Source organism: Gastrolobium bilobum, unplaced genomic scaffold (genome assembly GCF_033153095.1).
Source record: "Gastrolobium bilobum isolate Gb01-03AN ecotype WA unplaced genomic scaffold, APGP_CSIRO_Gbil_v1 utg28738, whole genome shotgun sequence".
In the NCBI taxonomy this organism is placed as follows: Eukaryota; Viridiplantae; Streptophyta; class Magnoliopsida; order Fabales; family Fabaceae; genus Gastrolobium; species Gastrolobium bilobum.
This window is the reverse complement of record NW_026898759.1, coordinates 126,560-198,648: the sequence shown is the minus strand read 5'-3', so window position 1 is coordinate 198,648 and position 72,089 is coordinate 126,560. Positions and strand designations below refer to the sequence as shown.

At 35.8% G+C, this 72,089-nt stretch overlaps 6 protein-coding genes and 1 pseudogene across 6 annotated transcripts in view; 3 read left to right on the top strand and 4 right to left on the bottom strand.

Annotated features, from left to right (window-relative positions):
* The window catches only part of LOC133283887 (uncharacterized GPI-anchored protein At4g28100-like), a 1,237-nt gene extending 73 nt beyond the window's left edge, over nucleotides 1–1,164 (bottom strand). Inside the window, exons 1-2 of the mRNA XM_061480811.1 lie at nucleotides 505–1,164; nucleotides 1–415 (exon numbers count right to left, since the gene is read on the bottom strand). The exon at nucleotides 1–415 is cut by the window's left edge and continues 73 nt beyond it. Of these exons, the coding sequence (XP_061336795.1) occupies nucleotides 86–415; nucleotides 505–1,164 (990 nt within the window). The 3' untranslated portion in view covers nucleotides 1–85. The remainder of the gene's footprint in view (nucleotides 416–504) is intronic.
* An 8,822-nt stretch (nucleotides 1,165–9,986) lies between these two features.
* On the bottom strand, nucleotides 9,987–11,134 carry LOC133283886 (uncharacterized). Its single transcript, XM_061480809.1, has 2 exons — nucleotides 10,751–11,134; nucleotides 9,987–10,652 (listed from the first exon to the last, which is right to left on the bottom strand). The coding sequence occupies exons 1-2, from the start codon at nucleotides 11,132–11,134 to the stop codon at nucleotides 9,987–9,989; spliced, it is 1,050 nt and encodes a 349-aa protein (XP_061336793.1).
* A 20,777-nt stretch (nucleotides 11,135–31,911) lies between these two features.
* On the bottom strand, nucleotides 31,912–34,390 carry LOC133283884 (equilibrative nucleotide transporter 3-like; annotated as a pseudogene).
* A 10,248-nt stretch (nucleotides 34,391–44,638) lies between these two features.
* LOC133283883 (uncharacterized) lies at nucleotides 44,639–46,264 on the top strand. The gene is made up of 4 exons (XM_061480808.1): nucleotides 44,639–44,663; nucleotides 45,349–45,404; nucleotides 45,486–45,615; nucleotides 46,008–46,264. Exons 1-4 carry the CDS (start codon nucleotides 44,639–44,641, stop codon nucleotides 46,262–46,264), a joined length of 468 nt encoding a protein of 155 aa, XP_061336792.1.
* A 10,407-nt stretch (nucleotides 46,265–56,671) lies between these two features.
* Nucleotides 56,672–57,602, top strand: LOC133283882 (wax ester synthase/diacylglycerol acyltransferase 11-like). Its single transcript, XM_061480807.1, has 2 exons — nucleotides 56,672–56,857; nucleotides 56,979–57,602. The coding sequence occupies exons 1-2, from the start codon at nucleotides 56,672–56,674 to the stop codon at nucleotides 57,600–57,602; spliced, it is 810 nt and encodes a 269-aa protein (XP_061336791.1).
* Nucleotides 57,521–59,379, top strand: LOC133283876 (wax ester synthase/diacylglycerol acyltransferase 2-like). The gene is made up of 4 exons (XM_061480801.1): nucleotides 57,521–57,551; nucleotides 58,407–58,760; nucleotides 58,888–59,025; nucleotides 59,215–59,379. The coding sequence occupies exons 2-4, from the start codon at nucleotides 58,458–58,460 to the stop codon at nucleotides 59,377–59,379; spliced, it is 606 nt and encodes a 201-aa protein (XP_061336785.1). The 5' UTR covers nucleotides 57,521–57,551; nucleotides 58,407–58,457.
* Nucleotides 59,380–69,849: 10,470 nt separating this feature from the next.
* On the bottom strand, nucleotides 69,850–71,557 carry LOC133283881 (transcription factor MYB41-like). Its single transcript, XM_061480806.1, has 3 exons — nucleotides 71,422–71,557; nucleotides 71,173–71,302; nucleotides 69,850–70,576 (listed from the first exon to the last, which is right to left on the bottom strand). The coding sequence occupies exons 1-3, from the start codon at nucleotides 71,552–71,554 to the stop codon at nucleotides 69,850–69,852; spliced, it is 990 nt and encodes a 329-aa protein (XP_061336790.1). The 5' UTR covers nucleotides 71,555–71,557.
* Between the last annotated feature and the right edge of the window lie 532 nt (nucleotides 71,558–72,089).

Here is a 72,089-nt window from a genome sequence, read left to right as displayed (position 1 = left end):
AAAAATGAAACCCCAAAAGTAAAAAAAAACAACCCTAAATTGCTGATTTTGTCGAGTAGCTTCACGTGACCGAGAGACAACAACCCTAGCAAGCCAACAATTGAACAGAAACGAGAATGATTAGGGGCATAAACGTAACCCAAAACTTGGACGGCCACGATGAAGCATGGCCACTGTCGAACTGAAGTGAATCAACGGCCAGCGGCATGTTCTCCTGGTCAGGGCTACACTTTGATTCATGTGGATGCGCACTGTACATCATTGCACGCAACACCGCCGAAACGGTGGGTATGTATGCCGTTTTGTTCTTCGCTAACAGCCACGTCAAACCCATCAGTTGACAATCCCTGTTGAACATTTTCTTTACCCTCTCACTCCCTCCATTCCCCTTCGTCTCGTTCTTGTACCCCTTCACCTGTAATAATAATAATAAAAAAATAATATTAATTATAATAATAATAATAGTAGTAGTAAAAATAATGTGAGGGTGATTTTAGGTTGAACCTTTTGTAGGGCACCAAGGCACTTGGTGCAACCTGCGTAAGAGGAGTTACGACAATTGTTTTCCAAGTTGCGAACGGCAACAGTTGGGGTTGCGTTTTTGAGAGAATCAGAAACGTTAAACGCTGCGGAGCAAGACAATGAGCTTATCTGGTGAAGTCTGATTCCGCAGAAACACAGAATGGCGTCGCACGTGGCGTTTGGTTGAGGGATTCTAATGTTGCGACTCAGGAGCGAGTCTTGGAGCGAGTTCACGCACTTTTGCGAGTCGTCCGGCATCATCGGGAGGTCTCCTCCGGCGCCGCCGCTTGACGGCGCCGGAGATGGTGCGCCGGACAGTTCAAGTGCTGTGTGGGCGTGTGCGGCGAAGAGCCACGCTGCTAGGACCGGGCAGCACCGGCTGCGGTCGAGATTCTTCCCGCATGCGGCCTTCACCCCACCGAATAGCTCGTCGGAGAGGTCGAGCCGGCAGGTTTGGGCTTCGGTCTGAACCGGGAATGCGGGGACCGTGTTGGAAGATGGGTACTCGCCCGGTTCAAGAGGCTGGTTGTTGTTGGGGTTGTTCACCGGTTGGGATAATAAACCGGCATGAGAAAAGGGTAATGGTAGAAGTACAGAAGTGAACAAAGGAAGGCACGCCAAAATGGACGTGAATGATTGCATCTTCTTTTGAAAAAGATGAGAGGGTTTTTTTTTTTTTTTTTGAAAAAATGAGGTAATTTGGGTGGTGGAGAAAGAGATGGGGATGGGTTGAAAAAAGAAAGTGTTTTTTTTTTTGGTTTATGCAAGAAAGTGATTTAAGTTTTCTTGGAAATTATAGCTAGAAAGAGAGGTGGAGATTCTGAGAGATATTCAAAAGCAGCAGAAGAAGAAGGAAGTTGTTTTAGAAGTGATTGGAAGCATTGCCAAATCATTTCAACAACGCATGCTAAAGCAATGGAAAAGATGGCAAAGTGCTCATGGCTTGGCTTGGGAAAAAGGTTTGTTTTTCTTGGGCTAGCTTTACTCTCTGCCTGTGGTGTCTCTCTCACTGATTTGTACTCTTTGGAGAGAGAACAATGATATGGGTTTAAGCACAATTTATAATAATTACACTTAAAAGTTAAATTAATATTTTATAATGGGTGTTTAATATATTTTAATGTTTGTTTTAGATATAAATATTCATGTTCACAATCCACATGAAAAAGGAGGTTACGGTCAGAGATCACTCTGGATTTATGCGTTATGCTGACGCTCCAAGTTCACGAAACAAGGTGATCTCTCGTTGATTTAAGATTCTCTTTTTAAAAGATTTTAATAAAATAATATCTTAAACAGTTTTTCTAATAAAAATATATATATTAAACAGTATTTTTCATGTTTCTGAATTTTATACGTTGCTAAAAACTAAAGAGCAACAGGATCTTGATTAGAAATGGAGTGATACGAAAAGAAAAGGCTGTCCGAGAATTTGGCAGCTTGTGCTGTAATTTTCATTTTATCATTTTTCTTTTCTCCTTCTCCTATTATCTTCCGTTATCTTTTGTTTTTCCTATATAGAAAGGGGAAATTGCTTTTGGCGGGCCTTCAGTGTTGGACCCTCGTTTTTCCCATTCTCCATCATTTTCAAAGACCAACAATTTAACCAAAAAAGATATTAGCTCAATCGGTAATATGGAAGTTAAATAAGTAAAAAAAAAATCTTAATTTAATTTTCATATGTTTTTTTTGAAAAAAATTTAAATATCTTCGTATATGAACTCTTCTGTACTTCATATTAATTTCAGTTTAAAATATTGAAGTTTATAAAAATATTGGGTGGAGTCAATTCGCCTCAAAAAAATAATTACATTGGATTAACTCTAAAAAAAAAAAAACCAACTATTTGTCAATAAATAATAACTTAAGTATGCAAAACAATAATAATAGTAATTATTATAAGGGAAAAACTATTCTCATACTACGTGAGATATATTTTTTCTGCTATACACCTTTCGATAACTGTGTCATTTTTTTTAAGAGGTAGATCCTCTCATGTGCTAATTAACATGACCATGTCATGTGGGACAATCATAACTATACATGGGTGAGTTAATGGTGATAAGGGAGGAGAGAAAAAAATATAAGGATAGAAAGTTACACAATCATCACCGTTGATTTAATTATTAATGATTAAGATCTTTTCACATGACATGATCATGTTAAATTACACATGAGAGAATCTATTTCCCTTTTTTATGTGGTAGAGCCCATAAATTTGTCTCTATCATATAAAATAATTTATCCCCTTAAGATGAGATTAATAAAATGCTTATTATAATCACTTGCCATGTATGTCGACAATCCAAATACAAAGGGATAATCTTAACGTGTATCGGAGAGTGTCAGAAGTGGAATTGCCCTAATCAGCTCAGCAAGCAAACCGTATATGCCTGACTTCTTGTGCACTTCAATTAGCTTTGCTTTTTACATGTTTCTAGTGGTAATCGAGTCATGCGTGACAGCCACCTAACCCCATTTTCTTTTTGTGCATTGTTTTCCTGAAGATAACATTTATTTAAATTACGCAGTTGCTACGGGCAGCTAATATGGACAAACATAAATCTTCCACTTCACATGGGAATGCCTAGCCCCATTAGTATTTTCATTTTCTTTATAACGTTACTGTTATACTAATCAGCATTGTATTGGGGTCGATTTTTAACCGTTGAATCAAATTTTAATTACATTACACATGTACAGACAGGACCAGCTAAGGATATTATCTGTTTATTCTATGCATATTCTTGTTACACTAGAAGACAAAGTTACCCACAGTGTTAAGTAGAAGTAGGTTCCACCACAGAGGAATGGAGAGTAGAAACTATATTAGAAATGAGTAGTCTAGTCCAGTTGAGTCCCAACTCATATCAGATTCAAACAAAAGAGAGAGAGAGAGAGAGGTACATTATTAGTTTAGAGGACAAACACAAAGTGTCAACCAAAAGAAAATTGTTCCTGTAAAAAGTAGCACCTTTGGAAAAAAAGCTTGCAACTCTTTTTCCTGCCCCCAATAATCTGGTCCCTTTGCGTCTCGGGCAGGGTCCCCTAATTCAAATCATGAAGTGGAAAAAGGGGAGGACGATGCTTTTGTTAGGTATTACATATCCTATGCATATTGGTCAATAAAAAGAATACATTATATATCGGATTAGGTTCTAAAAGGAAGATGGTTTAGCTATAGCATCGGTAATTGAGCCCCAAAAGTAGAAGGAAAAAGGTACAATCATGGTGTTGCAAATTACAAATTGAGGTTTCCGGGCCCAGATAAACCTTCCAGTTCATAAAAATGTTGGGTTTTGTATGAGCCCAATTGTGCAGCAAAGCCTATGATGCGTGATGTATCATGCATGAATATGATTTTCTTTTGGCTTACACTCGTGCACGTGCAAAAACCCTCCTCCAATTGTGTCTTGTTCATACCTCAATGAAGTTCGATGGTATAGTAACTAGCATGAGAAAAAGCATGTCAGTTCAATTGTAAGGCTTTATAGCCCACGACCACAACACCAAAAAAAAAAATCTCTGAACTCGATCCAATTAAACTTTGGGAAAAAGAAATATGTTTTTAAAGTATACAAGCTCATGTCTTTTAGTAACTTATACAAAGTTTTACCGATAAGGTTTTGTATAAATTTAAAAAGTTGTTTCTTTATCTCTTTTCTCAGTCTCATCACTAATAAGTAAAGTGAAAAAAAAAATAACTTTTCATATTTACACAAAATCTTATCGATAAGAATTTGGATAAGTTAAGCTTGTATCCTTTTAAAGAACATCCACTCAACAGAAATTTCTACAATACTAATACTACAGATGCACTCAATTTTTTATACATCCCTCTAATCAAAATCAAACAACAAATATCAATGCTGACATGTAATAGGAAAAAGTGAGATTTCAAATACATATATTAAATTTTAAATGGAAGTAATATATACTACTATGTACCAAAGATGAGATCCCACTAAACCCTTAAACTTTATATGCATGTGGCTGTGGAGAAAACTTGCCTCTTTTGATCGTATAACTGATTTAATGAAGAGCTTTCCTGGTTTATTGAAATCATTAGCTACAAAGAGGATCGGAGTCGTACGTTGTGGGGGAACACTTTTTAGTTTGTGCGAATCCACCTGTACACCACTTCGAAGTTGTTTTTTTATTTTGTGAAAGAAGTCTTTTAACTTTAAACAAAGTAATAATGACGTTATGATTTCATGTAATTCAAAGGCTCAAATTAAAGAAATTTAATTTCTCTCGTTGTCTTTCTCTTTTTGCTTTTTCTGATTCCAGATAAGAAATTAAACTTTTGTTCCTTTAAAATCAAGGTGGTCAAAAAGCAGAAAGGAATAACACAAAAGAAAACCACATAGTAATACATGAAGAACACAAACTTAATTCTAACAAAAACTAGAGAAGATTGAAGATTAAAATATATACATGCACCAGATTATACTCCATTTTAGTCACTAATCTCCTTTCATACGATGGTTGTAATTTATTAAATTATACTCATTAACTCTTAGTCGTAGGGCTGTGCGTGTGTCAGGTTGGATCAGGTTTTTGTCCGACTCGACCCAACTTGGTTTTTATAGATCAGGTATTTTGACCCGACCCGCTTTAATTTGATCCAAGTCAGGTCTGACTTGGTTTGGATTATGTTGAACTAGTTCAGAACTGGATCAGATCGGATCTGACCTGACTTGGTTTCTGAAGTGGGTTTGACTTGGTTTCTGAAATGGGTCAAATCTGACTTGACCCGTTTTTGACTTGGTTTCTTCACAAAATTTCGTCAAAATTTCTACATTGCAAATGACGATAATTTAATCACAAAATTATTTTTTCGTCGGAATACTTTTTGTCGAAAAGCAACGAAATTTTTTCTCTAATGAAAATTTTTACAAAAAAAAATTTTCTATCGAAATTTAGTTTCCGTCAAAAGTTTTGACGAAAATGATTTCTTCCATCAAATGTTTTAAACGAAAAAAAAATTCTATCAAAAATTTTGATGGAATGTTCTTCGTTCAAAATTTCGATGGGAATGTGTTTTGACGAAAATTTCAACGGAAATTGTTTCGAGAAAAATGTTTCATTTGAAACTTTCGACGAAATTTAGATTCTCTAAAGAATTTTGACAGAATATTTTTTCCGTCAAAATTTTTTATCGAATTTTTTTTTTTTTACAGAAATGTGTTCCGTAGAAATTTTTGATGGAAATATTTTTTATCAAAAAACTTGACGAAAATATTTAGTTGAAAATTTTCGATTGAAATGTGTTTCGCTAAAAATTTCGACGAATTTTTTTTGTCAAAAAGTTTAACGAAAATTTTTCCGTCGAAAACTTTCGCCGAAATTTGAAATCTGTAAAGAATTTTGATGAAATTTTTTTCTGTCAAAACTTTTTGATGGAAATGTGTTTCGTCCAAATTTTCGATGGAAATTGTTTTGAGGGAAATGTTTCATTCGAAACTTTCGACGGAATTTAAATTCTCTAAAGAATTTTGATAGAATATTTTTTAGTCAAAATTTTTATCGAAATATTTTTTGCCAAAATTTTTTACGAAATTATTTTACAGAAATGTGTTCCGTTGAAAATTTTGATGGAAATATTTTTTATCAAAAAACTTGACAAAATATTTAGTCGAAAATTTTCGATAGAAATGTGTTTCGCTAAAAATTTTGACGAATTTTTTTTGTCAAAAAGTTTAATGAAAATGTTTCCGTTGAAAACTTTCGCCGAAATTCGAAATCTGTAAAGAATTTTGATGAAATTTTTCTCCGTCAAATTTTTTTGATGGAAATATGTTTCGTCGAAATTTCTGATGAATATATTTTTTTGTGAAATATTTTGACGAAATTTAGATTCTGTAAAAAAATTTAACAAAAAAAATAATCCGTCAATTTTTTTACAAAAATGTTTTTAGTCACAAATTTTGATGAAAATAATTTTCGAGAAAAACTTTGCGAACATTTTTTATGGAAATATTTTTCGTAAAATTTTTTGACGTAATTGTTTTACGTTAAAACATTTTTATGCACCAGATTTTGGAAGGAAGTGCAATTATTTTACACATCCCGTGATGAATTTGTCATATTCTTCCATTTCAATCATTATTCTATCAATTTCATGATGTATTTGAGTTATGGAAAAAGTATGTGCATCCTCTGTAGTGATATGTCATACCAGCTCCAAAGGATCGATCTGAAAAAAATTATAAACATCATTAATATATCAAAAAAATATTAATTCACAAATATTAATAAATTAATTAAAACACAATTTAATAAAATAAATTATTATCTTAATTCCTTCACTTATATATTAATTATTTACTCTACAAAATTAATTGTTCATATTAATTAATTATTACATGACCAATTAACAATATACATTTCTAATTAATTATTAGATTACTAATTGATTACACTTTTTTTTTTTGTGAAAGAAAGGGCTTAACAGCCCAAAAAACAACTAAACAATGTAAACATTCCTACAGTTAGAAACAACACAAATATCAGCAAAAAATAAACAACTAAGCCCAAGATGAACATGACTAAACTCCTTATACAATGAGTTCTGGTTGAAACAAATCAAATGGTTGGCAAGCCAATCAGCACACTGATTTCCTTCACGGTGGATGTGTTTAAGTTGGAGATCCCAATCTTTAATCAACCAAGTCCGAATGCGAGTAACAATATGAGACTCTCGGACATCATTACCTTTATTGGTAAGCAACGTGATCACCGAAGTGGAGTCACTTTCAATTATAAGTTTTCTAAACCCTTTGTTCCAAGCAAATTCCAAGCCTTCCAGAATACCCCATAACTCTGTTGTAAAAGCTGATGCAATGCCCACATGATAAGCAAACCCCCCCAGCCATTGACCATATGATCCTCTACATAAACCCCCACATGCAGCTACTCCCGGAGATCCTTTGGCTGCACCATATGTATTTAATTTTATCCAGCCATGATCTGGTGGATGCCAAGCAATTTGTAACTGAACTAGCATGCCAGTTTTCTTTTTACTTCCGTTGACACCGAAAGCATGTTCAATATCCATAGCCATGCGATGCACCTTATTAACAATGAAATCTGCATTAATACCTTCTTTTCCATGATAAACGGCATTTCTTACGTTCCGCAACTCCCAACAAGTTAGAAGAAAAATTGTACCCCAATTCAAGCTAATGGGTCCCTTCATACCGTTACATATGTTAGATAACATCTAGTCTACCCATTCTTTATCAAAGAAAGAAGCTAGTCTCCTCGGTGATAGCAGCTTATACCAAACTGCTTTTGTCACTTCACAGTCTCTTAACACATGAAATCCGTCTCATAAGCACTAAGACATCTAGAACAAATTGGATTCGCTTCTGACCACTTAGCAGCCCATGCACTTGTTGGTAATCTACAGTGAAGACATTTCCACATAAAAATCTTCACTCTTTCTGGACCCTTCCAACGCCAAAGAGCATTCCACACTTGATCTGGTATACTGTGATTTGCAAATGGAATTCTTTTCTGCATAAGAACCTGGTAGGCGTCCTTAACTGTTATGGAACCATGACCTCCAATACTCCATCTTTCTACATCTGGTCCATCATTTTCAGCAGGAGGAAGAAATCCGTTAACAATCTCTAAGATGTCATGCGGCAGGCATGCTTGAAGAATACTTAAATCCCAACAGCCATTCATATCAAGAACTTCATTAGCTTTTTTGTTTAAATCATTTCCGCTAAGCTCTTTCATACAGACATTTACTAGAGGACCTACAGTGGGGATCCAAGAATCTGTCCAGAATTTGACCGAAGCTCCATCACAATCTCCCACACTACAAAGTCTTTTAACTCCAACCACACTTTGCAAATGCTCCTCCAAAGAAGAGAATCCCCAGATTTACTGTAAAAAAGGTCCATCTGATTTCTTCTCCCATTATACTTTGCTTTTAAAACCCTCATCCAAAGTGCATCATTATCTATTTTAATTTTCCAGACAAGGTTACCCAGAAACGCTTCATTCATAACATCAAGACATTTTATACCAAGGCCACCACTTTGCTTTGATTGGATTAAAGTGTTCCACCCGATCATATTGTTTCCTCTTTTTTGATCAGAACCATTCCAAATAAATTGACGTTGTATTTTGTCCACCTCCTGACAAATGGATTTAGGCAACTTTGTACTTTGCATTTGGAAAAAAGGTACGGTTGAAACTGAAGCTTTGCTCAACGTAACCCTATCTGCCATAGATAAACATTGTGCTTGCCAACCTTGCATTTTTAACTTCACCTTATCAACAATATCATTGAAAAGGGCTTTGGAGACCCTTCCATGCTGCATCATCGCTCCAAGGTAGCGTCCCAAATTTCTGGTACGCTTAAACCCACTCAGACCCGCAATCTTGTCTGCTATATTCTCATCAACATTCTTAGAGAAGTATATGCTGGTTTTCGCCAAACTCACACGAAGACTAGAAATAGACGCAAACTCATTCAATAGATGGACAATCAAATACATTTGCTCTTCACTGGCCTCCGCAAATAACATCAAATCATCAGCAAAAAATAAGTAGGATATTTCAGGACCTCATTTGCCCACCCTTATTGGTTTCCAATCCCTTTTACCAACAGCATTAGCAATCATATGGGAAAGCTTTTCAATTCCTAAGACAAATAAGAAGGGAGAGATGGGGTCACCTTGCCGCACACCTCTAGAAGGTTGAAACTCAGGTGATATTTCTCCATTCCAAAGCAAATTGATATTAGACGTTGAAACAGCAGCCATCACAATATTTAAAAAATTACCTGACAGTTTGATCTCTGACAGAACCTCTCTAAGGAATCCCCAGCTGATTCGATCATAAGCCTTTTCTAAATCCACTTTAATAGCCATGAAGCCCTTCCTACTTTTCATACGATGCATAGTGTGGACAAGCTCTTGCGCAACAATGATATTATCATGTATGTGTCGTTTCAGAATGAAACTGACCTGGCAAGGTGAAATGATCCTCTCCATTATCGGTTTCATCCTATTAACAACAATTTTGCTGAGCACTTTGTAAAGAACTGAGCAAAGAGAGATATGACGCATATGATTCATTTGAGTTGGTGTTGGGACTTTGGGAATAAGAACTAAGAGAGTTGAATTAATTCTCTTAATATCCACTGGGTTCTGCCACAAATAACAAATCTCTTGACAAACCTGATCCTTGATTCTTTCCCAATTATGCTGGAAAAAAATTGCTTGAAACCCATCAGCTCCTGGTGCTTTGAAAGATCCCATATCAAACACAGCATGACGAATTTCAACCCTGGAAGGTGGCTTCTGAAGCTCCTGCAGATTATCTTGTGATATTACAGGCCACCAATCCTCAATTGCAATCCATTTCCTATTTGAATCCTCCTCTTCAAAGAGTTTCAGAAAAAAATTACGAGCCATATCTTGCAGAGCTCTCGGATCTAAAACTCACATTTGCATCTCATTCTTCAACCTCAGAATTTTATTGGTGCTCCTTCGGATGATTTTCTTTAAGTGATAAAACTTAGTGTTTCTATCACCATCAACAATCCATTTCTCCCTTGACTTCTGGAACCACAATAACTCTTCTTGCTCTAAGACACTGGTTAATTCTTCTTGTAACTTATTTTCTTTCATAGCCAGATAATGGGACTCATTTACCATTCTTTGATGTTGGACCCGATCAATAGAGTTAAGGAGACCCTTCTTTCGTTGCCAAATATTCACATAAACATTGATGTTCCACTGTTTCAATGGAGGAACCAATCTATTGAGCATACTGCTACACGTATCATTATACTTCCAATGCTCATCAAGGAACTGATTGAACATTGGGTGCTGCTGCCAGGCTGCTACAAATCTAAAAGGTCTTGCCCCTAAAGAATTATGATTATCATGAAGCTCTAATAGAAGGGGATTATGATCAGATTGGATCCTAGGCAATACCCGAATATTTGCATCAGTGAATTTCAATCTCCACGCTTCATTGGCACACACCCGATCAAGTCTCTTGAAAATACGGTCCAAGTGTCCCCACTTAGGACCTTGCCAAGTAAAGAAAGCACCAGCTCCACCCAAATCTATAACTTTACAATCATCTAGAACTTCCGCAAACTTCTGACATCTTGTGATATCTACAGTAGCCCCCCCTTATTTTTCGATGAATGGGCTATCTTGTTAAAATCTCCACCCATAATCCAAAGATCCACTACCTGAGAACTCAATCTTCTAAGGTCTTGCCATAAAAGTTTCCTCTTCTCTTCATGGGGACTAGCATAAATAGCTGTAAGAAAGAAGAACAATTCCCCGTTTTTAATAATTTTCACGTGAACAAACTGGTTTGACTGTTCAATAGTCTCAATTTTGAAGAACTGAGAGCACCAAAATAACCAAATACCACCTGAAAACCCCTGGGCCTCTTCAACAACTACTTTATCATAACCTAGGCTTTTTGCTAATTTTACAGCTCGATCACCAGAAGCCCTAGGTTCGAAAATTGCAACGAGTTTAATACTATGTTTATGCACAAGAGCTTTAAGGGTACGAGCCAGTCTCCCGCTAGCTGCACCTCTACAATTCCAGAGAAGGACTGACATTAAGACAACTGTTTTGAGACATTGTTCACTGGAACCTCCAATCGTTCCATCAACTCGTCTGTTTTCAAGTTAGCATGTTCAACTGCTACCATGTCAATATCTCCCATATTTTGTAACTGTTCTTGATCAGAAAGTGGATCTGGAGGTCTTGGAGGATGAGCCAAGTGCAAATTTACTGCAATATCATTACTCTTATCAACTGCAATATGACTATCTTCAGACGTCCCCATCCTACTCGTCTCAGGTTTCCCAGAATTCTTCAATAATAGCAAGGAGGATGCATCCGTCGTTTGCTTGCCTACGCTGATGTGTCACAATTTTCTCCCTGATAACCGCAGCTTTTAATTGTTCATTATTGATTGGGTCCTCAGCCATATACAGCTGTCCGTCATCAATTTTTTTCCATGCAAGTTTATACTGAGTTTCCGTTTCAATTAAAACTGTCTTCCCCTTATTATGATTGCTATTATTCTCCTGATTGCTTGCCTGATTTTCATGCCCTGATTATGCGATTCTCCCCCATGATTATTCGATTCTCCTCCTTGATTTCCGCTAAGCATTGATGTTGTACCACACGAGTTAATCACGTCATTAATCACGTCGTTATTCACCATAATTGCACCTTCCGTAACTCCCTCATTTGATTGCGCTAGGGCAGCAAACCTGGAATTATTCTGGTAACTTCCATTTTTCTTCCCTGCTGAAACGCCGTCAGCCTTTCTGTTCCTATCGTCCACCACCGATTTTCTACCTCTCCTGTTTCTATTGACAATCATCCATGGTCCATAAGATATGGAGCGATCTGGTTACCTCCCATAGCCTTTACCATCTACAGTTTGTTGAGCTTCTTGAACGTTTTTTGTATTTGATTCTAAGCCTCTCTTGGCTCTCAAAATAGGGCAAGCTTCCATGCGTTGACCATAGGTACCACACTCAAAGCACACCACATGTAAACCTTCATACTCCACCTTTTTACTTTGACCTTCTAGTTTGTATTCACCATGAATTAGCGGTTGGCTTAGGTCAAGCTCCACACACAGCCGTGCGAACCGTGCTCTTTCTATGCTTGTTGTAGTGCCATCAATCTTGATAAACTGACCCAACCAGTTGCCAATTGCTTTGAACACATTTGACGCAAAATATTCTACTGGGATATCAGGCAGCCTCACCCTGCAGCAATTCTGTCAATACTGGCCATATGAGGTTGAAAGTTCGGTGACCAAGAACGAACCGCCAAATAATGATTCAAAATGCTCCACGGCCCCTCAGACCAAGCAAATTCCAAATCCTCATTCGTCTCAAACTTGACCAGAAAATAGTCATTCTCCAAATCCGTTACATGGATTCTTCCTTCCCTAGCCCACATCCCTTCCGGCCGCTTTTTCATAAAATTCAAGGAGACCTTTTTCCCTAACAACTTTACAATAAGAGTATTCCACCAAGGTTTCCTTATTTTTTCTTTCAGCTCTTCCGATAATTTGAAATTGGTTCGCCCATCCGGATCAAGTTCATAAATAATTTCTGAATCATCTTCATCACCGTTTTGGTCCTCCTTCATATTCATTTCTGATTCAAACTCCCCATTGTGCCTTAGCAATGCTTCCCTGAAAGAAGGCCTCTTTTCCATCCAATCTTCCTCTCTACGTACCCTTGCCTCATCAGGATTGAAATCACCCTCACCACTCTTGTATTTCTTGGTACTCCTCCTCAACTGATCATCTTCTTCTGATGAGCGCTCAAGTTCACCCCTCTCGTTCTCTCCACGCTTATTCTCCATGATTACACTTAATACATAACCTACAAAGATTAAATGACTCACTAATTAAATATTATAATACTTAATTTATTAATTAGTTATTTATTTTTGCTCCTAACTATTAATTGTTTTACTAATTAGTTATTATTTTAATAATTGGTATTTACTCCATAACATAGTTAATTAAATTAATATGTTACATAACCTACAATTAATATACTACAAAAACAATTAAATATGGAAGAAATAGTTAATATAAATAAAATTGATTATTTTTTCGCACTCTTTATAACTGAAAGAACAAGTAAAAAAACTACTATCAGCACTTAATTTTGACTGATTTTATCCCCTATTTTATTAAAAAAAAAGAAAAAAATTCTGTTAACCCAATTTCATGTTGTAAATTATTATTATTATTTTTAAAAATTAAGACCCTTTTGTTTGTTTGCTCGCTTCGTATCTTTGTCCTATTCTAAAATTGAATAGGTTTTCAAATTGAAGTATATACAAAAAAAAAAAAAAAATTGGATATAAACGAGATTTAAAAACAACACTAGCTGGAAATAACAAGGCTGGCCAATAAGTGCCCCTATAGTCATTGAAGACAAAATCAGCACAACCATTCAGAATATCTCTAAGAAAAAAGTGTTTGTTCTTTTAATTGATACAACTTATGTCATTTCACCCTCACAAAGAGATGGGATCCACGCCTTTATATTTTTTTTCACTCTCTCTCCTCCTTTATCTACCTCTTTCTCTCACTTAAAAAAAATGACATAACTTTACATCCTTTAAAATGACACACACTTTTCCCTTTCTCTAAATAACTGAATTTTCTTGTCTATGAAAGACCTTGGCCAACCAACCAGTCAGCTATCCTATTACCGTCCCTAGAAGTGTGGGAAATTTTATCTCCCAGTCCCTATTCAGCAAGTCCGGGATCGTAAATAAGAGGTTGCTGAGAAGGTTATGATATAAGAGGTTGCACAAGTTAACAGATGAGAAGTTTGCCCAAACTTTAGGGTGGAGTAACTTCTGCCAAATGTTTTTGGCCCAACAACAGTCTCTGATAATGTGTATGTTGTCCTCTGTGTGGAGGTGACATCTAGGACAGAGATCATTGTCAGTCATGTATTTTTTCTTTCTTCGAAGGTTGGTTAGCCAATTTTCCCTCAGGAGCATCCATAAAAAGTTTTAATCCTTTGTGGTCCATCCCATTTCCACACCATGTTCCAATTTAAAGAAGGAGTACTGATATGAGAGCTTGAATTAAGATTATAGGTTGAGCTTAAAGATAGCCAAGACTGGTCTGTCTCTACCATTCCAAGGGGAATGTGGGGGAATTCCTGCTATGGCTTGTGCAACCTCAAGGGTAATAAGGTGCTCTAACTTTTGCCAATGCCATAGCTCTTCATTATTAATCACCTGTCTTAACTTTCAATCTGAAATTTCTAGTGTGATGGCTTCGGAAGCATAGTTTAGGAGCGGGTAGAAGCCAGGAATCCAGTTATCAATCGATCAAAATTCTAGTGTTTTCCTCTCCCTGAGGCCAAACTTTAGATAATCCTTTCCAAAGATTAGAGGAGTTATGGATGGATTATAGTTTGGGGATGGTATTTCCCTCCACTTTATACTTGCTTCTAAGAACTCTAGCCCATAGAGCATCTGGTTTAGTAATCAAGTCCTGGCCAATCTTCATTAAATAGGCTTGATTCAACCGTTTCATATTCTAAAATCCAAACCCACCTTCTGTCTTAGATTTGCGCATCAAGTTCCAAGTAAGAACATGAACTTTCCTAAATGTGGAACTAGATCCCAGAACAAAACCCCTGATCTTCTTTTCCAAATCCTCACAAGTCTCACATGGGAGAGATGAAATTTGCATGGTATAGGTAGGGAGGGGAGCTACAATAGATTTCGCTAAAGTAACCCGTCCAGCCACAGCTAAGGGTGCTTGGTTCCAAGCATTGAGCCTTTTGTTAGCTTTAACAATGATGATCTTGAAGGTTCTCCTACCAACTCTCTTATGATGGATAGGTATTCCCAGATATTTTCCTAGGTCTGAGGTGAAAGAAAACCTCATCTTTGGGTAATTTATCTAACTCTTATGTGATTAACATTTTTTTGAGAAAAAGACTCTTGTTGGCTGATGTTCACTTTCTGGCCTGAAGCAGCACAAAAATAATCTGGAATCTGATTAACAACTGAAGCTTGATCAAGGGAAGCTTCACGACATAAGAGGAGATTATCTGCAAAGAAGAGGTGAGAGATAGGTGGGCCTTTTTATTGAATGAGAAAGGTTTCCAAACTTTCTGGCTTGTTGCTTTAGTTATGAGATGGGCTAGCTTTTCCATGCAAAGCACAAAAAGATAAGGTGAGAGAGGGTCACTTTGCCTTAGGCCTCTTGAAGATTCAATTTTGCCACCATTCCAAAGGATGATCATTGTGCTAGATGAGACATAATGCATTATAAGATTAATGATCTTGCTAGGAAGATTGAGGTCTAGAAGAGTATCTTGGAGAAAATCCTACCCGATTTCGTCATAGGCTTTTTCTAGGTCCACTTTAATCACCATCCAACCTTTCTTTAATTTCTTGCTCCTCATAGAGAGTATCATCTCTTGAGCTATTATGATGTTGTCTGCACTAAGCCTCCTTTTAACAAAGCTGCACTGGTTTGGCAAGACCAAAGAATCCATGTGACCTTTCAGCCTGTTGGATATAATCTTAGTGATCAATTTATCGATCATATTACAAAGGCTGATTGGTCTAAACTATGAGATGTGTTCAGGATTCTCCACCTTGGAGATAAAACAAAGGGGAGTTTGGTTGAATTTTGAGACCATGGATGGATCAGAGAAGATATCAAAGATCAAAGGCATGACTGATTCTTGATGGTTTTCCATTGAGTTTGGAAAAGGATGAAATGGAGGCCATCCGGTCCAAGAGTTTTGTGAGGGTGCATGCTAAAAATTGTTCTTCTAATCTCCTCTTCCGTTGGAAGTTTGTCTAAGAAAGCTAAATCTCTATCATTCAGCAAAGGGAAAGCTCCCATAATGCTGAACACATGTTGGGAGCAGTATCCGTTAACAATTCACGGAAAAAGAGGTGGCAAGGCTCTACAGGAAAAATGTATCATCGGTCCAAATGCCATGGTCATCCTTAAGAGATTTGATTTTGTTTCTTCTTCCTCTTCTAATGACAGTAGCCGTGTGATAGAACTTAATATTCTTATCACCAAAAATTAACCAATTACTTCTAACCAATATTAACTGAAAACGTGGTTATAAAAATAATAATTACACTTTCTATGAACTTGATAATTATGATATTGTATTATTTTAGCCATATTTATTATTTTATTTGACCGCGTTTTGATTACCAAAAAAAATATTAATTTAAGTACAATTATTATTATATTTAATATGATTTAAAGTAGGCTAATTCAATGATATTTAAAAAATAATATTAGTTGACTATCATACCTTTATTTCAATTTTCAGTTATTCAAGGGACATTAGAATGATTGCAGAAGATACCAATTTTGAGCCTCCATTTATGACTCCCACGATCAATGTTGTCAAAATTGAGTTTCTACGCAGAATCGGAAGGGAATGGTAAAAACGTAAATTGTAAAAACGACATGAAACGTAAAGTTTCTATTACTTAAGGTAATAATACAAAACTATATATATATATATATATATATATATATATATATATATATAGGCTTATCTAGTCTTATGTTGTAGACACATAATGGTGGGACCTACTACCTAAAAATAAAAAAGAAAAAAAGAAAATATTGCACTGTTATCGAAGGGTGTGTAGGAAGAAAACTTACCTCATGTGACATGAGAATAGTTTCTTCCTATATATATATATGGTAAAATCATTTCTGTAGCCGTTTTACGTACAACAACAACAGGTGTATGAAGACATAAGTCCAAAAACACAAAAAAAGTTTAACGACTCCTATAGCCAAGTTCCAAAACATCAAAAGAATAAAGTTTAACAACTCCTAAATGAAAATACAGCAGCCTCACGTGAGGGTTTTTTTTTTTCCATATAACTAGAAGAAGATATTGTGCGTTTGATTTGGGGAAATTAAGATAAGGTTTTTATTTTATTTTATTTTTTTTAAAAAAATAAAAATAAAACCAGGCCATGGGTTAAAAGTTGACCCGGTTCAGTGTTTTGGTTTAAGTATAAGCGTAAAAATTTGTGTTTCTACCTTTTTTATGTTTTTACAAGGAGATTTTGCTAATCTTTACCGAAAAAAGTTTTTACTTGCGTTTTAACACGTATCACTTCAATAAAAATGGAAAAACATAAATTTTTACATTAGTTTTTGACAACAATACCCACGACCCTCCATTCGCATTTGGGGCACCATCTTGCGGAAAAAAAGAAAAAAAATGCATGTTGCTAAGCACAGACCTAAAATCTAATCTTATTTTTAAGTCTAATCATGTCTCTTATTTTTTAGTATTCGACTAAACTTTCAATTTTTAAATTTTTTCCAAAACACACGAGAAAAAAAAAGTTTGAAAAGTCTAACACGTGACTTTAAAATTAAAAAAAAAAAAAAATCAATTTTCTTTGTTTGGCTCAAAAAGATATAAATACCAATATTTTAGAATAAACCTTTATTTTGTCTCTTAAAAGTTATTGTTAAAAGTTTTAAGATTCATGACATTATTTTTAAAAAAAAAATTATTAACAAATTAGTCTCTTAAAGATAAAAATGGTATTTCATTATCTTTCTTAAGTTTTTCATTAAAGTTGTATTTCAAAGATACAAAATAGTGGTTAAATTTGTCCTTTTTTAGTGGTGATATATATAAAAAGACGAATTTGATGGTTATTTTAAACTTGTGAAAGATTGATTCAATGAATTTTTCATTTTATTTTATTTGGAAAACTAATATGATGACCTTTTAATCTTTAATGGAATAATTCAGCTATAAAAATTTTAGAAGATCAATTTACATTAATTTGTAAAATGTAAAATATAAATGAAGAAATTAAAAGCTTACTTAGCATTTAAACATATTTGGATAATAAATAAAATTTATTGATTCATTGCTTTTGTTCTAGCCCGAGTCTAAGGGATTGGGAAAGCTCGATCTCTCTCTCAAGCTGCAAAGAAATTGGTTGAATGGAATCTAAAATTTGTCTAATCCGAATCCTTAGAAAAATTAACAATTTCTCAATGACCCTCCTCAAAAAATTCGAAGTCCCCCCAAAAAAATCCAACCAGAAAAGCCCTCTATTGCTCGCAGACCTACCAAAGGGTATCAATTTGAGATACTCTTTTTTTTTTTGGTAAATACAATTTGAGATACTCTAATCCTTTTATATTAGGCATAATGCTATAACGGATCAACTATTGAGTAGGTTAATGACTGTTATAATCTTCAGATAATTAATAACACCAGATTGTCTAGTCCTTGGATTAGGCCACAACAAACAAAGCAAGACGCCTACAAAATGTGCAGAGTTTGGTCATACATGGATGTAATTTTAAATTCTAGAATGAAGAGTTCTCAGTTTTATGATTGCCTACACATCATTGAATACTCTTCTAATTTTAACCATATGTTTTGATGATAACATCTTAAAATAAATTGAGCTAATTTTATAATTATATATTCTAGAATGTCCTTGAATGTATTAACTATGCTTATCATGCCTCTATCTGTCTGAAAGATCCTTTTAATGTTCTTCTATCTGATTTCAAAATGTTTTGCAGATTTGTTATCACTGGATGGTTACTGGTTGCAACCACATTCATTCTTTGTGCCCTCTGGGCAGATTAGACTACGATAAACTACATCTGTGTATCAAATCATTTGTTTCATACATATTTATGTTCTGCTGGAAATTAAAAATTATTCTGGAATTTTCTATTAATATATAATTTTTAATTGGTGGTTGGTTGATCGATCCAAATTGGCCACTTTTAAAAATGGGTTTAAGTAATACATCTATTTAAGATGAAGCCTGGATAGGGCCGGCAAAATGGGGCGGGCTGGGTTGAGTCTTTCAACCCACCAGCCCGCCAAACCCGCCCCGCCAAACCCGCCAGCCCATATGGGTCAGCTCGCCACGGGGCGGGCTAGCCCCCCAAGTCTTTTTTTTTTTTTTTTTTTTAGGTTACCCAATTGTTATGTAGCTCCGTATCTTAGATTTCTCTGCTTGCAAGTGGCTTTTTTGAATTGTTGTGGACTGCTCATACAACACTTTGTTACTTCTTTTGTTATTCTATTTTATCCTGATATGATTTTATTTTTTTATTATTATTTTTGGATTGAAAGATGCATATTTATATGCAGATTATTAAACACTGATCTTCTTGGTTTCATAAGCACATTAGGATTTTATACAGATTTTTGTATGCTTTTATGCAGATTTTTTTATGTGATTTTATGCAGAATTTAATTTTTTGTATTTTATTTTTATATATTTTTTATTTTAGGCGGGCTGGCCCGTAGCCCGCCAGCCCACTCATAAAACGGGTCGGGCTACTCAATTCAACCCATTTTATCAAAACGGGCCGGGCCGGGCCAGCCCATTTTGGGCGGGCTAGTGGCGGGCCGGGACGGGCCGGGGCGGGCTGGCCCATATTGCCAGCCCTAAGCCTGGAGGTAAGGCTCTATGTTTCATCTCTTTTTGATGTTGGATATTGATATATTTATATTTCCATAAGTAGCCCTGTTAGCTATTATTATGTTTTGTATTAATAAAGGACATTTTAGTAATTGCATAGTTTTATAATTTCTTTTGAAACGTTGCGTCCAGTATGTATATGATATGCTAACATTGTTGATTGCTTTTTTAATTAGAAAAATCACTTTCGTTGCTTTTTGTTGCATTCTCTCTTTCTTCGATATTCAATATCAAAGTTCTCTTTGTTTTCTCTGATAGGGTTTCTCTCAAAAACCCAAATCTGATCTACTAACCAGATTGCATCGAGTTTCTTCTTGGCTTTTGTTTTCTCTTGTGTTCGCAGTTTCATCATCAGAGCTTGGTGGTGGTTGAAGACCAAGGTGCTACTCGACGGAGCTTTCTTGAAGACATCAAGAAGGTGGTGTGAAGACTTTAACAGTGAGGGATATTCACGGGTATCATTACTGATTGTGTGAATATGGTTGTTTCTCCCTACTGTGTAATAGAGTATTTTATTGTAAAGTCTTCCTGTTTGGGTTTCTGATTTGTGTTCTGTAATATTTGGGGCTTTGGTTATTTTAAGCCTGAAACTAAATATTGTATTCTTTTTGTTGTTGATTTACATAGTGCAAGTACTAGGGAGTAGACTCCCTGATTGATCCTTGACGTAGGAAACTTGGTAGAACAAGTTTCTGAACAAGTAAAATCCTGTGTGTGATTTTCTCTCTTTACTCCTTTTTCTGTTTAAAGAAACCAAAAAGAATTCTGCATTTTCTCCACTGAATTTCAACAATTGGTATCTAGAGCTTAGGTTGGTGCCTCTTTTTTTGCCTGTATCTGTGCTCTGTAATTGCTGATCCATGTTGATTGATTTCTTTCTTGCAATTCTTTATTGCATGCTTCATTTTGTTTCTGCAATTACTGCTATTTTTGAGTTCTTTATTTCAAGAATATTATCTATTATTTTTTCCGCGCTTCCTCTCCCCTTTTTTCTTGTATCGCGTCTGTTCTTGTTGCTGTCTTGGTCGCTGAAATTCATCAAGTAGGCACTGCACGCGTGGAGTTGGAGAAATACGATGGCAAAGGAGACTTCAATATATGGAGGAAGAAAATAAAGGCTGTATTGGTTCACCAAAAGTGTTCCAAGGCCTTAGGTGGTGTTAGGGATCTGCCTGCCACCATGAGTGCTGAGGATAAGGAGGAAATTTTGGAAACTGCGTTCAGTTTGCTGATTTTGCACTTGACTGACAATGTACTTAGACAAGTGGATGATGAAACCACTGCTGCCGGGGTTTGGTTAAAGTTGGAATACCTTTTCATGACTAAGTCCTTATCAAACAAAATTTATCTTAAGGAAAAACTGTTTGGATTTAAAATGGACTCTAATAAATCATTAGATGGGAACTTAGATGAATTTAAGAGGATAACCATAAGCTTGGCTAATACGGATGAGAAGATCTCTGATGAAAACCAAGCCATTATACTCCTAAATGCCTTGCCTGATGCTTTCAAGGATGTGAAAGCTGCAATTAAGTATGGTAGGGAGTCTTTGTCCCTTGAGGATGTGTTGGCAGCCCTTAGGTCTAAGGAATTGGAGATGAACTCCAATAAAAAGGCTCCTGTAGAGGGGCTGAATGTCAAAGGGAAACTCAATAAGAAATCCCAGTTTAACAAGAATAAGGAAATAATAATAATCATAATAAAATCAAAGTCCAAGGAAAGCAGAAGTTAATGTGTTGGTTATGCCACAAGGAAGGGCACATGAAAAAGAACTGCCCGGAGAAGGGAAAGCAACAAGCTGCCCCTTCTAATAATCACAAGACAGATTATGCAAATCTGTTGACTGGTTATGAGAGTGGTGAGCTGCTGGCCATGTTTGATAACTCCACTGATTTGGAGTGGGTGTTGGATTCTGGGTGTACATTTCACATGACACCCAAGAGAGAGTGGTTAAGTGGTTTTAAACCATTTGAGGGAGGTAAAGTGTTAATGGGAAATGATGATACTTGTCAAGTAACAGGTATTGGGTCTGTCAGTTTCAAGATGGGTGATGGGACTGTCAAAGTCTTAAGGGATGTGAGACTTGTCCCCACCCTAAGGAGAAATCTAATATCCTTGGGAATGTTAGATGATATGCCTTTGGCAGATGTAGTTTTCTAAGCTGAAATTGATAAGAATTGAGTCATAAAAGAGAAATTTATATACATATTTGCTTACTATATTGATTCTTTCCATGTCAATGATATTTCTCACCTATTGGTTGTGATTATATAGGTAGAAGAAGTGAAAACTACAAAATTGTAAAAAGCTTGTTGACGTGACTCCACACGAGTGAACTTTGGGCCAAATTCCAGAAAGTTGGTGCAAACTGGCGCCACTCTGGCGCAAGATGGCACCGTGCTCCTCAGTACAATTTGCAGAGAATTGGCTCAAGTTGGCGCCACACTGGCGCCAACCCGCGCCGGTTTACGATTTCACAGGATCGTGTTTTTACAAATGACAGAACTATGGCGTGGACTGGCGCCACACTAACGCAGACTCGCGCCGGTTTGCGAGAAAACAGACCGTGTTGTCTAAAGGGATTTTTGGAAGAAATAAGCGAGGTATATATATAGGATGCTCATGACAGAGTTGGAGGGCCCTATTCTATTGAAGAAAGACGACAGTGGTGCTCATAGAGAGAGTCTTACAAGAATCTATTTAATCTTCTTCTTCCCCTTTTCATTTATCAGTTTATGTTGAATATTGAATTTTCAGCCATGACAATGGTTGGCTAAGTTCTTTTTATTGTAGTTAGGGTCACAAACCCTATGTGAACCATTGTTACAACATATTGGTTTATGATTGTTCGTTTATATAATTATCTTATCTTTACCCTGTGCGTAATTTATATTTTCTTTATTAGAACTAATCAATCTAATAGTTGATGATAGTCTGAGGGTTAAAACCTTAGATAAGAATATTGGGGTTTTGATCTTGAAAGGGGGTAGGATAAAAATTTATATGCATGCTAGGAATATATGTATATTTGATTGCAGATGATTAAATATTGAGTCATTGCTTAATGCCATGAGGAACATTGCAAGGAATTGGGGTTCCAATTGGGATTAAAAGGTTAACCTTGCAAGGAATTAAAGGTTAACTATTAAATATTTTTAGATAATAATTTATCTGAATAATTATATAAATGAATATTGTAAATCAATCCAGAGTAAGAAGTGAGAATCATTTGGTGAGTGTACTTTAGCTACAATGTTTTCTCATATTTTTACAAATCAATCTCTATTTTTATTTTTATTTTTCATCATAAAAACCATAAAAATACATTTTTGTTCTTAGTCTTATTTTTACTCAAATCAACATCAAATTTCACACACTTATTTGAATTATTTCCATCTTAAAAGAATAATTATTTGATATTCGATCCCAATCCTTGTGGAGACGATTCTTTCTTATCATTATATTACTTGTGCGATCGGTGCACTTGCCGGGGAGCATCATTAGACTTGAATGGTTACAACTTTAAGAGTGAGAAAGGAACTCTAAAGGTTGTTAAGGGCTCTAGGGTGGGTATGGTGGGTAAGCTAGTGAATGGGTTGTACATTTAGACGGTGAAGCCATAGGACTGGAGTCCTGTGTGGCCTTGAAGAGTTCTAATCTGCCCCTTCTTTGGCATAAAAGATTTGGGCATATTAGCAACTAAGGATTGCAAGAGCTATGTAAACAAAGGATCATTCCTTTAAAGAATTTTTCCCCTCTTGACTTATGTGAGAGCTGCATCCTAGGGAAGTCAAAGCTTCACAGCAGCCAAGAATCAAACAAAAGGGACCCTTGATTACATTCACTCTGATCATTGGGGTTCTCCCAATATTCCTAGTTCCCTTTCGGGTTGCCACTACTTCCTCTCCCTTATAGACTCCTATTCAAGGAGGGTGTGGACCTATTTCCTAAAGCAAAAGGATCAGGCTTTTGATTGCTTTAAGGAATGGAAGGTTGCTGTTGAAACTGAGAAAGGCATGAAGGTTAAGGTACTTAGGACTGATAATGGTCTTGAATTTTGCAATAGTCAATTTTCTGATTATTGTAAGGAACATGGCATTGCTAGACATAGAAACATGTGTTGAAACACCTCAACAAAATGTATAGCTGAGAGGATGAATAGAAAAATTTTAAATAAAGTTAGATGCATGTTATCTGAATCTGGCTTAGGTAAAATCTTTTGGGTTGAGGCTGTTTCATCAACATGCCATGTGATAAACAGATCTCCCTAATCTGTTTTAGCCTTTAAAACTCCCATGGAGCTTTGGAATAATAAAATTCCTAATCTAAACTACTTGAAACCTTTTGGGTGCTTGGCCTATGTACATTTTAAGCAAGATAAGCTTGGGCCAAGGGCATTAAAAGTTGTTTTCATTGGTTACCCTAAAGGCACAAAGGGTAAAGAAATGTATAATTAGTAGGGATGTTACTTTTGATGAGCTAACTTTCTACAAAGATATTTTGCAGGTTAAGGAGAAAAATGACCACCCCAATAAGGTCCAGCTAGAGGTAGAGCAATCTGCCCATACAAGGCAGAATGCTAATAATTTTGATCTGGAAGAGGATCATAAAGATTCTTCTGAAAATGAATAAGAAAATACTTCGGATGTCCCTAGGGAACTAGAGACTGAAAATAATCAGCAAGGACAAGTTCCTACTGATTATTTGTTGTCCAGGGATAGAGCTAGGAGGCAAATAAGACCTCCTAACAAATTTGCACATGCTGATATTATTGCTTTTGCTTTGTAGGTTGGAGAATTGATGGAACAAGAGGAACCAACAACCTACATGGAGGCAATAAAGACAAGTACTTGGAAGGAATGACATGTAGCAATTGAGGATGAAATGGATTCACTAATAAAGAACCAGACATGTCTCTTAGTGGACAAACCTCAACATAAACGAGTAATTGGATGTAAGTGGGTTTTCAAAAGAAAACCTGTTGTCCCTGGTGTAGAAGGATCAAGGTATAAAGCTAGGGTAGTAGCTAAAGGCTATGCCCAAGTGGAGGGAGTAGATTATAATGATATTTTCTCTCCTGTAGTTAAACACACTTCTATTAGGCTTCTTTTATTTGCTGTAGCTATTTTCAATTTAGAATTAGAACAACTAGATGTTAAAACTGCCTTTTTGCATGGTAATTTGGAGGAGCAAAGTTTTATGGAGCAGCCTGATGGCTTCATAAAGAAAGGCTCTGAAGACAAAGTCTGCCTTCTTAGGAAATCCTTGTACGGCCTGAAACAATCACCTAGGCAATGGTACAAGAGATTTAATGACTTTGTGATATCACAGGGTTTCAATAGGTGTAGTTTTGATCATTGTGTGTATTATTTGAATGCTGATGATGATAGCTATGTTTACTTGCTTATCTATGTTGATGATATGCTCATTGTTTCTCATAACATAGATAATATTAATAAGCTAAAGGAAATGTTGAAAAGGGAATTTGATATGAAAATCTTAGGCCCTGCTAGAAGAATTTTAGGCATAGATATTTTTAGAGATAGAGATGCAAGAGTGCTGTCTTTGTCTCAATCACATTATGTGAAAAAAGATTTTAAAATTGTTTGCTATGCATTTGTCCAAGCCTATGAACACTCCTTTAGCTGCTCATTTTTGTTTGAAACCTGTATGTGGTGAATTAGATGAAACTGAATCTGTTTGCATGCAAAAGTGCCTTATTCAAATGCTATAGGAAGTCTTATGTATGCTATGATAGACACTAGGCCTGATATTGCTCATGGAGTGAGTGTGGTGAGCAGATTTATGTCTAAACCAAATAGAGAACATTGGAATGCAATAAAATGGATTTTTAGATACTTAAATGGATCTTGTGATAATTGTTTAAATTTTACTGCTGATGATTCTAATCTATTTGGTGTTAGAGGATATTATGATGCAGACTATGTAGCTGATCTAGATAAGAGAAGATCAGTGACTGGCTATGTCTTCAATGTTGGAGGGAATGTGGTTAGTTGGAAATCAAATCTCCAGCATGTGGTGGCCCTCTCAACAACTGAATCAGAATATATTGCATTGACTGAGGCAATCAAAGAAGCCTTATGGCTTAAGGGTATTGTATCAGAATTGGGACTTGGTAAGGATGTTCCCAAGGTTTTTTGTGACTCACAAAGTGTTATTCACTTATCCAAAAATAGTGCCTTTCATGAAAGGACCAAACACATAGATGTTAGGTTGCACTTTATTAGAGACATTATCTCTAATGAGCAGGTTGAGGTGGAGAAGGTCTCTACTTCATGGAACCCTGCTGATATTTTCACCAAGTCCGTTCCTGCAAACAAGTTTAAGGATGCCTTAAGCTTGTTGAAGGTTCTGGGTCAATCTTGTTGAGAATATATGATCATGGAGGCTATCTCCAATTACTGGTACTTGCATGCTACGTTATGAAAATAAGATGGAGTTTGTTATGTTTATATTTCCATAAGTAGCCCTGTTAGCTATTATTATGTTTTGTATTACTAAAGGACATTTTAGTAATTGCATAGTTTTATAATTTCTTTTGAAACGCTGCGTCCAGTATGTATATGATATGCTAACATTGTTGATTGTTTTTTTAATTAGAAAAATCACTTTCGTTGCTTTTTGTTGCATTCTCTCTTTCTTTGATATTCAGTATCAAAGTTCTCTTTGTTTACTCTGATATGGTTTCTCTCAAAAACCGAAATCTGATCTACTAACCAAATTGCATCGAGTTTCTTCTTGGCTTTTGTTTTCTCTTGTGTTTGCATGTTCATCACCGGAGCTTGGTGGTGGTTGAAGACCAAGGTGCTACTCGACGGTGTTTTCTTGAAGACATCAAGAAGGTGGTGTGAAGACTTTAACCGTGAGGGATATTCACGGGTATCATTACTGATACTGTGAATATGGTTTTTTCTCCATACTGTGTAATAGAGTATTTTCTTGTAAAGTCTTCCTGTTTGGGTTTCTGATTTGTGTTCTATAATATTTGGGGCTTTAGGGTTTTCTTTGAGGCTTTGGTTATTTTAAGCCTGAAACTGAATATTGTATTCTTTTTTTTCTTGATTTACATAGTGCAAGTACTAGGGAGTTGACTCCCTGATTAATCCTTGACATAGGAAACTTGGTAACACAAGTTTCTAAATAAGAAAAATCCTGTGTGTGATTTTCTCTCTTTACTCCCTTTTCTGTTTAAAGAAACCAAAAAGAATTCTGCATTTTCTCCACTGAATTTCAACAGATATGATATACTGGCATTTGTAGCCTATGCTTATTGGTGTTTCTATACATGGATGGCTGACTTGTATAATACCAAATGGCTATAACTGAAAATATTGTAGATAACTTACAACTATTTTGATTATTTGCCAATCATTCAACTAGATAAAAAAAAAATTAACAGGGTGAAATTGGATGTAAAGATGAATCTTTGAACTTTGCTCTTGAATTGTTTTAATTTTTTGTATTATGGATGTGAGTTATCTGAATTTCATTGATATAAAAAAATACTAGTTTCTATTTTTGCCAGTGATATACAAAGAATTTCATTGAATCCATTTTTAAACTTTTCAGGTTTGGAAGAACTATGGATGTGAGTTATCTGAATCTGGTATTTTCACCTCATCAATCTTTCCCACCATCCATATACCAACTACAAAAGCAAAGCTTACTATGGAAGCTCACGGGTTAATCCTTCAAACAACAATTGATTCACACCAATTACGAAATTAAACAGGTTCAGTGCCATGTAACTTAACGTTACTTCATCTTCACTTCCACATGTAACATGCCGATCTTGTTAGAAATATTCAAGTGTGAGTAGTGAGAAAAGTACTATTTCGGTTAGAAATGAACAGAGTGAGGACCATATAAGTGCACAAGACTCATAAACCTAAAACCTTAAGATTTTGGGTTAAGACGTGGTGTTGGCCCACTTATTGTGGTTTATCATTTGGGTCCATTGGTGGATGTATCCTTTACAAAGGGTTTTGGACTTCTCCATACCATTCTCAACAATGGTATCAGAGCAAAATATTTGGCAGATGCCAAGTATATAAGAGAGATGGTGATTCACTTAAACAGGCCTCCGCAAAAAGCTAGTGTGACCCCTTGAACAGGCCTCTGCAAAAGGCTAGTGTTACCCTAATATTTAAAGAGAAAAGAATTTTGTAAAAGCTCCCCTTAGGGGGGAGCATGGTGTTGGGCCTCACACTTGAGGGGAGGATGTTAGAAATATTCAAGTGTCAGTAGTGGTAAAAGTATCACATCGGTTAGAAATAAATAGAGTGAGGACCTTATAAGTGCAAACGATCTATAAACCTAAAGCCTTATGGTTTTGAGTTAAGATGTAGTGTCGGCCCACTTATTGCAGTTTATCATTTGGACCCATTGGTAGATGTATCCCTTGCAAAGGGTTTTGGGCTTTCCCGTACCATTCTCAACAGATCTATACCAACTGTCATTGCTTCATTGTTCGTCCTTCCTCCTCCTCCGAAAGCAAGCTTCATTGTTCTTCCTTCCTCCTTCCTCCTCTGGTCTAGTAATGTGTCAGCAGTTTTGGACTTTGTCCGAGTAGTCACCAAATTTCCATAATCCTCTATGTTAGGTTTTGTACGCATAAATAACCTTATCTTGGCTTTAACTGAAATTGACTGAATGGATTTGGTGTTTCTATGCAACTGAGAGGCTGAAGTGGGTGAAGGTGTTACATAGATAGTAGAAGAAATGACAAGAGAACAAGCTGCAGAAGCTAAAGCAGCTTCAATGGAAATCAGTCATAGATCTTTCAAGCTTGCTTTCCTCATGGTTCACTGAACAAGATTGTTGTCATTGGATAGGAGTTCAGTGTGACAATATCACAGGTAGAGTTATAGAGCTCAATCTCCCTTGTCATACAAATCAATCTGTAGCCTTTTGTTTATGGAGAGGACGACGACAAATCGCACTTCCTAACAGGTGAATTCAATATACTATCTTTACTGGAACTTGATATTGACTTCACTTATAGTTTGTTCCCAGTTTAAGAAACAATAAAGGTAGTATGCGTAGGAATTGATGAATATGTGAAATAAGCCTTGTTAATTCATGGAAATCACTGGGCAACAATTAATAAGGGTTATATGATATGTAAAAGCTAGAGATTATTATTCCGCAATTGTGTATGAGTTATAATTACAATTTAGAATTTTGTTAAATACAGATTGTTTTAAAATGAAAACATTATGAAAAAGAAAAAAGTTTTACCTTATTTTAATTCAACTATTGTGGTTGTAACTGCGCTTAATATCATATGTGATGATAACATACCAGATTTATGCTGTTACATTACTCTTATGTATATGTCAAATATTATTATTCTCTTCCATAATGGCATGTACTTAAAATCGATATTTGTCATTTATCTTTTCTTTTATTCATTTGATGATCACTTTATTTTAGTAAAGTAATTTATCTTTTATAAATGGGGAGAAAAGAAATACTTGAAGATTCTTAGCTAATCAAGCTGATAATTTATTAGAGGTATTTTATGGACACACACATACTTTTTAAACAATGTGTATATGTGGATTATAGATTATCTTTATTTGGATAATATGCCCTTTTTTTATATTAATTACAAATTATCTTTATGTGAGTGTACTGATTCAATCTTTGGTAGGGGAGGATATTAATGTCAAAGTCTTAGTCCAGCAACATTAATTGATTCGCTTGCTGGGAACTTCAATGGTCTCTTACCTTAGATGGAAGGTGCTTAATTGAAACATCTAGGTCCCTCAAGCATGCTGATAGGGATTCAATTCCTGATCGTGTGTATGGAAAAGACTTTGTTAGGAGAGGTTTACCTACTTCATGTGATCTTCCGTCTCAAAAGAATTAGTCTTCAGCTGTCGCCTGGAACCAATTCAACTCAAAAGCTTAAGCTATTACGTGAAGGCCCACCAATGATTTATATACTTCTCTAACACACCCCCTCACATGAGAGCCCAATGAGCATGATGAGTGGATAATGCACAAACTCATCTACATGTGCTAAGAAATTCCACAAGATAAAGTGGAGGGCAATGATAATCGAACCCGTGATACCGAGGCACTGATACCATGTAAAGAACTACTTCAACCCAAAAGCTTAAGTTGTTGGGTGAGGTTACATAAATAGTTTTACATATTTCTAACATGTTCCCTCATAACAGAGTCCATTGGGCTTGAAAGATGGACGATGCATTAGGCCCAACTTATCCGTGCTAAGAAATTTCACAAAGAAAATGGGGGGGGAGGGGGGGCGAGGATCAAACCTGGGACATCGAGGCTCTGATACTATGTAAAGAATCAATGCAACCAAAAGCTTAAGCTGTTAAGTGAAGGTCTCTTTAATGGTTTTATATATCTCTAACACGCTCCTTCACATGAGAGCCCACTGGGCATGAAGGGTGGATAATGCACAGGCCCACCTACTTGTGCTAAAAAACTCTGCAAGACTTAATTAATTAATAATTAAATGAGGGGCGGTGAAGATCGAACCCGGGACCTTATGGTATAGAGACTTTGATACCATATAAAGAACCAATTCAACCCAAAAACTTAAGCTGTTGGGTGAGGTTACATTAATGGTTTTATATATCTCTAACAGATATTAATGTCAAATTCTTAGCCCAACATGATTAATTGATTCGCTTGCTGGGAACTTCAATTGTCTCTTACCTTAGATGGCAGGTGCTTAATTGAAACATCTTCACATACTTTAGATGGCATGTCCCTTGAGCATGCTGACAGAGGTTCGATACCTAGCCATGTGTATGGAAAAAGCTTTATTGGGAGAGATTTACCCACTTCATGTGATTGCTCGCCTTAAAAGGTTAGTCTTCGGCTGTCTGCTAGAGGATATCTTGGGAAACCAAAAAAAATAGAGTAAAGCCCATTTTGGGTCCCTAACAATAAATGCGGTTCTCACTTTAGTCTCTTAAAAAAAAAAATTAGTCTTGAGATCCCTAAGAAATTCAAAGTGCACTCATTTAGTTGAAATCGTGGTACCTCAGAAATTCAAAAAAGACTCATATTAGTCCCTCAAAATGACTAAAATAGGTCCACTTTGAATTTCATAGGAATCAGACGACTAATATTTTTGTAAGAGACTAAAGTGAGGACCGTATTTCTTGTTAGGGATCCAAAAAAGACTTTACTCAAAAGAATATTGCCAATGTTTAGTATTAATATTCATTTGATTTTCAGTTTTTTTCTTCAACTATAATTACATAGAATATGCAACCCATCTTATTTCTTTTTGGATATTATTCATTGATTCATGATTACTTAATTAGTTAAATTCGAGTCGGGTAAAATTTTATGAGCGGCAAAGCTTTACCTTTCAAGTTTTAACATAGTTGTGTTCTTAAAAATTTGAACTCGAAATCACTATTTAAGTTGTAACAATCCCTTACTAGTTGATTCACGTGTTTGGTAAATGCGATTAGTAGAAACATGAAGAAAGACCACAAAGTGAATATTTTACTTTTTTGTTTCTTGGTAAACAAGTGAATATTTTACTTTACCTCAACATATATTGTATTATGTTTAATTGATTTGTTTGTCTTAAATAGTTATATAATTACATATTTATCCCCACTTACTTCATTTTTATTTATTAATTTAAAATTATTTAAATAATTTCCATTTAAAAGTAGAATTGACAACTGTATAATAAATTTGTCGTGTTAGTGTTAAATTTTTTAACACAAATAACTATTTATATTAAAAATATTCATATTCATTTCAAATTTGTGTCTATCGAAATACGCAGATCACGCCTTACCTTCTCTTTCCATGCGCACTTTCATCAAGCTCTCTTCTAAATAGAAAACATACAATCGATTTTATTGCTTTATAATAAATAATAACAACTTCTAATCCTCAATATATTCAGATCTTTCTTAAAACACACACACACACACACAAACAAACCGATAGTGATTCATCTTCCTAATCAACAAAGAGAAGAAAAATAAAAATTTTGAATCAAGATTTCATTTTTTATGAGATCAAAATATAAGGAAAGATGTTTAGGAAGAATTGTGGGGAATCTGGTAAAGTGGATGTTAATCAAGCACATAGCATATAACAATCATGAAAATTGAGCTAGAAGTGATTTTCGTGAGGTTCTCTTAGGTGTTTGTTTAGGGTTAACATCAATTATCAAGCGAATTAACAAAAGGATCATTCAACAAATTAGGGCCCAATAATATAAAATTTCAATTGTTAAATTTGGAAAAGTTAAGTAATTATGATTGGGCAGTCAATAACGCCTCAGCCATTTCTGTAGTTTGGCTTGGTTAAGATCTCACCACCCTTTACCTATTAACCACAACTAATCAAGTGTGTTACCCCTGCAGAAATACCTCCAATAAGAAACAAGACCAACAGGTTTCCCAAGGCATTTTGTTCCGGTCCCTACATAAGTAAAAAAACACACACAAAGATCAATTAATGAATCTTAGAATTCTATAACAACGGAAAAAGTTTTTGGTTCTTTTAACAAACCCACCTTGTAACCTTTGGGTGCAGAAGTGAGAACACAAATAGTGAGGTAGCCATTGGATAACCCCAAGAAAGATGTTAACATTATCATCCAACCCTGCCTCCCATACTTTGCGGTGAAATAAAATGCTGGTATAAGTAAAAAACGACAAATAGTTGCCATTGTGAGCAACTTTCGGGACTCCAACTTTACGGGACGTTTGGTTGAGGAGAAATTTTTTGAATACTAGGGAAGTGTAATTACTAGGGAAATGGTTGGAAAGTGAGTTTAGTAGGAAAATATAAAAAAAGTTGTTTGGTTGACCAAAATATTACCAGAAAAATTTATTTAAATTTGCAAAATCTATGTTTGGGAGAAACTTCGCACCAGGTTTTTCACTTCCCCAGTTATCTCAAAATACCACATCTCAAGTGGTATTCTGTAACAGTAAATTTCATCAAAAAATTAACACAAAAGTCATTTCTCCATCTATCCTATTTGCCTAGTATTTTTTTCAAAAACATGAACCAAACGTTGTATTTTTCAATATTCACTTACACTTTCCCATCAATCCCAAAATAAATCTTCTACCAAACACTACATTAGGGTTTTCAAGAGTGGAATGTATCCTCCCATCAGATCACACCCATTATTATCATTTTGGCACATATTGTGTCTTATCCTAGTATATTGTGTCTGGTCATAAAGGAACAAGAAAATGGGTGTGCAAGAGATTTTTATGCTTGAAAAGAAGCAAGAAAAAAATGAAATAAAGAATATACCAAGTTCCCAAACTGTGTGATCCAGTATCTTCTGATAAGAATCCAGGGAAAATAGCACATATATTAGGAACAAATGAAGTGCATAATCAATGTTTTCCAACACCAATTGCATGTTTCCTAATATATGTGCTATTTTCCCTGGATTCTTATCAGAAGATACTGGATCCTTATCAGAAGATACTGGATCACACAGTTTGGGCTATTTGTTTTGCATCATCCTCAGCCTGGAAAAATCATAATCATCAGAATAGAAAAACAGTTTTGGATCCTTCAGATGTTGCGTTTAAACGGTAGTACTTCACTATTGGTAATTTTGGAAAGACATAGACATAGAGAAGAATGCAAAGAAGCTCAAAGAATGTTGATATAGCAAAGAACAGAACTGCAGGGGCAGTATAATGATAAGTGATTAGTAAGTAGTAACTAAATTGTATGAGAGTCTGTACAACAGTCATAATTGTATATAGTTCAATGACAGTAAACAAGAACTGGAACAATCATCATAGAATTTTGATAAGTAGAAAGAATTGCAATTGCTGGTCTAATTTACCATCTAACTGCAATCTCATACGAACCCATATATTAAGTTAACATGGTACTAAAAAGGGAAAACCCCAATGCATAGGGCTCCTCAACTTTGAGGGGATAGGGGGAGAGTCGAATATATCCAACCTTAATATTATATTTTAGCAGAGAGTCTCTTTGCCAAACTCGAACCTGTGGCCTTCCCTTCAAAAGAAACAACTTTCCATGGCTCAAGGCTCACCTTCTAAGAGTCTGAGTTAACAAGATACTAAAAGAATTAATTCCACAATGTTAAAGGAACTACAATCCAATTTCATTTATATTGCAAGGAAAACAGCCATAATCTTCAATAAGCCACATAATCATGAATATCTTCATGACTTGTGGGAAAATAGAGTTGAAAAATCTAGTTTCAAACTTATTCCTGACAAAATTGACAGAACACAAATAGAGCCTAGTAAAACTAGTATAAAAGCTAAATTGTGTCCATATTAACCAATAATTCATAAACTCTGAATTATCATATGCTTCAATGTTAAGCACGGGAGAGTTGAACTTACTAGCTCCTTTTGTTAAGACTATTGATACGGACCAACCTGTTATGGACCCATATAAGGGGCCCATTAAGTGACAGGCCCAACAAGGGGCAATCCAAGACCTGAATCAATAATAATCATGGATAGATATCCATCAAGGATACTAATCCTAATACGACAGCATAGCAAGCAGGCCTGAGCCCTTATTAGAGGCACCAAAGACCCATCTACGCTACCCACAGGTAATCTCTATAAAATACAAGGTAAATCCTAAAGGTACGTTACGCTCTCTCTTTTACTGTTATGCTGCCACTGTGCGCGCACACACACCCCATTTGCTAACGCCGTTATAGTATTTTGTGCACAGTGATCTGCTTGACTCAAGGGTATCTCCTTCATAGATACCTTGGAGAAGGCACCAGATCCAAGACAAACATACCAGCCTATTGGGATGGACATCTCTGTCCCAAGGACAGAACATTGGCACCGTCTGTTGGAAACTCCTTCTCTGAATTTGAAGTTCCCACCAATCTGAAGAAGGATGGCAATCCAAACAAGGAGCAGTAGACAGCAGCCACCCCAAAACCAGAACCAACCCCTAGATCCAGTTTTGGAAGAGGCAAATTAGCCTCAACACCATTTACGAAACGATGTGGATTATGATCACGTCCATGTCAGTGAAGATGTCTCAGACACCGCTTCCACTCCAGCGCGTCATGATAGGGGTGCTGATCCAATTATGGCTCCAGTAAGGAACAACCAATCAGCCGATCCAGACACTCGGCTGGCTCAAAATGCATTTGCTGCGATTATGCAGCGAATTCCAGAGTTGGAAAATCGCAATAACCTTCAGCGGCAACAAGATTTCCAGATGATACGAGAGGAAAATAACAGGGGAATGCGAGACCTGAAACAACGCTTAACAGAGCTAACTGGACCAGGGGCAACAGAAAATGAAGGCCAGCGTGCCAATGGTCGGGAAGAAAAATGCGACTTGGTTCATCAGAACTGGGTTGCTGAGGTGGAAAACCGTGAAAGGCCCAATCCGAAGAACACAACGAACCCGAACCTGGAAAACCAGATGGGGGGTGGCCAAAATGCTGCTATGCAAGCCGTGAATCAAAACCACTTAGCACAAGCTAATGGGCAGAGGGACCGGGATGTGATCCACACCAACCAAAATGCTCAGATCATCAGAGGACGCATTGAACCCGGTGGGTTCAGAAAGAAGTACAGCAGGGGGCAGTATAATAACAGCCCTTTCACTGGTGAAATATTGAACGCTCCTTTCCTGGAGGATTTTAACTCGCCACGCTTGCCAAAGTATGATGGAAGTCAGGATCCACAAGTCCACATAGATGCTTTTGACACGGACATGTATATCTGAGGAATTAACGAACCCCTCATATCTCATATATTTTCCATAACCCTAACTGGGGCAGCGCAGGCTTGGTTTTCAACCCTTCCTGCTAATTCCATCGGATCTTTTGAGGAATTTCGACAAAAATTCCTCTTGAACTTTGCGACTAGCAAAAAGCATCCAAGGTCCGAGTTCGCACTTGGAAAGATACGACAACAACCTGGAGAAACCCTCCAGCAATACCTCAATCGGTTCAAGGACGCTGCATTACAGGTGCTGGGTTTACAAGAGAACGTCCACGTACATCTCATTGTGACTGGTTATAACACCTCGTATTTCTAAATCTTATATTAATATATTAAATGAGGATTAAAGTGAAGGATTAGTGAAAATCCTGGAAACTAGGCTAAAATACAAAGAGAGGATAAAACGGTAAAAAGCCAAACACACAACCCTAGGAAGGTAAAATTGAGTAGAAGGTCTCAAATGATGAAAATAACCCGGGAAATGGATTCGGAACGAAAAATTGAGTGGATAGGAAAGTTTCAGAAAATTCAGTGAATAGTGTTTTTACCAGGTAAAAATATCGCGGTACGATTGCACCGTAAAACGTGCCGATTGAGTTTTGAGCTCTAGATTTTGAATACAAGTTATAAATGGTGTATAGGACTAGGAAATATGATTTCTGATGAAATTTGAAGGAAATCAATAAGTTTGGGGAAGCGTGACTATAACGCGCGTAACAGTTTAAAACTGCATTTTCTCCGAACGACCAGAAAACTCAGGATTCATCTGATCAAGAGTAATTAAAGGACAATGGTTAATGTTAAAAATTATAGTTTCTAAATAGGTTATGAATTTATGGACGTTTAATGGAATCGGAAGGAAATTCAAGTTATTTTGATATCGCGTGAGGTGGCGGTGGGGCCCACCTCACTTGAAACCACTTAAGACACATAAGTATGAGTACTAATCATCATCACCCTCTCTCCTCACCTTCACCAAACCCGCGGCCTCCCTTCCCCAAAACCCCATTTTCATTCAAAATCCTTTTCTCTCCTAACTTAATCATCTAAGCACCAAATCAAGCAAACTTTGACTTGAAACTTGTTGTAAATCATCTTCCAAACCCATTGGTGGTGGTCTTGAGCCTTGCAACCCACCATATTTTGAGAAATCCCCTCCCCAAAGCCGCGGCCCTTTTGTGTAGATTTGTGTTTATGGAGTTGTTTGGAGCTCCAATGGTTTAGTATGTCTTGGAGGAGCCTTAGGCCAAGCTATTGAGTAAGTTTCCTCACATTTTGATGGTTTGATTTGTTGATTTGGTTTCATGAACCCTAAAGGGGCTTTTGATGATTTTTGTTGTTAGAGAGCTCAAATGAAAAATGTGTATTAGATGATTATGTCTTAGAATGATGTGTTTGAGCTAGAAATGCAATAAAAATTATTGGTGAAAATATGTTCATAACTTAAGAAATTTTTGGATGATGCCATGAATTTGTGAAAGTTAATTGTGTTGATGAGTTGTTGTATGATTGTATGATATAATAATAGGATTGTATAAGGTGTGGAGTAGTTGAATTGGATTGAAAATCCTTTGGTGTTGGCATATGTTATTTTGGCCTTGTGAGAGAAAGTGAGGATGTGATGTTGTTAAAATAGAATGATTGATGTCTTATGTTGTTAAATGACGATTAGATGGGTTGTGTGATGGTTGGAAGTTTTGAAAAGCAATGGAAAAATAATGGAGTGTATTGAATTGTGTATTGTCCTTAGAAAGAAATAATTAGGCAAAATGATGTTAGAATGGTATAAAATGAAAAGTGGCACCTAATATGGCATTTTGGTAAACCTTGGGGTGCCTAAGAAAAATGAAAAGAAAATTTAGAAAAATAATTTGTAAAATAACACTACAATGGCCGAACCTACCTAGGTGTGGGGGGAAAATTTGACGTTTTTGGGTTTTGTTAGATTCACCGTATATGAATGGTGCATATATGATCCATGTAGGTTGCCGTACATGGATTTGAACCGTGAACCGTGAGCTCGGTTGGTTGCCCTTGGTCCCGAACCAAGTGAGATTATGGTGACTATCTTGGAACTATGCTTGTAGAATTCGTAACTTGCATGTGTTCGTATGAATGGTAATTAATTGGGAATGTCCTCTATGTAGGCATTTCTGTTGTGTAACGAGCTCAAAAAATATATTGCATTGGAGCTACGTGGAGAGGATTATACAGGTAACCTCTTGGTACTGGAGTTTGATCCCCTTGTGTGTTTCACCATGCCCGTTGAGGGTAATGGTAGGACGTTGCGTGGATTTGGGATTGACCATTCCAGCTTCGTCATATTTTGTATCCCTATGCTCTCCTATTTCTCTAAATCCCTTATTTTATCCCGTTTTAGGATGTTATGTTATTATTTATATGCATCGAAGTGAGCCATTGGTTGGAGTATTCTCCAGAACCTCTGGGTTACTGAGATATATTCGTATATCTCACCCCGTCTTGGGGGCTTTATTTCATGAGGTAGCAGTGGAGTTGGAGCGGCGGGCAAGAAGACCGTAGGATGATTGAGACATATGATTATTTATTTTGCATTTTGGTGGCCGTTGGGCCTAGGCTAGACTTAGGGCATGAACATTGCATATGTATTTAGGATGAGGTTATTGTCATATTTTTTCATGCCATTTTTGCCTAAGTCTAGTTACATATGGGTTATGTCATTTTGAGGTTTATTTATTATGTTGCATTTGGAGCTTTTATTACTCATGATGTAATTTGGATAATTGTAATTATTACATTTGGATCTTGTGTAATATGAAGCATATGTAATATGATGATAGAGAAATAGGCCTATTTTAGGATTATGATTGTGTGTATGTTTAGAAAATGCATGCAAATGGATCTTGATGATTGAAATATGTTAAATGTTAATAAAGTAAGCAATGTGATATGAATTGAGCAATTTGATATAAACTGTGATGAGTTGTAAGAGCCCCAAGGCATTGTTGGTCCTTGTGTGTGCCACCCAATGATTATTAGGTACAAATTGAGGTCATAGCACACTTGTGCAAATTTAAGGATTATTGGAAAAACAAAGGAAACTCTGGCGAATTTTCTAGAAATTGGCAGAATTTAGGCGAATTTTGGGAGAGCATATCTCCCTCCACAGAGGTCCGATAGGGACGTGCCATACGTTGTTTTGAAGCTTGAGATGTCCTCTATCACGTGCCAAGTTTTGAGAAAATTTTGGGTTGTGCGTCGGCCTGTAAAAGGCAGAGAGCAAGGACTATCCATGTTACCACTGCACATATGGCAGTTCTGGACCGAGTTTGGAAAAATTATTCCCGCTTCGTTTCTTGGTCAAATTAGGTATATGATATGTCCAATTGAATCTTGTGGATCCTAGTTTATTGTATAAAAATTTGAGTGCAATTGGTTGAGTTTATTGTCCATAATAATTGATTGAGTCAAGGATATTTGGAGCGGTTTTGGAGTTGGCTGGCAGATTTGCTTGTCCAACTTCAAACGGCGATATTCGGAGCAAACAAGAACTTTATGACTCATGTGATAGCTTCCTAGAAAGAAAATTAAGTCTAGAATAACATACTAAAAGATGAGAGTCATGTCGTATGCGGTTTGTCCACAGAAAATTAAAGACCGAACCATGTTCGGATAGGTAGAAAACGTAAAAGTGAGATTTTAGCTAAGTGAGTTTATGGGAACCCCTTAGTGATTTGAGAGATCTAAAATAAGTTATAAAAGTAGTTTAAATAATTATTCCGCAAAGAGTTAACAGTTACGGTCATAACTTTTATTTATTACGCTTTTTATTGTTTTAAACGCTCGCGTAATAAACAGAAAAAGTTTACTCGCATTTTTATAAATGAACTGCTGTGATTGTAACTGCTCTTAATATCATAATTAATGTTAACAATACCGGTGTACAACGGGCTGTACACTGGTTTGGATGGTGCATCTAGGCTAGCCAAGTCGGTTTATAAGGACCTGATGAGGACGTTGGAAGAATTCAGAACCCGTTCTAAGAAGTACCTCGAACTCGAGCAGATGGAGATTGCAAATGCGCAATCTGAATAGGGTAAAAGAATGAGCCCGAGAAGGAGAAGCCCGACCCCGAAAGGAAAAGAAAGAACTGACAATAAGAAAAAAGAATTTACCCGAATTGGTAAGACTATAGATCCTCGGATCAAACAAGAGTTAGCCGGGTTCCTCAAAAGCAACACAAACATATTTTCCTGGAAGTCATCATAGATCCCAGGGATAAATCCTGCTTTCTGCTGCCACAAGCTGGCAGTCTATCACGGATCCACACCGGTTTCTCAAAACTCCGCCCAATGGCTCACTTCGATGCATATAAATAATATAAAACAACATCCTAAAAAATGGGATATAGAAAGGGATTTAAAGAAACTGGGGAATATAGGGATACAAAATACGACGAGGCTGGAATGGTAGCTACCAATACCACACAACGTCTTGCCTAATGGCTCGGCATATAAGCCTACGGGTCTAACCAAGGCGTGTTCCTAGAACATCCAACCAAGGCACCTCTCCCATCCATATACACCTGAGACTTCCTAGTGTGCTCCTATCCTGATCACACACCACGACCCTAGGTCAACTGGAACTCCCTCTCGGAGACCTATCCAGTGGAAGTCCGAAACGCCCGAAGGCAAAATTGTCTACTAGCCAGAGACTCGGTACCTATGTACCAACATACATACTAAATGCATGATCATGCTGTTCTACATTACTTATATACATTTCTTACCATCACCCTCAACGGGCATGGTGGAACACACAAGGGGATCAAGCCCCAGTACCAAGAGGTTACCTTAATAAGCCTCTTCACTTAGCTCCAAAGCAGTATATTCTCCGAGCTCGTTACTCACAGAAATGCCTACACAGAGGACATTCCCAATTACTTAAAACTCATACGAACACATGCAAGTTAACAATTATACAAGCATGATTCCAATCAGTTACCTCAATCCCACTTGGTCCAGGACCAAGGGCAATCCACCGACTCACGGTTCGGGGTTCAAATCAACATACGACAACCTACAACAGCCATGTACGAATGATCAGTACACGACAATTCTATCAGAACACGAAAAATGTCAGAAACCTCCCCTACACCTTGTAGGTTCGGCCAAACATGTGTTAATTCACATTTTATTTTTCTAAATTTTCTTTCTCATTTTCATAGGCATCCTTGGGTTGCCGAAAGGCCATATCAAGTGTCGTTTTTCATTTTACGTCTTTTAAACGTCTTTTTGCTTAATATTTTGCTCTATGTCCAATTAAACACTCAACACTTTTTTGGAAATATTTCATCGGTTCATCGCTTCGCGATTAGTACGATTCGAGGCGGGTCCAGGATTAAGTCTTTAAATCCCTCCCAAAGGTGGTACTTCTAACCACCACACAACCCATCTAATTACCATTTAATTACACAATACATCAGCCAAATAATTTTTCAACATAAATCTCTCACTTTTCCTTAAAAGGCCGAATTGCACTAAGGCAATTCCCAAGAGATTTTCAATCCAATTTCATTATTCCACATCTCATACAATCATATTATATCATCATACAACTACACAACAACTCCCAAAACACTTCTAACAACAATCCAAAAACCTAAAGTCATAACAACTTCAAAATTTCCTAAGTTAAATCACATTTTTCATCAATAATTTTTATTGCAATTATAGCTCTAACACATCATTCTAAGACATTATCATCTAATACACATTTTTCATTTGAGCTCTCTAACAACAGAAATCATCAAATCCAAGTCTAGGGTTCATGAATTATGATCTACCAAATTAACCAACAAAAGGTGTTGAATCTTACCCACAATCAAGTCACAAGACTCCTCCAATTGATCCTCAAACAATAGCTTGAGCAAACAACCACAAAACTCCAACTTTCTCCCAAAATTCATTGCTTTCCAGGCCAGTTTTCTCACAAATGAGACGGCTTCAAGGCTAATGGATACCACCAATGAGTTTGGAAGGTTGTTTCCAACAAATTCAACACAAAATTCGCTTGATTTGGCTAAGTATTGATGAAGTTAGAGAGGAAAGAAAAACTCAAGGGTGTGTGTCCATAGGGGGGCTGTCCGCGGTTTGCAAGAAGGGGGGAGAGAGAAGATGATGAATAGGTCCTTTTGCCATGTGGTCATCTTGTCACTTAAGTGGGGTGGGCCCCACCGCCACCTCACGCGTTTCAAACTTATTCGAATTTCCCTCTGATTCCACTAAACGTCCATAAATTCACAACTATTTAGAAAGTCCAATTTTTAACATTAACCATTGCCCTTTAGTTACACTTGATCAGATGAATCCGGAGTTTTCCGGTCGTTCGAAGAAAATGTTGTTTTAAGCTGTTGCGCGCGTCGTAGGCACGCTTCCCCAAACTTACTCGTTTTCATCAAATTTTATCAGAAATCATATTTTCTAGTTCTATAAACCATTTATAACTTGTATTCAAAACCTAGAGCTCAAAACTCAATCGGTATGCTTTACAGTGCAATTGTACCGCAATATTTTTACCCGGTAAAACACTATTCACTGAATTTTCTGAAACTTGCCTAACCACTCAATTTTTCGTTCTGAATTTATTTCCAGGGTTGTTTCTATCATCTGAGACCTTCTACTCAATTTTTATCTTCCTTGGGTTGCGTGTTGGCTAATTACCGTTTTGCCCTTTCTTGGTATTTTGGCCTTATTTCCAGGATTTTCCCTAATCCTTCCATTTAATTCTCATTTAATATTTTAATATTTGATTTAGAATTCTGAGGTGTTATAGTGATCCTGACAATTACAAGTCTCCTTGCATGAAGAACAGACATTGTTCAAAGAAATTTCCCAAGAAGTTCTGCTCTCGTACTTTTATTGATGATGATGGATTTCCTCATTACAAGAGAAGAAATGATGGGAGTGTTGTCAAAAAGAACGACGTTGAACTAGATAACTGTTATGTTGTGAAGTATAATGCAAAACTTCTTTTAAAATATCAAGCTCATATAAACGTTGAATATACTTGTCAGAGCAATGCTATTAAATATCTTTGTAAAAATATTAATAAAAGGCAAGACAGAGTGACAACTGCTATACATCATTCAGATGATGAAATCAAAATGTTTTCTGATTTCAGATTGTTGAATTCATCTCGGTTATGTTTTCCTTTAATTACCTAGAATAACCTTTTTGTAGCTTATTTTAACTTTATTACTTATATATGATAGGTATGTTTCTTGATGGGACGGAAATCCGTGCCCATCTAAGCCCATTTTGATGGCAAAACACCATTCGTTCACTCACCTAATGAGCAACTTTAGCACTAAAAACACATGTTTTATATCTTTATCACAAAAACACAGTGGGAAACGGAAGGTGACGTAATCTTTGGAAAATATATAAAAAGGGGAACAGATTTAGGGCATTAAATACACCTGTTTCACTCATTCAATCTTTCTGACCACTTTTCAGGAAACGGTGAAAAGAAGTTTCCAATTAAGCACAAGTGGGCAACACTCAACCAAGGAGAAAGGTGCACAACAGGGAATAAACGGTTCCTATTGGCCGAAAAGGAAATCAAGGCATGAGAGGTTCAGAAGGAAAGATAAATCTCAGCAAAAACTATCCTATCCAGCCACGTGCGCCCCACAAAGCACTGTTCACACTGCCTCTTTCATGCAGTCAAGAAACCGACTCTAAGGGATTTACAAGTTTTCCATTCACTCTTCTACCTATAAATAAGACGTTCCAGCACGAAGACATCCATCGAATTCCTAAGGGATTGAATTCCTTAAGAAGAGATCACTTAGTTTATTTTCGTAGTTTTTAGTTGTACAGTTTTAACTTTAGTTAAGTGACAACACTTCTTCTTCTTTCTGTATCACCCACTTGAGACTCATCACGAGCAAGAACCATCTTCTCCACTTTTCATTTTGTTGTAATCAATTTGTTTTCATTTAAATACAAGTGCTATTTCTCTCATTTTCACTCGTTATCTTTGAACTGAATCTCGGGTCTATGGGACTTCAGTTTGGAATAATTATGTTTAAACTAGTAGCTATGGGCTAAATTATCTGTGGAATGGAAAAACTGCAAAGTTCTTAAAAAGTTATTTTCGAAACTCTTGTATTACAGTTTTTGTGTTTCTCTGGTTAAGTGTGCTATCCTCATTGTGTATCTTTGGAAATCGAACACATACTGAGAAAGGATCTTCCATAAGGAAGGGATTTCAGAAAGCTTAACCAGAGGGGGAAGGCAGTACTGTGGAAACAGTAGCGCTGGTTGCCTTAGGAATAAGGGACCACCTCGTTCATTTTAAGGTTCTGCACTAAGTACCTGTTAGAGTCAAGGGAGCCATAGGAATATGGAAACTTGTGAGCCATCTAGTCCATAAGCTGAGGAATCAGACGTTAGCAGAAAGGAAACTGGAACAAATACTTAAGTGTTGGGTCCTGAGTAGAGAAAATAATTATTTATGAATGGAATAGTGGATCCGTTTTTTCTGTTATTATTGTTTTTAAAACCATCCACCATGTTGTCTCTTGATTATTGTTATTACTTTTTGTTTTATTTTCTTCTTTGTTTAATCTTGTATCTATAAACTCTCATGAATATTGTTGCTCCTTCCCTAAACAAGAAGGTTGACATACATAACGAAGCGATGAACTGTTTGCTGTCTGATTGAACCTACTGTCCTTGAGGAACGTTGTCAAGACAGTAGGGAACGTTTGACCAAACAGGTCAATTACTAACTTTTCTTTTCATTCTCATTCTTTATAAATAGTATAAGACATTAATTAGAGTTCTATCCTCGTGGGAACGATAATCTGGGCATAATACTCCCATTTATTTCTTGATGCGTGCACTTACGCACTTGGGTTGAACTAAGAAAACACTTGTGTTCTTTCTTAGTAAACTGAAGAACGTTTTCATCATACTATATTTTTACCCAACAGCTTTTGCAACCCAACATATCCGCATGTGAAGCTTCTTGGAGAATATTCGGATTTGAAATTCATTACAGTTCCCCCGGTTCAGAGATTGCCATTTCACCTACCCAATGAAAAAAACATTGTTTTTAGTGATAGTGCTTCAATATTTGATGTCAAGACTAGGGCAGAGTCTAGACAATCAATTTTCGAGTCTTGGATGGATGCAAATAAATAATATCCAGAAGGTAGGCATCTTACTTATACAGAGTATCCAACTCAATTTGTTTACAAAGAAAATACGCATGAATGGCATCCCAGAAAACAAGGATCTTCAATTGGAAGAATAAATCATTTTTCTGCCAATAATGGAGAAGATTCCTATCTTCGCAGGTTACTTAATTTTCAAAAGGGTTGTACAAGTTACGAAGATTTGAGAACTGTCAATGGTGTGCCTTTTCCTACATTTAAGGATGCTTGATATTCTCTCGGACATTTGGATGATGACAATGAGTACATTGATGCAATTAAGGAGGCAAGTTCCTGGGGGTCGACAACTTATCTTAGGAATTTGTTTGCTTTATTGTTATTTGGGAACTCAATGAACAGACCTCAACATGTTTTCAAAAAATGTTGGGAATTACTATCTGACGATGTTTTTATCGGCATAGGAAAAGAATTGGGCGTGAAGGTAATTGTCCTGAACAAATTTTGTGCATTCTTTTGTGTCTATTATGCACTATAATTAAATTTTGTTCTGTTATGTATCATGCATTTGTTTATGCAAACCGTTTGCCTATGTTTATTTTATTATTAAGATTTTATTAATTGCTCCACCCTGTATATACGATTGCTCAACATCATTATTTCATTTGACCTTGGAAAAAATGAGTTTCTTTTTGTTCCTACCTAAAAAATTACATCTTTGTGTCATACATAATACTATTCATAATATTTGATTAAATTTTTTCGTTAACTTTCACACACTATGCTTTGTTCGTGAATTCGCTTTATTTTTCTTTCCTCACCAGCTTTGTTTTAGTTAATCATATTTTTTTTTGTATTTTTCTTTTTTCAGATGCTTTTCTTACAGATGAGTCTATAAAAAACATAACTCTTGCAGAAATTAATAAGGTGTTGTAAAGCAACGGTAAATGCCTATCTGATTACCCATCAATGTCGAGTATAATCGGTGAATCTTTATTGGATATGTAGAATAGATTGGTGATGGATGAATTGTTGTATGACAGTTTCTCTTTGAAAGAAGAGCATGAGAGACTAATGAATTCCCTCACTGATGAGCGGAGAGTTGTTTATGACAAAATAATTTTAGCTGTTTCAATAGGTAAAGGAGGATTTTTTTTTTCCTGTACGACTTTGGTGGTACTGGAAAAATGTTTATTTGGAATACCCTGTCAACATTTGATAGATCAAGATCTGAAATAGAGCTTAATGTTGCTTCTAGCGGAATTACTTCCCTTCTACTTCCAGGAGGACGTACGACACATTCTAGATGTTGTATTCCTATTCAAATCACTGAAGATTCAAAGTGTAATATAAAACAAAATTCTACTTTGGCAGAGTTTTTGTCAAAAACAAAGTTAATCATTTGGGATGAGGCCCCGATGGTACACAGATTTTGCTTTGAGGCTCTTGATAGAACACTTTAAGATTTTCTTAGATTTTATGATACCAGCTGTGTTGATATGCCCTTTGGTGGAAATGTTATCGTTCTAGGAAGTGACTTTCGGCAAATATTACCTGTCATTCCACATGGCAGTAGACAAGAGATAGTTGATGCAACAATCAATTCTTCGTATCTATGGTCCCATTGTCATTTGTTATCTTTGACCAAGAATATGCGTATGAATTCTGGAAGTAGCACTAATAATTTGTTGGAAATAAAAGAATTTTCTGAGTGGCTACTTAAAATAGGAGATGGTGATCTTGGAGATGATGTTGATGGAGAATCTATTATCACAATTCCAGATTAATTGTTGATGAAAAGGTCAGAAGATTCACTTTCCGAGATTGTTGATTTTGTCTAACCGAATCTGATGGATAATATTTTAGATCTGACGTTCTTTAAAGAACATGCTATTCTAACTCCTAAATTGTGTGATGTTGCCATGTTAAACGAGCACTTAATGGCTGTGATTCCTTGGTGAAGAAAGGAGATTTTTGAGTTCAGATAAGGTTTTCAAACAAGATGGTAATTCATCGCTTGAGGATGATGAAATCTCCCCTGAGATCTTAAATACATTCTCATGTTCGGGGATTCCTGATCATAAATTAACTTTGAAGGTTAAAGTTCCGGTTATCCTATTGAGAAATATTGATCAATCAAGAGGTTTATGCAACGGTACGAGATTACTTATTACAAAATTGGGGAATCATGTTGTTAAGGCAATTGTTCTTACAGGAAGCAATATAGGCGAAATTGTGTTAATCCCTAGAATGACGATGAGCCCATCAAGTCATACATTTTCAGTAAATTTCCAAAGAAGACAATTCCCCTTGGTAGTTTCGTTTGCGATGACTATCAACAAGAGTCAAGGACAATCGCTTTCTCATGTTGGTATTTATCTTCCTAGGCCTGTCTTCACTCATGGATAATTATATGTGGCACTATCTAGAGTAAAGAGCAGGCATATATTGAAGATGCTAATACTTGATGAAAATGGTTGTGTTACAAATACTACTTTTAACATAGTCTATAAGGAAGTATTTCAAAGTTTAGTGTAGTATACTTGGTTATTTCTATAAAGAGATAACATTGTTGTTTGGTATCAGGTAAGAACTCAATTTTTTTTAAGAAAATATTTTTTAATCTTCTTTGTTGCATTCCTGTTGTTGTTTTGCCTATTTTTCTTCTAATTTTTTATTATTATGCATAATCAGTATTCGAGGCACAATCAGTATTTTATTCACTAGTATTTTTGCAGAAACGGTGTTTCATTGTAATTCTGAATTATTTCATCTCCATAACACTATATAATTCCCTTGAATAATTTTTTCTTTTCATATTATTATTTATATATTGTTTATTATTCATTTCTAACAGGAGCAAATACCAAAAGTGCATGGCGGAAAATATTTTACAACTGTTGCGAGTATCGGTTGGTCATATTTCTTATTATATTGCTGTCAAGCATGACATTTAAATTTTTTTATGGAGATTTTGCGTGATTATCTTATTTATACTTAGAACATATTACAGATATCAAATATTAAGTTGCAAATCATTTGCCTAATTTTATTTTTTCAGTAAGTTTTCATTAATTGCTCCATCTTATATATTACACAACAAAAACAGTTTCTTGGAAAGTTTCATGATGTGTAGCGCTCTCCTTTAATTTCAGCTTTGTATATACCATTGTCGTGTTCACAATACCTGTTTTAATAAGCTATATATCTGAAAGCATAAACAATCAAGAACAAGTATCCCCTTCCTCGTATCGATGATCTGTTGGATCAACTTAAGGGTGCTTGTGTCTACTCGAAGATTGATTTCCGGTCCGAATGCCATCAGATTCGGGTTAAGCCAAAGGATGTCCCCAAGACCGTGTTTCGCTCGAGATACGGTCATTATAAATATTTGGTGATCTTGTTTGGACTCACCAATGCACCCGCAGTGTTCATGGATTACATGAACCGGATTTTCCAGCCATATTTGGCCATAAATGTAAAGGGAAGCTGTTTTGTTATATTTAGAGGGCACAGAGGAAGATTCTAAAGAGGACCAACCCCCAACCATTGACCAGGATGACTTACCCCAACCTGAACCTGTCCTCGAAATTAGCCTCAACTCACTGTTTGGTCATCAATCAGCACGTTCCTTTCGCCTAACAGGTTCTATCACTGGTAAACCCGTTCAAGTTTTAATAGACAGTGGCAGCACCCATAATTTTATTACAGCAAGAATGGCTACCCATCTATCTCTAGTAATGCAACAAATTAACCCTTTTGTGGTTCAAGTCGGTAACGGAGAAGGTCTCTCATGTACCGTTGCTTGCTATTCTATTCCATTATCCATGCAGTCCCATACATTTACCGTTGACCTCTATATCCTCGACTTAAAAAGAGCAGATATCGTTTTGGGTGTACAATGGCTATCCACTCTAGGACCAATAATAACTGATTATTCTTAGCTTACAATGTCTTTCCAAATTGCCAACACTCTAATTACTCTTCAAGGGGAAAACCAGCACCACCTTAATACGGTATCATCTTCTCAATTAAATCGAATGGATGCTGTCAAATCAGTCTCTGCTTGTTTTATGTGCCTCTCTACCCCACTATCACCTACTCAAACCCAAATCTCCCCTGACATACACCCTTTACCAACAATTCAAACCTTCTTAAATGAATTCCCAGATATCTTTGTCACTCCCACTTCCCTGCCTCCAGATCGCCCCACTAACCATAAAATCCATCTCCACCCAAATTCCAAACCAGTGCAAGTTAAACCATACTGTTACCCTCACTTCCAGAAAAATGAAATAGAAAAGATGGTAAAGGAACTTCTCCACTCCGGGTTTATCAAACCCAGCCAATCAGCTTATAGCTCCCCAATACTCCTAATTAAAAAAAGAAGGATGGCACTTGGAGATTTTGTGTTGATTACCGTGCCTTAAATGCAATCACCGTGCGTGACCATTTTCCCATACCAACCATAGACGAATTGCTAGATGAGTTATATGGGTCGACAGTTTTCTCAAAATTAGATCTATGATCTGGCTTCCACCAAATCCGCATGGTCCCCTCGGATATCCACAAGACTGCATTCTGCACACACGAAGGTCATTACGAATTCTTGGTTATGCCTTTTGGCCTATCCAATGCTCCTTCCACATTTCAAGCAACAATGAACCAAGTTTTTGCAAACTTCCTCCGTCGTTTTGTGGTCATATTCTTTGACGACATATTGGTGTACAAAACCTCATTGTCTGAACACTTAAACCACCTTCGATAGGTTTTTGGTACACTACGTACCCACTCATTGTATGCTAAGCGTTCAAAATGCTCTTTTGCCACTGATACCATACAATTCCTAGGTCATATTGTCACTGCTAATGGTGTTTCCCCTGACCCTTCCAAAGTACAGGCAACCACTGACTGGCCTATCCCCATAACAGTCACTCAAGTACGGGCATTTCTTGGTATCTCGGGTTATTACAGACGCTTTATAAGCAACTACGCTAAAATTGTTGCTCCTTTGACAGATCTTCTTTCATAGAAAGATTTTTCTTGTTCCACTACTGCGCAGACAGCATTTCAAGCCCTCATAGACAAACTGACCACAACTTCACTCCTTGCTTTACCAGATTTTTCAAAACCTTTTGAAATTGAAACAGATGCATCAGGTAGTGGTATAGGTGCAGTGCTATTGCAGAATGGTAAACAAATGGCTTACTATAGCCGCAAATTATCTCCACGAATGCAAGCCCAATCAACGTACGTACGCGAGATGTTTGCCATTACTAGCAGTGTTGCCAAGTGGCGACAATACCTGTTGGGGTCTCATTTCATCATCAGAACGGACCACAAAAGTCTACATCACCTGATGTCTCAGGTAATTCAAACCCCCGAGCAACAGAAGTTTTTAGCCAAGCTCATAGGGTACTCGTACTCTATTAAATTTAAATCCGGCAAAAGTAATATTGCTGCATATGCGCTATCTCGACTACAATATGGAGAGGAGGAGCCTCCAGTCCCTCTATTTGCAGCCCTCACAGGACCACTTTCTAACTATGCTATTGTCATACAGAAAGATGACAATGCAACGGGGATTATAGGGGAAATACAGTCATCCAAAAATAAAAATAGGGAATGGACAATGAAAAATGGGATACTATTCCACAAGGGTCGCATCTACATTCCTTCCCAGTCAACGTTGATCGAGCCGTTGCTCCAAGAGTTTCATTCATCGCCAGTTGGTGGTCATGCCGGTGTTAAACGTACTCTGGCTCGCATTTCCCATTCTTTTACCTGGAAATCAATGACGAAAGATGTTAAAGAGTTCATTCATATATGTGATATATGCCAAAGGACAAAGCCACAAACCACTTACCATTTGGCCTTTTATAACCGCTACCACCGCTAGAATCCATATGGTCTGATCTCACCATGGACTTCATCACTCATCTTCTTTCGTCCAAAGGTTCTATTGTGATTTTTGTTGTCGTTGATCGCCTCACTAAAGGTGCTCACTTTGTGCCTCTTCCTACGCATTTTTCAGCCGCTAAGGTTGCGTCTGCCTTCTGGGAGAATATTGGCAAGATGCACAGCCCACCAAAATCCATCATATCTGACCGAGACCCTATTTTCCCTAGTTCTTTCTGGAAGACGCTTTTTCAGCTACATGGAACAACATTGAGTTACAGTTCATCATACCACCCAGAGACAGACGGACAAACAGAACGTGTTAATAGAACATTAGAACAATACCTCCGTTCATTTGTTTTCGAAAATCCAAAATACTGGATACGATTTTTACCTTGGGCTGAATACCACTATAACACGGCTTTTCATCGATCCATTGGAACATCCCCTTTTCAAGCAACATTTGGCCGAACCCCACCTTGCTTGTTGTCGTACTCCATGAGCGTAACCTCCATTGAAGCCATCGATTCAGAGTTGTCCAGCAGATCCCATATACTCCAGTTACTAAAGGAAAATTTAAAAAAATCTCAGACTCATATGAAAAACCAAGCTGATCAAAAGAGGAAAGACTTTACCTTGAACGTCGGTGACATGGTTCTTCTACGCCTGCGCCCCTACCGCCAGCTGTCTGTCGCTCGACGTTCATCACAAAAACTTGCTCCTCGATTTTTTGGTCCGTTTGAAGTATTAGAGAAGGTTGGCTCTGTTGCTTACCGCCTCCGCCTGCCGTCGGGAAGTCGAGTCCATCCAGTATTCCATATTTCACTCATTCGTCCTTTTCATGCTGCTCGGACTTATCAGATCCATAACCTTCCTTGTTCCAATGAGACACACTCGATACACACGCAAGTAGCAATCGTTTCGCGTCGGTCCGTCTGGCGCCGCAGGCGTAGCATCCCACAAGTTTTGGTTCAATGGTCAGACCTTCCACCGGAAAATGCAACATGGGAGGATGAGGCTCAACATGGGAGGATGAGGCTGAAGTCACCCTTACTACCGGTGAAATTGGTAACTTGACCAACCCACACTCTCAGGATACACCAGAAGATGAGGACGTGACTAAGGTTCAAAGCAACATTGTCTCACCCATACCGTGTTTGGACTCACATGCTAATGACTTTACAAATGCTGAAGGTGTAAATGACTCTTGGACAAAGACAAACAAAGGTACTCATGGGAAATCCCATCAGCCCAACGCTCAGAACAGCAAGTCCCAAGATGCTTTCAATTTCACGACACCCAATGTTATCTCCCCAACGACTATTATGCCCACTACTTCAGCCAATCAGAGAGACGCCCCAAGATTTCGAGCCAATGGTGTTTTGCCCAATCAGCTTCCCTTATCCATGTCCACCAACCCAAAAAACATGATCATAACCACACATCATGCATCAGCTAATCACATTCCATCCGTTGATCCAGATGCTGAGAGCAATTCTTCTAGAAACATTCTGAACCTTGTGCACAAAGTTCTCTTTGATGGACCGGCGGATGTTGCAACCCAAACATACACAAGGCCCAAGAGAGACACCAAAACACCCATGCACTTCAAGGATTACAAGATGGGCTGATTATATTTTAGTTTGTTTATATTATCTTGCGTTTTGGACTTATCGCAATTAGGAGTCGTATTTGATAATAGTTTATATTTACGGCGTTTGAATTCTATTAGGATAAGAACTTACCTTTGTTGCATTTAAATTCTGTTAGGATTATTAGGATAAGAGTTTATCTTTGCTGCATTTAAATTCTGTTACGATTATAGTTTATCTTTACATAATCTCTATTTATTGAAGTTGAATAATCAGAAAAGGCATAGGAATTTTGCCACAAATCTCTCTTTTCCTCTCTGTGATTTCCTCCTCTCTCAATTTTCCCCTTTCCTCAAAATCTCGGTTATGTGACAGTGCTACATAATCCTAATCCAATCCAAATGCTTATAGATAGGTTTGATGCAAACTGGACCTACTATGTAGTTTAGCATATTGTAGGAGAACGATTCGATATTTCGATTCGTCATTTTTGTATGGGCCACCTATTCGTAGTGTATAAAAACTGGGCCCAAACATCGACCCGACCGAGGTTAAAGGTCACGGGATCACTTCGCTGACCTGGTTTCATACATTAAAAAAATATAAATATATATTCTATATGAAAAATTTAAAAAAATCAAACCACCAATTATTAACATACTTAACATAATTCAACCAATTACATATACAAATCAATATTCACAAGCTAATCAAACTATCAAAGTATAAAACATATATTCCAATGAAGTTAATGAAAAATTATATCATCAAACTCAAGCCCTTCTTGTTCTTATTATGCACCTACAATAGTACGTGAAAGGAGATCCCTTATCCAATAGATAATAGCGGAGGAAAAGCGGTGACAGGACAAATTAACGGTGGGGAAAGAAGAACCAGCACAGAGGAGGAGATCATCGGAATAGGAAGACTGAGTCTGAGTCAAAGAGAGAAGATCAAAAGAGAAGAAGAAGAACGATTCAGATTTCAGATCTAATTTTAAATCAAGGCAGCAAAGAGTTTTTGTTTTTGTTTTTTTCTTTTACACATCAAATGACATCATTTTGTGTACAATTTTTTTTTAAAAAAAAAATTACAGTGACCCCTTTGACCCCGGAGTCAAGGGTTCAACTTGAGGGTTTCGGGGATTAGAGGAGTCAACGTGAGAGTAGGGTTTAACTACTAACTCGTACCCTCTTAGAGAGGGAGGGAGTCAGTAGCTTGGAGGGATCGACCCCGAAATGAGGCGGAATTTTAAAACACTATTCCTATGATATACCAACCAACTATAAGCCGCTCACAACCTTTATAATACGGAATAACCTGATTTTCCTTAATTTAATTTAAATTTTATTATGATTTTAATTTAATATATTGAATCATGGGAAAAGTGCTTGTCATTTTAAATGACAGAAAGTTATGTCATTTTAAGAGAGATACAGACACAGAAAATTTGAATTTTAAATTAAAAAAAACCACACACTTTCTCTTTCCCATGATTTCCATTTTTCTGTGTCTATCTCTCTCCTAAAATGACATAACTTATGTCATTTAAAATGACAAACACCAAACCCTTGAATCATTTAAAGAAGGGATTAACATTTCTTCAGAAAATAAAGTTATCTCCTACAATTATAAAACGACGTCGATTTGGGATTTGGAAAAAAAAAAAATATTCAATATTATGATAAAATTTATGATATTAGGGGAAAATAAAATTTTAAAATATCATGTATTTTAATTTATGTCTTATTTATTTATTTTAGAAAAAAATTTACTTAAAAAAAAGTCTTTCCCATGTGACAGATATTAGCAAATAATGTGACACTCGCCCAGCACATGCATGGTGATCTGTATTTGGGGAGTTAAGGTGTGTTGTTATTATTAGATTTGAAGAGTGTGAATGGACAAATGAAAAAAAATAATATTTATACGATTTAACTTTTCTGTTAGTATTTTTTTTAGAAATTATTTATTTAAAATTACGAAATAAATATTTAAATACTTTTCAGGCTTTTATTTTGTTTAACTTCTTTAATTATTATATAAATTTAAATATATATTTTTAATTAAAAAACACTTTATTTTCTCTTAAAAATACCACAAATAAACAGCTTAAAATTTGTACGGAGACTTTAGAATTGTAAATATTCGAACAAAGAAAACAATAGATAGAAAGAGATAATAATTAAGCTGAGATTCTAGTTCAATACCTAACTCGCGCTCGGGTAATTGAATCCCCTTAATTTGACAGCTTTAACTGGGATGGTATTAAGGCATTTTATTTTTCAAATTTCTTCTCAACTACTTCATCCATTACTTTATGGGTTTTTCTTATCTCATTTTACATGAGATAAACAATTTTCCTACACACACAAAAAGAGGTTGGGTCCCACCATTCTTTTTTCTCTCTTCTCTTACTTGTGGGTCTCACTTATACTTTTATTTCTACAACACGAGATAATTATTTTCCTACAACATAAGAAAAATATATCCCTTACTTTATTAATGTTTTGTTAGTTACACATAAAAAGCAATCTTTTAATAACATTTTCTTTATTCTCTAAGACTCAGTAGAAGCATTACACAAGAAAGAATAGGGTATCGAATTAAAAGATGTACACATGATTTTGTAGTTATTCGATCCAAAAGCTTAATTTGTTAGGTCTGCAACTGTCCTTATCTTCCAACTCCAAACCATAATGGACAATTTCTATGAAGAGGCTCAAGAGCCAGTGACTCCTCCAGGACAATATTTCAACAGCTCAGTGTACTTGTTCCTATGTTTTGTATGGGCCACCCATTCATATGATATACCAACTACAACCGATCACAACCGTTATATTACGGAAAAGTAAAACGAAGTTAAGTATTTATAACCTGATTTTCCTTAATTTAATTTAAATTTTATTATTATTTTAATTTAATATATTGAATCGTTTAAAGAAGGGATTAACGTTTTTCTAGAAAATAAAGTTATTTCATGCAATTCAAAAACGACATCATTTTAAGATTTAAAAAAATAAAATAAAATATTTCGATAAAATTCAAGATATTAGGGGAAATAAATTTTTTAAAATATCATGTATTTTTTCTCTGAAATTTCAAAACGACCTTATTTTGAGATTGCAAGAAATAAAGTTATCTCATGTTACGGGAGAAAAAATTTTCTCTTAGAAAATATGTCGTATTTATTTATTAAAAATTAATAATTAATTAATAAATACGGACCAATAAATTATAACCGTTAGATTGACGAAAATCAACGATTAATATTTAGTGAAAAGAATTGGTAAACTTAATTGGTGATAAGTATAACATTTCCCTATATATATATATATATGTATATATATATGTGTGGGAAAAAAGTATCTAATATTACTTTAGATAACTTTGTCTAATGTTCATCAAAACGACGTCGTTTTGGGGTTGAAAAATTAAAAAATTAGAATGATAAAGACTATTATAACCCTGAAATAAATTAAAATTCCAAAAATACCATGATTTCTGCCTCAAAACGACGTCGTTTCGATGAACATTAGATAAAGTTATCTAAAGTAACTTTAGAAAAAACAAACCCTATATATATACACGATTTAACTTTTCTTCTAGTATATTTTTTAGAAACTACTTATTTAAAATTATGAAAAAAATATATTGAAATACTTTTTAGGCTTTTTTTAACTTATTTAATTACTAGATAAATCTAAACATATATTTTTAATTAAAAAACACTTTTTTTCTTAAAAGTACCACAAATAAATTAAACAGCTTAAAATTTGTTAGGAGCTTTTTGAATTGTAAATATTCGAACAAAGAAAACAATAGATAGAAAGAGATAATAATTAAGCTGAGATTCTAGTTGAATACCTAACTCTCGCTCGGATAATTGAATACTCTTAATTTGACAGCTTTAAGTGGGATGGTATTAAGGCATTTTCTTTTTCAAATTTCTTCTCCCCTACTTCATCCATTACTTGATTAATGTTTTGTTAGTTACATATAAAAAAGCAACTCTTTTAATAACTGTTACATATATATATAAAATTATTAACGCAGTTTTACTCAATAGTTTAAGCTTTAAATTTTTGGATTGAATTGATTCTTTATATGGTATCAGAACCTTAGTATTATGGATTCGATCTTTACCGCCCCATTTAATTAATAATTATTTAGGTCTTGTGAAATTTCTTAGTATAATTAAACTGATGCATTATCTATACTTCAAACCCGATAAACTCTTGTGTGTGAGAGAACGTTTCATATATATATAAAATCATTAATATTAAGTTAAATTGGTTCTTTACAATAATATTTTCTTTATTCTCCAAGACTCAGCAGAAGCATTCTAAGTCTGAAGTCAAGCAGAACACAAGGAAGAATAGGGTATCGAATTGAAAGATGTATACATGATGTTGTAGGTAATCGACCCAAAAGTTTGATTTGTTAGGTGTGCAATTGTCCTTAATTATCTTCCAACTCCAAACCATATATATTTTTTAGCTTAAGTGTGCAAACATGATTTATAAAACAAGATAAGGATAGTTCTATGTCTTATTTAAATTTATACAACGTACTGCTATATATATATATATATATATATATATATATATATATATATATATATATATATATATATCATCAGTCTGGGCTTGGCTTATTGAAGTTCTACATCAAGTCTCTCATTAACACACAAACACTACCATAATGGAAAATTTCTATGAAGAGGTTCAAGAGCCAGTGAGTCCTCCAGGACAATATTTCAACAGCTCAGTGTTTTGTTCCTATGTTTTTAGCTTTCTGGAAACAGCAATTCCAATTGATGAGTCACCAGCTATAACTTTGCTGAAAGATGTCTTCCTCCCTATAAACCCACGCTTCTCCTCTATCATGGTACTACGTTTGCATTTTATCTAAAACTACCAAAAATTTCATAAAGCTACTTGACAATTCATCATATTGACCATTTCTTAATTTTTATTATTCAATTGAGTGTTTTACACTTTTACCACAGGTCAGAGGCAGAGATGGTAAAATGAGATGGAAACGGGTTGAAGTGAAGCCTGCAGAGCATGTAAAGATTCCAATATTTCCTGACAAAACTTCATCTGAATTATATGACCAATATCTTAGTGACTATGTGTCAAGGATTCTAACAGAAAGAACACCTCAAAACAAACCACTGTGGGAAATCCATATGATCAAGTATCCAACAATTAATGCTGCTGGCACCATAATTTTCAAACTTCATCATGCGCTTGGAGATGGTTATTCCCTCATGAGTGCTCTTCTTTCTTGTTTACAAAGAGCTGATGACCCTTCTCTTCCACTATCTTTACCTTCAAGAGCACTATCACATTCACAATATGCAAAGAAAAGCTTGTTTAAGAAGTTACCTTCAGATATCTCCTCCTTTTGTAGCTCCATATCAGATTTTGGGTCCAGCTTAATGAAGGCAAAAATGACTAAAGATGACATAACACCCATAAGGTCTGGATATGAAGGAACTGATTCTCAGCCTTTTACCTTGTCAAACATATCATTATCTCTTGATCATATCAAAGGAATCAAGTCAAAGCTTGGAGTGGTAAGATTAGCTAGGTCATGCTACGTTAATTTTGTCAACAGATTAAACTAGACTAATTATTTATTATTATTACTATACGTTTTAGATCAGCCACACAATTAACCCCAGCCACTAAAATTCATATTAGGGGTTACATATGTGTGTACCTTTAAAGTGAGATAAATATTATTTTAATACTAATCTCATTCCCCATGCACATATATGATATATCCATGCACCATGTGAAAATGTTTGCCTTTCACCTTGTGAGGCTATAAGGGCAAAATTGTTATGGGCTCACTCTTTTCTATGATTGGAGAATTTTTTTAATCTATATATATATATATATATATGAGAAAAAAAATGTCTTTAGCCACTTTAGATAAATTTATCTCCAGCTACCTTTTTAATTTTGTATTGTGAATAATGCATAGTTATAATATTAAAGTTACTTTTTTTTCTCTCCACGTCAACAAACAAATTCTGAAAGGTGACAGAGGAAAAAGAAAAAAAAAAAAAAACAACTTTAACATTATAACACTGTACTACATGTAGTACATAGGGATAACTTGAGTTAAGTTTATGTCAAGTGATTAGTTAAATATTAACCCCTATGTATATATCCCATAATTTAATGCCATTGAAGAGACACGTTTTGGACACTCGTTTACCTTGCTGTTACCTCTGGAATACAGCCACAAAAGCCATCGTTCCCAACTCATCCCCTTGATTCTCAGCCACTTGCGGTGACTCTTGTATTGAGTTTAGGTCCTTACCTTTGTCTCACTAGATCCGTATTCCATTCCATTAACATACTACACCTGTAAAGTCAAACATACCGATTTCTACTACTCAAACAGTTTATTACAAATGCAGACAATAAATGATGTGATTTCCGGGATCATCTTCTATGGGATTCGACTTTACATGCAAGAGATTAACAACAAGACAAAATCATCCAATTCCACAGCTGTGGTAATGCTCAATACAAGAAATATTAGAGCTTACCAATCAGTCAAGGAAATGCAAAAACCTGAGGCCAAAAGTCTTTGGGGGAATAAAATTTCTTTCTTGCAAGTAGCAATACCTAAGCTAAGCCAATCAAGAATCTCCGACCCTCTTGAGTTTGTTTGGAATGCCCGTAAACTAATCAAGAGGAAGAGACGTTCTTTCAGTGTTTATCTCATAGGTCTGTTCTTGGATCTTGAGATGAAATTAAGAGGACCCGAGGTACGTATACATGTGTAATTTAATTTATTATATTAATTGGTTCAGAGAGTCAGCCTTTTTAGTAAGGTATACAGCTTCTCTGCTTTATTCTGTTCAATTTCTCTGATTTATTGTATTGGTGTTTTAGGCTGTAGGTAAAACAATCTACAACACTCTTGGGAACTCTAGTATTGTTATCTCAAACATACTTGGGCCAGTAGAACAAATGGCTTTGGCAAATCATCCTATAAAAGGCTTGTATTTCACCATGACTGGTGGACCTCAGGTATCGTTCTTTGTTTAAAGTTTCATTATATTCTCTTTGCTCTTGTTTTGACTAGACATTTTCTTTTCTTGGCAACACTTGTTGAAAGAGTAACAAGTTTGGCTACCACCTCTGATTTATAGTCGATAAGAAAATGTCTCACAAGCTTGGATTATTCGTGTTCTAACATGCTTACTTGTATGGTTGCAGAATGTAAACATTACAATTATGAGCTATGAGAGAGTATTAAGAATCACCTTGAGAACACTAAAGGGATTCATAGATGAACAGAAATTCAAGGGCTTTATGGAGAAGGCCTTTGAAGACATATTCAAGGCAGCTATGGAGATCTCCGAGATACCCAACAAAAATTAATTGGGACATATTCATACATATATAATTCTACGTACAGATATATGTTGAAGCGAGACTTGGGATGCAAATAACAGGATATCTATTATGGATGATTAATTATTAATTATATTATTTTATATTTGTTATTTGTTATTTTTTTTCAACTTGTTATTGTTGTAATTGGCTATTTGTTATTCCTTTTAGGCGGTAATTTGAATTAGTCCAGAAAATGGAGTGTGGGATAGTTATGGGTGATTACCTTGATCCTTAGTGGAGGATAGTTATAGGATTATGGTATCTTATGATTATGATTGTGTGATAACTTTATCTATTTAAACTTTCAATTGTGATGAATAAAATATCTGAATAGAAAATTTATTCCAAAAGGCACTTGTGCAAGAGGTCAGACTTTCTCATTAAAGTCATAATTTTATTTGAGGTCAAGCTTCCAAAACAAAGTCAAATTCCCTTATTTATTTATTTATTTATTTTGTACGTATCAATTGGTATCACAGCACAGGCATGGAGGAAAGGGTGGAAAGCCTGGAAGACAAAGTGCAATACTTAATTTACCAGTTTAAGGAGATGTTCTTTCATATTACTGTTGCGACTTCGGCAAGTTCATTGGTTGTAAAAGTAATAAAAATGTATTTTGAGTATGAGATTGTTCCCAAGAGGATTGATTTTCAAGCACTAGTTCACTACTCACGCTTTAGTTGGACAATCGCTTACAAGAAACTTGAAGTTAAAGTAAAGATTGATCAAGAACATAAAATTTCATAATTAAAACAAGCAATCAAAAAGAAGTTGGTTTTGAAAATCAAGAAAGACACATAGTTAAGGGTTCTACTTCCCCCAATCTCTTCTTTATGCTATGAGTTAAATAGTCAAGAACTGCTCTTAATATAATGTCAATCAATTCTTTCTAAATTAATTAAGGCTCAATTTCTAGTTACCCTAATTCTATGTGATCTTGAAAAAATTCTAATTCCTCGGTTGTTCTTCAAGAAAACATGCATTAAGATCAATAATTTAAAGATTACATAATTGCCCTATGTCTATTCCCATATCACAAGGATTATGATGAATTTATCAACTCAAGGTTCATGTACCAACATCCCTATTGTCATACAATTCTCCTAAATCAATCTACAAGAAGCAAACTCATAGAAAGCATGAAAAATAGATAAATTCATTCAAATGTAAAAAGAGGAGAATCTCATACACAATTTAACTCATAAGCATAAAGAATCAAATGGGGTCTATCTGAACCTAACTACAAAAAAGATCTAGCTTAGCATAGTGTACTCAAAGACAAGAAAAAGTAAAGAGAATCCCCCAATCTCCATTGGTGTGATGGCGTGAAGAATCCTCAAAACTCTCAGTTTGTTCTTAAATTCAACCCGCTCCCAATGCTCCAAAGCATGAAAACTGTTTCTCCCTCCTCAATTTAGGATTCTCTATCTCCAATTTGTCAAAAGCTCCCCTCTTTCTGAATGTGCCAGCCTTTTTATAGTGATGAAACCATATCTTTTAAGTTTTCATAATATCTTCATTGGAATCTTCACTAGAAATTCCAATCATATCTTTAATCAAATCCTTAAAATCTTCACTTTTATATTTAAAGGAAAAAATTTCCTTAAATATATTCAAGAAATTCTTCAATAAGATCTTCAATCAATTATATGATTTAGAAATTCAAAACAAATCCACTTGAGCTCTCCAATTTATCTTTTTATTGAGCTGAAAATTACTGCAAAATATAAGAATTTTTATGATAATATTACTGAGAATAAAATAACTCTTTAATTATAATTCTCATAACTTTTAATTATTTTTAAATTAATTTCATACTCATATTAATCCTTAATACATAATAAATTGGAGACTCATCAAACAATTCCCGGATTTGCACATTGTTGTCCCCAGCAATAAATCAGAGTAAAACTAAGGGAAATTGGAGCGAAAAATCTCAATTGCATGGATTTTGGATAGGAATGATTCAATCAGAGAAATGATCACAGAGCACTCAGACTTTAATGAATGATACATCAATCAACAAGATTTATAATTCATGAGTCAAAAAGTTGTAACAAAACTTCTCAAGATAAAGAACAAGAAAAATTTCTTGAAGTGGTTAAACGGTTAGCTTACATGTGTATACGGTTGTATGTATTCCTGAAGTGGGAAGTTAGTTAGATGACACGTGATCAAGTAGGTAGCACGATGGTAGAGTGGAAACATGTATATAACATTCTGGAAACCAGATTGCAATTCATTCAATAAAAATTCAATATCAATTCTCTGTTACATTTCGTTCTTTCTGTTCTGTTTCTTCATTAGGTTTCTCTGAACCTAACACGCACACAAAGAGGGCGCACCTTCCCTCAAGATCGCACTTGACCGAGACACCTTGAACTCATCAAGAACTCCTGCATTATCTTCTTGTTTTCCTTTTTCCAGTGGACACCACAGCCAACTTCTCAAATGCATATCTCAGTCCAAAGACCTTCAAATAGTGAGATTTCAATTGCATTGTAAAGTTTATTAAGTGTACTACGTGTCTCTAAATTATCAATTTAATTGAAAAAATATGCAGGGGTTTGTGCAAAATATAAGTTGATTGCTCTGTTCTGTACTTAAGATAGGAATGCCAACTTAATCGTTGCACATCTCAGGCCTTAGGAACCCAGTATCATCTTTAGGAGAGGTTTAAAGTCTTAATTCTGAACTCTCTCCAAACATGATTGCCTCCCGTGAAAAATACTTGTGATTTATCCAAAAAAAATATTTTTTTAAACCGGAACATTTCGTATTTTTCTGAACACTATAACAAAATAAGTTCAATTGGAACCAACTAGATCTACCTACTAGGTAACCAAATATTATCATGATGTGATTTTGTCAATTGTCTTCAACAATTCATTTTTGGAGCTATAAACCTCCAAATGAGGAAAATTATATGTCATTTCAAAGTCTAAGATGTCTATTTTCACCTATTTAAATTTCAGGTCATTTAGCAAGGATTTCGAATTGTTATGATTTTCATTGTACATACAGCTTCTTTGGTTTGACTTTAACAAATTTCTACTTTTTATTTTGGTGTTGTCCGTTAATGAATCTTGTTGATATATTAAATTATCCACGTGTATATTCAGAGTTAGCTGAGTTAGTTCTTAACTTAAAAGTTAGTTACTTTGTTAGGCTTAGATCTTTTCTGTTACGGAATTTGTTATCTGTTAGCTTTTCTGTTTTAGCTTAGTAGTTCTGATCTTTAGTTTTATCAGGTTACTATATATTGAATAACCCTGTAATCTTTTTCATTAGATTCAATAATATGAAACTCTTTTATTTCTTCTCTATTCTCAATATGGTAGCAGAGCTCTCTTAGAGCTCTGGTATCTCGCCATTCCTTCTTCATTTTCAATCCTTCTGAAGTTCTTTCTTTCCTCTATTCTTGAGTTCTTCATTGTGAATTTCCATGGCGGGCCAGGGCTCTCTCCCAGATTACTTGACTAATCCATCAAATCCACTTTACCTCCATCCAAATGAGACACCATCGTTGGTTTTAGTTTCTCCACCGTTGAATGGACGAAACTACCACAGCTGGTTGCGTGCAATGACGATGGCTTTGTTCTCTAAAAATAAAAAGTGTTTTGTTGATGGAAGCTTCGCCGTTCCAACTGCTGATGATCCACTCTTTCCAGCATGGCAACGATGCAACACTATGGTGGTTTCATGGATCCATAGATCCATTGAAGAATCAATTGCAAAATCCATTCTATGGATAGAACGCGGTTCTGATGTGTGGAAAGATCTTAGAGATCGATTTTCCCAATCTGATGTCTTCAGAATTTCTGATCTTCAAGAAGATATATTTCGTCTTCAACAAGGTGAATGTTCAGTGTCAGATTTCTTCACACAATCGAAGATTATGTGGGATGAACTGGACAACCTTCAACCACTGCCAAAGTGTAGATGCGTACCAGTGTGTGCCTGTGACGTTAGTGATCAAATAAAGAAGTGCAAAGAAAGAGATCAGGTTATCAGATTCCTTCGCGGACTGAATGACCAGTACTCACAGGTTAGATCTCAGATCATGATGATTGAGCCTCTACCTAACGTGAGTAAAGCCTTTTCTCTAGTGTCACAGCAGGAACGTCAGATGAATTCTGAGTTCCATGGTGATAATTCACTAGAATCAAAGGCCTATGCCCTAGATCAACGACGCACTCAGAACTTTATCAAGAATAAAGTTGTTAAAGGGCGTGGCACTAAACTTTGCACTCACTGTGGCAAAACAAACCACACTGTGGAAACGTGCTATGTGAAACACGGTTATCCTCCTGGATATAAACTAAAACCAAGATCGACTTCAGCCAATGCAGTTGTTGGTAATCTTGATGGAGAAAATAGTTATGAACAAGGAGGAAATCAAGTGGTGTTTTCACAGGAGCAGTACAATAATTTAATTGATGTGATTCAACACTCAAGAATTCAATCTGATGAGCGCAAAAATGATCATCATCATGCCACTAACATGGTGGAGACGCAACCATTAATGGCATTCAATGCCAATATTCAATCCTCTGGTAAGTTCTTGGACAATTGGATTTTAGATACAGGTGCAACAGATCACATTACATCTGTTGCATCCTATTTTTCTTCCTTGAATAAAATCAGACCTATAGTTATTACTCTTCCTAATGGATCGAAAGTCATTGCTTCACATTCAGGAACTGTTACATTGTCTAATACACTGAAGTTGATAAATGTATTGTATGTTCCTGGCTTTTGTGTTAATCTGATATCAGTTGCTAAATTGCTACAAAATTTGCAATGTGAACTGATTTTTCGTGGTTCCATGTGTTCCATCAAGCAGATCAATACACACCAGATACTTGGTTCAGCTGATCTGCGCAATGGACTCTTTGTGCTGGCTCTTGATGTGGCTGGATGTAAAAGTTCAGAGATTACTCAGAATATGAATAACTCTGTCAATAGTACTCTTTCAAATAATTGTTCCCTGGATGCCTCAATGTTATGGCATTACAGACTAGGACATACTTCTGACTCAGTATTTAAGACAATGTCTTGTAAATTTCCCTTCATTCCATGTAATAAATAGAATGTACCTTGTGACATATGTCATATGGCAAAGCAACGAAAATTGGCTTATCAGTCCAGTACTTCAATAACTTCTAAGGTGTTTGAATTAGTTCATACAGATATATGGGGACCATTCTCAGTCCCCTCTATCAATGGACATAGATATTTTTTAACCCTTGTAGATGACTTTTCTAAGTATACTTGGGTGATTTTAATGCAGCATAAAAGTGAGACTCGAATGCATCTACAAAGCTTCTTTGCTTTAGTCGAAAATCAGTTTAGTACAACTGTGAAGGTAATCAGAAGTGACAATGGACCAGAGTTTATGATGAGAGAATTCTTTTCAAGAAAGAGAATCATCCATCAGACTTCATGTGTAGAAAATCCCCAGCAGAATGGTGTGGTGGAAAGAAAGCACCAACACATTCTGAATGTAGCCAGGGGTCTTTTCTTTCAAGCACACTTGCCTATGAAACTATGGTCATTTGCTGTTCTTCATGTTGTACATTTGATAAACAGATTGAGCACTCCTCTCCTTAAACACAAAACGCCATATGAAGTGTTGTTTGGCTGTTCTCCAATTCTAACTCACCTCAAGGTGTTCGGCTGCTTATGTTATGCAAGCACCCTTACTTCTAATCGAACCAAATTTATGCCTCGAGCCAGTAAATGCATATTTTTGGGTTTCAAAGATGGAACAAAAGGCTATATAGTCTATGATGTTCAGTCTCATCAATTGATAGTATCACGAAATGTGGTATTTCATGAGCATTATTTCCCATTTTCCAATGATAAACAAGCCATAGATAATCCCTTTTTCATCAAACCTGTCAACTTTCAACAGCTCTTTGATGATCCTTTTATTATCCAGCAAACTCAAACCGATACCCAAGTTATCCAACAGATCCAAACCAATAACCATCAGTCCCTTAATGATCCTATCACAAACACTTCATTACCCATAGCAACTAGACGATCAAATAGAACCCACAAAAGTCCTACCTATCTGCAAGATTTCCATTGCAATATAGCCTTTAATAAAAAGGCTTCACAGTATCCCTTATGATCTGTCTTGTCCTATGACAGTTGCCCAACTTTTCATAAACACCTTTGCCTTAACCTTAGTACCAACCAAGAACCAAATACCTACTCTGAGGCTGTTAAGCATGCTTGTTGGAGAGATGCTATGCAGACTGAACTTATGGCTTTGGAACAAAATAAAACTTGGGCCATCACTGATCTTCCACCGGGAAAGCATCCCATAGGGTGCAAATGGGTGTTTAAGGTCAAGTATCGTGCTGATGGAACCATTGAGCATCACAAAGCACGATTAGTTGCGAAAGGATACACACAGCTCGAAGGTGTAGACTTTCTAGACACCTTCTCACCGGTTCCAAAGATCACAACCATTCGCCTACTGCTTGGTATTGCTGCAGCTCGAAAATGGCACCTGGAGCAGTTAGACGTTAACAATGCTTTCCTCCATGGAGAACTACATGAGGAAGTATATATGTCATTACCTCCTGGCATTCAAGACTCCAAATCCAACAGAGTTTGCAAGCTTCAGCGATCTCTGTATGGCCTAAAACAGGCGAGTCGCCAATGGTATTCACGATTATCTACTGCTCTTATTTCTATTGGTTACTGTCAATCCGAGGCTGATCACTCTCTCTTTATTAAATCTACTGCCTCATCTTTTACTGCTCTAGTTATCTATGTGGATGACATTGTGTTAGCTGGAGACTCGATGGATGAAATCACTCATGTGAAAGAATATCTAGATGCTCAGTTTAAAATAAAGGATCTCGGTCCCCTTCACTATTTCTTGGGACTAGAAATTGTTCGCACAACCAATGGTTTAGTGGTCAATCAAAGAAAATATGCCACTGAGTTGATTGCAGATGGTGGTCTCTTAGGCAGTAAACCATGTTCTACTCCAATTGATGCAGGCATCAAATTGGAACGTAACAAGGGGGATGTGTTGACTGATCCTCACAACTATCGTCGGATGATAGGTAGGTTATTATACCTTACCACTACACGTCCAGATATATGTTATGTTGTCCAACAATTGAGCCAGTATGTGTCAAAGCCCACTCATCTTCATATGCAAGCTGCTCTTTGTGTGTTGAGATACTTGAAAAATGCACCTGGAAAGGAGATATTCTTCCCATTTGACAATTCTTTGATACTGAGTGGTTTTTCAGATGCTGATTGGGCTAGTTGTGTTGATACTAGAACGTCAATCACTGGTTATTGCATTTTTCTTGGTTCTGCACTAGTTGGTTAGCGTGCAAAGAAACAGACTACAATGTCGCGATCATCATCAGAGGCTGAATATAGGGCACTTGCAAGCTTGAGTTGTGAGCTTCAATGGATAAATTACTTACTTAAAGATCTTGGAGTCATTTTATCTCAACCGATTGCTGTGTTTTGTGACAACAAATCTGCGATCTATTTGGCCCATAACCCAAGCTTCCATGAAAGATCTAAGCATATAGAAATTTACTGTCACTTGATACGTGAAAAGATCAACAATGGTTTGATACATTTGCTGCCCATTGCAACAGCAGATCAACTAGTTGATCCTTTTACAAAGGCTTTAGCTCCTGGAGTATTCAAACATTTGATCGACAAGTTGGGGTTACTAGATATCCACCTTCCAACTTGAGGGGGGATGTTGATATATTAAATTATCCACGTGTATATTCAAAGTTAGCTGAGTTAGTTCTTAACTTAAAAGTTAGTTACTTTGTTAGGCTTAGATCTTTTCTGTTACGAAATTTGTTATCTGTTAGCTTTTCTGTTTTAGCTTAGTAGTTCTGATCTTTAATTTTATCAGGTTACTATATATTGAATAACCCTGTAATCTTTTTCATTAGATTCAATAATATGAAACTCTTTTATTTCTTCTCTATTCTCAATAAATCTCTTTCACATTACGCTCCAATACGATTAAACGGACTCTCTTCCATATGGATGTCACAATATTCGTACGATATTGACCACAAAAATAATATTGGTTTGGCACATAAATCTACTAATATTTACGTATAAAATGATGTACATGTGACATATATAGCCCAAGAATGATGTGTAAGTACAACGAATATTTGCCAAAACATTTTCTTTGAGTTCAATCCATAGCGTGATGATTCCAGCGGGGAGGGTGGGAGAGAGGACCTGTCTAAGACATGCGAATGAATGTGAGAGTAAGTGTACTTGTAATCATGCAATTAAGGGAAAAATCCAGCTTCGGTGAGTTACACTCGTGAAGAAACTAATAAACAATGATACTAAATGTCACGAAAACGAATTTTTTTATTGTGCTCTAGGTGCACAATAAAAATTGATGATCCTTTACTAAAAAGGAAAAACTTTCTTTCATTTATATTTCAAGGAAATTTTTCTTTCATTTATATCCCTTTCTTTCATTTAAATCTCCTCTCAATTCTTTCTTCTTTCTAAATTTGGAAAAGGCCCACGAGGGCCCAGCTCATAATAAACGAGCTCCACGAAAACGGGAGATGTGTACGAATGATTCTGATTGATTGATTTTTTATTTTTTATTTTTCAATGACAACCCTTTTACACTTTTTCCGCTCGGGATTTCCGTCTTTCTTTCCATTCATACAATATGTATTCGATGCCATTCATGAAAAATAATTGTCATACTAAATGACATTGCTCATAAAGTGCAACCTGCATACTTCCAATATATATACGGAGATTGGACCGAGCATATTTTCGATACCGTTTTTTGGAGGGTTTAAAATTTTAATCATGAGACTTATCTCGAATTAGACTAGTCAAAAAGCGATGAACCGATTGACATATCTCCAAATAAATATATGGAGATTGGGATGGGAGTAATATTAATAATTATGTTCATAATGTATATATAATTAAAAAAAAGTAACATGTAAACCAAAATTTAGTAGAAGAAAATGTTGTGATTTAATCCGGTCCTAGCAAAATTGCATACATGGAAACACATAGGTCAACAGCTTGGTCTGCTTCTCAAAGGAGAAGTTAACGTGGTGAAGGTTGCTTTCTGACCTAACTATGGAAGAAAATCAAGTCCAATACGTTTTGTGTGGTTTCTAGTTTTGTTTGAATATTTGATTATAAAGCAAAAAAGAAGTTTCATATAAGGACAAGGGCACACTTTTCCGTTCTCAATAATGCTAAAGATTTCAAATTAATAAAAGCTTCCTTGTGAATGTCTTCTTTCTTGAGCGGGAGAAGATTGAGAAATAAACAAGAAAAACGAGTAGAAAGATAATAAGAAAATAATAAATGCTAGCAATATGTTACATGGTTAGTTTAGGACTTAATCATGTGCTGTTTCAAAGTCACGATTTCAATATAATTGGACGAGAAGCCTTCTGCACATATTGGCTTGATTTGGTGTCTGAAATTGACTAATTGTATAATGGTGGGATGCTATCTTTGTTTGTATGTTGAGAAAGTCAGAAACCAAAGTATGGGCTGTCATTTATTAACACTTAGGCATCTAATAAGCCTAGCATTATGCATATTCAATCTGAAAACATCCATTGCTCAATATTGACATGAGAATTAAGAAGACCTACGTATATTACTTATTAAAAGTCAAAGTATCGTTCTTTTAAAAGGTGATTGACCAGCATCACAGATTTTTCCTTTTTCTCATTCTTCTTATTTTAGAAAAGAACATCATGCAGAGATCCATATATTCAGCTTTTCGCACATTTATCAAGCAACGCACATGTTAACTTTATAGCAATTAAAGAAAACAAAGTAAGACCAAATGGGTGGTCGCTCAGTTGGCGCATGGGAGCTGAGCAGGTGGAGTGAGAGCATATGTTCGAATCCCTCTAGTACCACTTTGGGAGGGGTTTAATTAAAGCTTTAAGCCTGGACCCGCCCCGAATCGGATTAGTTGCGAAGCGATGAACCGATTGGAATATTTCCAAAAAAAAAAAAACAAATTAAGAAAACACAATCCCTTTCTAATACTATTAAGAGCAAGACTTAACATCATCCATCCATTATTCATTAATTTATTTTATAAAATTTAATACGCTAATTAATAAAAGTACAAATGAACTCAAAAAATTCTAACAATTCTCACTCAAAATAATACATATGAATACAAAAAGAGAAACCTCTTTTATCATCATCAATAAAATTTAATAACAAAACTCAAATTTACATGTAGTGATCAAATTTTTGTCCCCAAAATCTTGGGTCATTATCTTCCGCCACTACTTCAAGACGTACCAGAGCAGTCAAATAGTTTTTACCATATATCTAAATAACACAACCAGTGCATCCAAAAGGGGCAACACAAGCCACACCTTCAGATAACTAAAGAAAATAGACCAATGTACTAATCAGTTAGTGAGACAGAACAAAGAAGTCACTAATCTCCAAACTCTCTGGAATTTCGAACTTGAATAAGTCACTGCAATAGCTATCTCTCTCTTCCTCAGTGTTGCTGTGCACATGCGTGGATAATGATGAATTCAACTGGTTTGGACTTGATAGAGGCGTGGGTAGAACCGAGTCATAGCTCATGTTTTGGTTTGCATTATTTAAAGAATGGTTCAAAGCTGGATTCTCTAGCAAATCAACTTGGTTTTGTTGCAAGAACAGGTTCTCTCCCAGATAGGAATTATTAGGAGTTGAATTCAGTGGAGAATTTGAACAGCTCAAGTTTGCTGCCATGTTGCTTGATGAGAAGCCTTCAACATTGGGGGTGTGAGTTGGCATTTGAAACTGATTAAACTCAACTTGCGGTGCAACTTGGTTCTGTACTTGTAGATTCTGTGAAGCCAAATCAGGGTTCTCATTTGTGATCGATAGAAGAGAGGCAGTAGCAGCTAGTTTTAACAAATCAGGGTTCATCAAAGCTTGTGCACCCAATAAGCCTTGCAGATTCAAAAGGGACTGGTTCCCTATCATTGACCTTAGAATGGAGGACATGTCAAGTAGGTCAAGGCGTTGGGTGTGAGTAACTGGGTCAATTCCCATTCGAAGCAGCCTCTTCCTTATGTGGGTGTTCCAGTAGTTCTTTATTTCATTGTCAGTTCTTCCTGGCAACCTTGCTGCTATAGCTGACCATCTAAACAAGCCATAAACCATATAGATTAGCATATATAAATACATATAAGTCACCTAATATTGAAACTTTTTTTAGCAAAACCGTTAGAGATATAATATAAAAATTAGGAGAATATGTCATTTTATACTTACCACTCTTATTACCTTTTTTGTTATTGCTAGATTAATTTGATTTTTTTTTCTTTTTTAACCGTTGATTTTAAATTGATTCAATATAACAAAAGAGGTAGTAAGAGTGGTAAATCTAAAATCATGATAAGTATAATCTTCCCCTAAAAACTATTCATGTGCCTTTAGTTAATAATTAAGTTTTTTTTAAAGAGTTAATTGAATGTCATAATATCATAGACTTGAAGCACAAAATGAACTTAGACTTTTGCAATTCTTACTATTCTAATAAAAAGTGAAATTCGTCACAAGATAATTAAGCATATAGAACTTTTGGATAAAAGAATGCTCTAGAGATATAATATAAAAATTATTATTCTCCAAAAAAGAAAAAAAAATTATTCATGTCTTTAAGGTTTTGGGAAGATTAATTGCTTGAAACTATTGAAACTTTAAGGATCATAAATGAAAGAAAAATCATAGACGTACTTGTTTCCCATGACACTGTGCAACTGAATAATAATTTCTTCTTCTTCAAAGGAGAATCTTCCTCTCTTTATATCGGGTCTCAGGTAATTTGTCCATCGAAGGCGGCAACTCTTGCCACACCTTTGTAAACCTTTAACATAATATAATCAACATGTTAATCAGTGAGGAGACAGAACAAGAAAATGATATATCATATACAAAGAGAAATTAACACAATGATTAGGGAAGGCCACAAAGAACAGGTTATACCAGCATTCTTAGGGAGGGCTCGCCAATTGCCTGGTCCATGAATCTGAATGTAGTTGATAAGCTTGAGGTCTTCTTCAGGAGTCCATGGACCCTTCTTGAGTCCAACCTTTTCACAGCAAGGAACTCTTCCCATTTTCCAAGTAAATGATGAGAAGTGAAGTACGGTGGATATATTGTTCCGAAAAGCCAAAAGGGTAGCTATTAAAAGTCCCTGTTCTGGCTTGTGTCTATTTGTCTAATTACAAAAGATAGAAAGAGGGTATCTGAAACACGAAAGTGAAGTTTTGTTGTTGGTCTTAATGGCTAAGACGACCATTGTTTTTATAGCAGAAGAAAGCAGGGATGGAAGTTCCAAGTCAAAAGGATTTGGAACCGGCCATATGCCACATGTCTCTCTCAACGTTGATATGCATGATCGTATATGTGTTTTGTATATACGTATGCAATACATGCATACAGTACATTGCATAAACAATTTATAGCTACCCCATGCATTGATAATTTTAAGAAAAAACAACTATGCATCATTTTTATAATGTGAAGATTAATTTTGATTTTATTACTCATTATAGATCACTGCATATGCATAGGAAGAAATAGAATTTATTATTTATAATCACATACCATCCACGTATGGGACACTGGCATGTGTACCATGGCACGTGATT

Bases quoted from the DNA above. Each gene is read 5' to 3' on its own strand.
- LOC133283883 (XM_061480808.1), top strand. From the start codon at position 44,639: ATGGAGAAGATTCCTATCTTCGCAG. The intron at 44,664-45,348 runs GTTACTTAATTT...TTCTTTTTTCAG, and splicing joins GAAGATTCCTATCTTCGCAG to ATGCTTTTCTTACAGATGAG. The intron at 45,405-45,485 runs GTGTTGTAAAGC...TTGGATATGTAG, and splicing joins CTCTTGCAGAAATTAATAAG to AATAGATTGGTGATGGATGA.
- LOC133283876 (XM_061480801.1), top strand. From the start codon at position 58,458: ATGCAAGAGATTAACAACAAGACAAAATCATCCAATTCCACAGCTGTG. The intron at 58,761-58,887 runs GTACGTATACAT...TTGGTGTTTTAG, and splicing joins TGAAATTAAGAGGACCCGAG to GCTGTAGGTAAAACAATCTA. The intron at 59,026-59,214 runs GTATCGTTCTTT...GTATGGTTGCAG, and splicing joins CCATGACTGGTGGACCTCAG to AATGTAAACATTACAATTAT.
- LOC133283886 (XM_061480809.1), bottom strand. From the start codon at position 11,134: ATGTCAGTCCTTCTCTGGAATTGTAGAGGTGCAGCTAGCGGGAGACTG. The intron at 10,653-10,750 runs GTAGTGGATCTT...AGATGTCAGAAG, and splicing joins TTAGAAGATTGAGTTCTCAG to TTTGCGGAAGTTCTAGATGA.
- LOC133283881 (XM_061480806.1), bottom strand. From the start codon at position 71,554: ATGGGAAGAGTTCCTTGCTGTGAAAAGGTTGGACTCAAGAAGGGTCCA. The intron at 71,303-71,421 runs GTATAACCTGTT...ATTATGTTAAAG, and splicing joins AGCCCTCCCTAAGAATGCTG to GTTTACAAAGGTGTGGCAAG. The intron at 70,577-71,172 runs GTACGTCTATGA...TGGCTTGTTTAG, and splicing joins CACAGTGTCATGGGAAACAA to ATGGTCAGCTATAGCAGCAA.
- LOC133283882 (XM_061480807.1), top strand. From the start codon at position 56,672: ATGGAAAATTTCTATGAAGAGGTTCAAGAGCCAGTGAGTCCTCCAGGA. The intron at 56,858-56,978 runs GTACTACGTTTG...CTTTTACCACAG, and splicing joins CACGCTTCTCCTCTATCATG to GTCAGAGGCAGAGATGGTAA.